The 71,738-nt window shown below is 44.7% G+C and overlaps 2 protein-coding genes across 2 annotated transcripts; one reads left to right on the top strand and one right to left on the bottom strand.

The window, feature by feature from the left end:
• Positions 1-15,267: 15,267 nt before the first annotated feature.
• KLF6 (KLF transcription factor 6) lies at positions 15,268-23,846 on the bottom strand. The gene is made up of 4 exons (XM_002750002.5): positions 23,550-23,846; positions 20,288-20,861; positions 18,745-18,868; positions 15,268-18,308 (listed from the first exon to the last, which is right to left on the bottom strand). Exons 1-4 carry the CDS (start codon positions 23,649-23,651, stop codon positions 18,257-18,259), a joined length of 852 nt encoding a protein of 283 aa, XP_002750048.1. The 5' UTR covers positions 23,652-23,846; the 3' UTR covers positions 15,268-18,256.
• On the top strand, positions 23,650-51,225 carry LOC118155226 (uncharacterized). Its single transcript, XM_035306677.3, has 6 exons — positions 23,650-23,738; positions 24,074-24,792; positions 26,395-26,638; positions 30,875-31,179; positions 42,230-42,330; positions 43,387-51,225. Exons 1-3 carry the CDS (start codon positions 23,650-23,652, stop codon positions 26,400-26,402), a joined length of 816 nt encoding a protein of 271 aa, XP_035162568.1. The 3' UTR covers positions 26,403-26,638; positions 30,875-31,179; positions 42,230-42,330; positions 43,387-51,225.
• Positions 51,226-71,738: the final 20,513 nt, after the last annotated feature.

Genomic DNA, 71,738 nt, shown 5'->3' with positions numbered 1-71,738 from the left:
GAAGTGGCATTTTCTTCCATTGGCAACTTCTGCATTTGGAATCAAACCTTTGGTTCTGCACAGAGCTGGGGGAGAGCAAACGGCTTCTTCACGTGTGTCCCACCCTTGGAGCACTCACCCCTGCTGCTAAGAGAGCCCCCCAAAATGAGTTGGACTCCTCCATCCAGAAACCAACCGATACTGTCCACACAGGCGATGGCAGGGCCTTGTGCCTCAGCACCCCAGCCAACCAGGACTACAAATAACGCCCAGAAGCCAGTCTCAGGGATGCAGTTAGTGTAGGAAATGAAAGACGGAACCGATGGTTTCAACCAAATTAGAGCAGAACTGAAAGTCTGCAAATAAAGATTCCAGGTCCTTCATCACAGCTTTCCCTCCACACGAGCTGGAAGAAAACACACAGTTCTCTTAGAGACGGCTTTTTTCTTTTCAAGAGCTCTTGAGTCATCTTGCTTTCTATTTCCTGATTTAGAATGGGCTCTAAAAGCAATAAAATAGTAAAAACACCTAATTCCCTGGCTTTGCATGTAATGGACTAGCCAGGAAGATGTTCCTCTACAAAATGCCCCACTTCTGGGGCTCTTCGCCTGGCATCACCTTAGTTTGATGTTACTTAGCTTGGTATTCTGGCATATTTTAGAAAGCAAAAAGCACCTTAAACCCTAACATTTTGTGTCATTTCTAGGCCAAACACTTTGGGGCTTTTAAAATAAAAAAAAAAAAAAGGCACACCAAGAACTCTGTCGAAAGAAACAGTAGGCAAAAAAATAAATCTGACAAATGTATTAAAAATTCAAGACTAAATGGGTTGAACAAAAGACTGGATGCTGCCGTAATCTGTGCGAGATCCCTGCCCGGCTGGCTAAGCCTTTTATCCTTCGGTTCTTACCCCCAACTTGCTGAACCAGCATGGCTAGAAAACACACACACACACACACACGCACACACACACAAACACACACACACGCACACACACACAAACACACACACATGCACACACACACGCACACACACATGCACACACACAAACACACACACATGCACACACACACAAACACATACACACATGCACACACACATGCACACACACACGCACACACACATGCACACACACAAACACACATGCACACACACATGCACACACACACAAACACACATGCACACACACAAACACACACATGCACACACACACAAACACACACACACATGCACACACACGTGCACACACACAAACACACACACATGCACACACACATGCACACACACACACAAATAAGTTGAAATTCCTTGGATGTCGAACTTTTGATTCACACCGATTCTGTAGAGCATTAGGAGGTCAAAGGTGTATGCTTTTCTGCACTTTGGAAAAGAGGGAGCTGTGCATTTCCAGCAGTCAGTACTCTCTTTCACGCTAATAATTGAACTGGAATTCCTAAAGAATGACGCTGGGCCCTGAGATTCCTCCTAGGAAGCAGGGGTGGGGTTTGTACCTGCAGTTTGCCAAGGACCCTCCCACCGACTTGCCTGTTAGAAAGGACGCTGGCTTCAACATCTGTCTGTGGACAACTGTTTTTCCCTCCATGCAGAACAAGGCAAGTGGAGGGATTTTCAAGAAGGAATCCCAAGTTCCCGTTCTCCTCTTACAAACACACCATGTAAAGTATCGATCCAGTCAAAATGTTTTAATAAGTGCTATTTATTCATTGAGCCTACAATACTACAATTGAAATTGTTTGCCGACTTCGTTTTTACTGGAGGTCACTGGAAGGCGTGATCATTCCTGCCTGGGCAGAGCTTGTGTGGCAATAGGAGTGGAGGCCTGAGAGTCCTTAGGCCAGTCCCAAATTCCCTGGGGAAAAGGATAGTAACAGTCCCTTCACTGAATTAACTGTGGGATAACACGACATTTGTGAATACTATGTACACACATATAAAAAATTGCCCCTAAGCAAATTATTCTGGAAATACGATATTCTAGCAAATGGTGGTTCACAGTGCACACAGCATGGCCATGGGTTCTGGGTCCACGATGCACTGCTGGAGATTCGGACACTCCCAGCTGAATCCGTGACAGCAGGTGCAGGAGCAGTGGCCTCCAGCTTTTCCCTCATTATTTCCTCCAGCAAACCCCATCTTTGTCTATTTACCACCTTCCTTCACAACCTTTTCCTAAGCAATTCTTTCCATGCCCCTAGAAAAGTTACATTCTGCAAATGTGAAAGCAAAGGAAATGGGGATTTTCTCAATGCTGATTCCAGAGAATTTCTACAAAGTTTTCCCCTTTTTCGCAGATACTGCACTGATGACCCAGAGGGGTTGAGCCGCAAGAGCCACACACCCATCCTCCACCCCAGGTCACTGTGCTCCCCCTCGCTGCCTCCCACAGATGAGTTCACCCATCCGGTTGTGAGAGACACTCCCCACGTTTCTTCAGGGAGTCTCAGCTGGCTCCTCCTTGTTCAATAAAGGTGAAGCCTGTGGGTTTTCTCTGTGTGTGTGCATATGCTTAGGAAGTTGAATCCTGGTGAAACATGTCAGGCTGCCATTTCCCAGGCTGGGAAGATTTTCCCAGGATGGGTATGAATAGGCAATGAAAGTGCAAATTCTTATCCACGACCCGCCCCAGGTGTCAGGGTTCCGACTCAGGGCCATCCATGGGTGCTGCGTTCCAGCGTAGAGAGGTGAGTCATGGCAGCCTTGCTCAATGCCCCTGCAGAGGTCAGCTCCTGGGCCCCGAAGGCTGCTCCAGGATGAAAGCCTGCTCTCAGCGAGACTCAAATCCTGGTCCTTTGCAGTCTGAGGAGTCATGGGCATGTTACCCAAATAAAGATCTGGACGATGGTTTGGCTTCTAGTTTGGTGATACTAGCTTGTGTGAGCCATAGGAAACGCTGTCCTAAAATGCAGCATGTAATTCCCGCCCTCACAGGATTTGGGGAGGGAAATGCAAGACGGTATTTGGTATGTAGGGGTGGTCGTTGTGATAGCATAATCGAGAACTATTGTTCAACACCCACTTACAAGTGAGAACGTGCGGTGTCTGGTTTCTGTTCCTGCGTCTTCTACACTAGGGTTTGGGAATATGCTGTTAAACCTCTTTGTCCAAACAATTTCAATGCCTCTTTATAATCTATGGTTTCCTCTTATAATCTATAATCAGAGACAGAGTTTATCAGAGGCCAGAAACAGCGCTGGAAGCTTCTCTCCGCCCGTGCCTACGGTAGCACTGAAGACAGTCATTGGTTTCCACGCCCAGAGGTGAAGAACATGGCCCAGAAGCTGCCCGGACAATAGCTTGACAGGATGCTTTCCGCCTCATCCTCGAGAGGCACCGAGCCATGAGATTTCTGTTTCTAAAGAGGACCACAGCCTCTGTTTTTGTCGGGCCACCGTATTGTTGGGCTTGCCATAATCACGTTAGCCAAAAGACAGGCCACCGGGAGGACACAATGGCAAGGTCCTCAGAGAGGGACCCGCTGGACACCCGAGTGAATCTCAAAAAGCCAAAAAGAGAGGCAAGTGGTTGTGGGGTGGGTTTAGCAAACATCCTTGCCTGGTGAAACAAAAACCTGAAAGACGTCAGTGACGTCTGTGCCTTTGCGTCCCCAGTGGGCAAATCCAAGGAGCCCCTTCTCAGGTTACCATGTTTTTATGAAGCCCGCTGAACTGCATGGAGCCCTCACTCCTTGGACAGGGAGATGTTAGGAGGATCCTGGGTGGTTAATGGATTAAAACAAAAGAAACCAGTTCTGAGTAACATCAGATAAACAAGCAAGAGCAGCAGAAGCTAACCGCCTTGTTCCACAGCCTGCCAAGAGAGTTCATTCCTCATGTGAACGTCTTGCTTGAGATCAGCGTCTGTGTGTAAAAAGAAATTTAAATGTAGAACATTCAAATAACATCCATTCATTTATTGAAGAACTCAAATGTTCTATGATCAAGGCAAAAATCTAGTAGCTGAACAGAGGATTCCCTAGCTGGTTTGACAGTCACACGGAAGGGCGGTTTGTACACAGCCGCTATGACTCTGGAAGCCAGGGTAGCTTATGTTTGGGATATATAGAAAATACAAGGAAAAGCCTCTTTGATTTGGGGAGGGATGGTGGGAGGAGAAATAAAGGTATAAACATGTAGTAACAATGGAAGTCAGAAATTCAGGCAGATAGGGCAAGAGCTGACGCTGTTGCAATCTGCTTGTTCTTCATTCCCCATACGTGAGTTGCCTGAGGCTTCCGAGGTCACAGAAGCTGTGCTGAACATGGTTCAGTAGAAAGCATGCAGGATTAGAAGCCAGAATCCTGAGCGCTCATCTCAGCTCCGATGCTGATGCTGCGGTCCTATTTCATAAGATTAAATAACAATCGCGTTTTCAGATGCACAGGCAGAGAAAACGTCACTGTGTGGAAACTGGCCAAGGGACTGAAAGGAACCTGCTGCGCAGGATCTTTTTATGACTCAAAGTTCTGCAGGAGTTAGACACAGTTTCTGAACAGCCTCAGGTCCCTGTCCTTAAGACACTAGAACTCAGGGTTGAACTGGAAATTGAAGCAGGATACTCAGTTCTCCGGGTGCTGAGTTCTGCCAAGAGGTAATTTTTTCTTGGCCTCTGCAGACCGAGGCACGCCGAGCTCCCTAGACCTGGAGCAGCAGCCTCAGGGCTGTCTGGGATTTGAACAACAGGTGGAGAACTGCATCCATCCTCTCGGTAAACCTGAGCGGTAGACATCCCCACTCCCACTTTAGAAAGAGGGAGGTTGAAGCTCCCATGTGTTCGTCAGTTCTCATGGTTAGAAACTTCTGAAGCTGCCATTTGAGTGGAGATCTGCTGGACACTGATGCATATCCATCTTCTCATGTAAGCCCTGTGCGAGGCACGTGCCCGAAGAGGGTGTGAGACGGGGCTCGTCAGTAACGTCCGTGCAGTGGTAGAGGCAGGACAGAAACAGACGGTGGGCTAAGAAAGAATACTCAGGATGCAAGAGGGAAATTTCTCCAAGCTTGTAGCCAGCCAATCGTGCGGGTGCAAACTTCGTGACCAAAGATCATTTATGTGCCTGCCTTGACACTGCCACTGGCATCGTTATCAGCTAGGGAAAGGTGATGGTGCCTTTGAAAAGCCGTTCTGTTGCCCTGAAGCCACTTTATATACAAGGTTTTCTTCATCCCTCAACCACAGAAAACATGGACCCTCACAGTGACAGAGTGTGGGCAATGTACTCTGCACTCCTAAGTTACACAAATAAGGATTGATTTGATATCTCCAAACAAGGAGGTCACTGCAAAATTCAACTAATGTTTAGTAGTGCCATTTTCTTCGCTAAGAGCTCCTCTGCCCACAGTACCTGTCCCTCTCTAAGAAGAGGACTCTCAGAAGTGGGCAGATCCTAAAAGTGGTGACTGATGATGAAGCAGAGATGAAAATCCTCTTCATGCCTGGCATGTGCCGCAGAGGAAACCACAAGTTATTCCCTGCAGGCCGGAAGCGGGCAGATGTTTTCGTGGCCAAATGCAGCAGTCCTCATTTCTGTTTGTCATATCTTAGGGTAACTTGCTGGAAGAGAGGGAGCAGGTGGCAGGGACAGCAAAGCACAGACACCTTCTAGAAACAGTGAAGGGCTCAAGACGCCCCGAGAATGCCTACAGCGTGTGTGTGTCTGCTTCTGACCCACCTAGAGTTTTTCTGCTTCCGAGTCCTGCACATCTGCACAACCAAGGGTAAGAGGGTAGTTTTCAAAATCGTTTTCCCTGTTTTACAAAGAAGAAATTACAATTATAATCTGGATCCCAAGGGGCTGTGACACACATCACCCACCTTAGCTCCAGGACCAGGGCTAAGCTTCTCGCAGATGCGAGGTTTAATCCTGACAGCCATCCAGTACATGTGCTGTCCTCAACCCCAGTCTCACAAACAAGAAAACTGAAGCAGAGGGAGGTGATGCAGCAGTCATGTCATATTTAAACCCAATTCTTCCCAATTAAAGATGCTTTTTCGTGCATCGGTTCCTGAGGACTCCACACCTGAGTCAGGACTTTAGGAAGACGAGAATTTCTCCTTCAGGTAAGTAGTGTGTGGGCCCACCTCACAGAGCCAGCAGGAAGCGGGGGTCTGGAACCCAGACCTTGGAGCTTGTGCATTTAATTTGTTGGTGAGATCTCCTGAATGGATATTTCCTTGTGACTGATGGCAAAAACTTGACGAAATGGAAAAGAATGGGAGGTGTGGGACTGGAAACAAAACAACGTGCCTCTGAGTCAGCCGTTGGGATAAAAGTGGAGCGAGGTCAGAGGCTCGTCAGGACCGTGCCTCCTGGCTCACCGCCCACAGCAGCCCTCCCAGGGGGCCGCAGTGGGGGAGGAGGGGCAGACCCAGCCTGGCCTCGGGTGCAGATCCCCTGAAAGGGGTGCAAGCTCCATTTCCCCATCTCAAACACTCACTGTACCACACGGTACCTTTAACTGGAAGGAGACAGCATGCACTCTGCAGTGTTCTGCGTTAAACAAATGCGTGATGAACAGCGACAGTTTAACTGTCTAGCTGACCTTGAAGAAAAGAAGACAACCATTCTCTTTTAATGTAGTCAACTAAACATCAAATGGTTTGCAAATAAAAAGCAGGAAAAGGCAGCACTTTGTGAAAAAGACGGTTTGGGATTTGTGGACGTTTTCACTAGGCATCTGGGAAAACCCTGTTTGTGTCTCGTGTGCAAAAGACTCACATCCAGAATTACAAAGGTTTTGCATTTAGCGTAGAAGTGACGCATCGAAACACCTGCTTGTTTAAATTTTAATGACAAACAAAAAACTGTTGTAATACGATTTCACTTTTGTTTCCCTGAGTAGCTGCGTTCAGGGGCCTGTGAATCTTCTTGTAGCATTAAATGCATTTGTCAATTTGGGGGTATCTTTTCAATTAATATGACATCAAAATAAAGGACACACGCAGGTCCTTCCTTTCCCAAGTGGGGGGTTCTTGCTGGTGTTGTACTATTGAGAACCGGACTGACAGGTGTGTGGATGTCCCTGGTCATTTTCCTCTGATGTCTAAGCATGTCCTCTTTCCCACAGCCTTTCAATCTGCCAGGAAAGGGGAGAAGGAAGAGAATGAAATGGAAAATGAGTGATTGGTCTTACGTAAATGCTTCTAGGCAAAACATGAATCAGAAGAGGTCTAATATTTTGGACCAAATGAGTTGCTGGGTTTTATTTAGAGATCTTACTTGGAATTAATGTCTCTGTGCTGTCGGAAAAGAGAGCAAAATAGTGACAACATCAGGCTCATGTGTTCATTCATTCATTCATTGAGCATTCCTAGGGGCTGAGGAGTCAAGAGACATCAAATTTTATCCAGTAATCCTCCCTTATCTGTTGGTTTGCCTTCAGCAGTTTCAGTTGCCTGTGGTCAATTGAAGTCCCAAAATAGGTGAGGTCTCAAAATAGGTGAGTACAAAAAGAAATTTAGAGAGAGAGGAAGGGAGAGAGAGAGAAAGAAAGAAAGAGACTGTGTTCACGTAACTTTTATTACAGTATATTGTTGTACCTGTTTTATTTTATTATGTTATAGGCATTCTCTTACTGTGCCTAATTTATAAATTACACTTCATCACATTTCCTATGCATACATAGGAAAAAACCACGGGGTGTGTGTGTGTGTGTGTGTGTGTATAGGATTTGGTGGTGTCCAGGGTTTCAGGCATCCACTGGGGGTCTTGAGACGTATCTCCCTGGGACAAGGGGGACGACCGTTTGAACAATTCTTTGTCCAAAGGGCTCATCCTCCAGGGAGGAAGAGAGATGGGTGAAGATGCTCAGAGCAGAGGTGGCCGCTGGCTCTCCCAGGGCATTCCATCCATTTCTGGAATGTTCTTATGATTCACGGAGGTCGTGCCGGACAGGACACTCACTACTGTTCAATAGCCATGAGTTAAAAACAAAAGCAAATGCTGTGTGTACCTCATTCAGCTCCACCCTGAGTATTCTATGGTAGAAACGCCACCCCTTACCCATGAGTGAGGACATTCTGCTGCCTCTTCCTCTCCCAGGTGTCGTTCCCAAGCAGGGAAGGTGTGGTCTGGGGCCAGAATGAATGGCCCTGGCAACTTCTTCCCTGACTGATCCCACACCAGTCAGACGGGGCTGTGAGGGCAGTGGTGAAGGAGGCACAGACGGACGTGGAATGAGCGCAACGGCCATCACGAACCCCAGCAAAAAAGAAGGTGCTGAGCCTGTGCTGTCCACAGACTGTGATATTAGGCTGAGGCCACACACACGCACAACCTCTCCTTCGAAAGGACCAGCTCCCTCATATGCATGGCCAATAGTACATAAAAGCCGACAGGCACCTCGCACTCAGGCTTGTGCTCTGATGGTAGCCACCATGCATGAAGAGACAGAGGGGCTCCCCGCATGGTGCCTGACACCTGGAGACACCCCCTGCTTACTTTGTGAGTGAATAAAGGACATGCCTACTTGGTCCCAGAATCATCCATTGCTGGCCGGCGTGGGGTTCCATTGCACAGAGGTGAGGGGACGAGGATGGGTTTCACCGGAAGACAATAGGAACTAGATGTGGTTCCACCACGTATTTTATAAAGGTGCACCTGGCCTGTGACTTCTGCAGCATCTAATTTGAGAAGCTGATCAAAATGGCTGAATAAAAATTCTAGTAGTTGAAGAGATGAGTCAGTTATAACTCCAGATCTTTCTTGCAGGGCCGCATGGGTTAATTGGCAGTGTCTCAGGTTCATACCTGCACAAGGAGAATAATGAGGACTGCCCTGCGCACCCCTGGGTCATCTCATGGGAGAGTCATTCCCAGGTTCATAGCAAGCATCCTGTTACTCAGACGGACCGTCTGCATCAGGCCCCGAGGAAGCACTTATTAGTTGAAACACACACACACACACACACACACACACACACACAGAGTGAAAACAGCCAGTGAGACTATTTTACAAACAAGTGAATAACAGTAACTGAAAATAGTAATAACCACAACATAAATCCCTCCACAAATATTTGGGATTTCGTTTCCACTGAGGATGATGGTGGTGTAGAAGGCATGTTTGTAGGACTTATGCACACAGGGAAAAAGGTGGTGAAAATAATAAGCCAACAAATGAACCTGATTCAACCAATCAAAACAGAGCAAAATAAAATGAGCCAATCGGTGTGTCTGAATGTAAGCATAGTCATTGTCATTGGACAAACCTGTGCCACATCAAATTGGCTTCTTGCACACAGACTGACACTTGTCATGTAAGAGGTGTTCCACTCACATATTTCATTTACTTGCAAAGAACATAACAAGTGAAGCAATTATTACAGCGATCACGGCGAGGTGTCTGTTTGTTGATGACTTAAGCAGAGTGCCCCTGAATCAGAAGAATTAGACGAATCTCTAGATTTACAGCCGCTTATGAGAACTGCAGTAACTCTTGGCCATCTGGGTTCCTTGTCTTTTGACAAAATCACAGGGAATTCAACTCACTGAATCTGTTGATCAATTCAGTTCTGCCATTGGTCAGTATGACTCAGCTTTTGACAGGAGAGTTTTACCCAAAGACTTGCAGAACTTCCTTCCTGCAATATTTCAGCGACATGGCAAGCAATGCAAAAGGAAACTACTCTATAAATCATAAAAACACAGCACAGCATTCTCTGCCTGTCCCTCCCTGAATTCACTGGAAACTCATGTTGTGAAACCTAAATGTGAATGAACCTTTCTTATTGCAAATTAAAAACGAAATCCATTTTCAACTGAATTCAATAGGAAAAACAAGAATTATTTTCCTAAAAAGTAAATATCCACTGCTCCATGAAAATAGTGATCCACTATGGCTAATTTTTCATGTCTCAAGCCATGGACTCGGTCCTCTGCCTGTCTTACCTCTCAACCTGCAAAAATCCTGAACAGTTCCCCACTACCCCATTTTAAAGGTGAGAAAAACACAGCTCACAGCTTTACTTTAGAAGGGTCTAAGTAACCATCCCAAAGCCAAAAACTGGTGAAATCTTTACTTGTAGTTTCCATAAAGGAATACTTCCCATTGTGTGCTCAAAGCATAACCAGAGTAAATGTCTACTCTTTGCAAATATCATTCTTAGCAATACCTTAAAAACAGTAACGCTGAGATTGTAGTACTGTTGAAAGTTTTTTTGTTTTGTTTTGTTTTGAGACAGAGTTTCATTCTGTCACAGTGGCATGATCCCAGATCATTGCTACCTCTGCCTCCCGGGTTTAAATGATTCCCCTGCCTCAGCCTCCTGAGTAGCTGGGATTACAGGTGTGCACCACCATGCCCAGCTAATTTTTGTGTTTTTAGTAGAGACGGGATTTCACCATGTTGGTCAGGCTGGTCTTGAACTCCTGACCTAGTGATTTTCCTATTTTGGCTCCCCAAAGTGCTGGGATTACAGGTGTGAACCACCGTGCCTGGCTCAGAAAGTTTTTTAAGGAAATTCATAAGCTTAAAGGAACGGCCGTGAGGTGCTTGGGTGATGGCTTCCCTATCTTCTGTCCAGGAGTCTGACTTCCAGGTGCTACCCTAGGCTGGTCAAGAAGATACGTCCACACTTTTTTTTTTTTTTTTTAAGTCAGAGAGTTGCAAATGCTTTAATATTTTAAATTGATAAACCCAAGTTATTTGAATGCCATCTTTACAGTTTTGGTTTTGTTTGCTTGTTTTGCCTTGTCTTGGTTTTTAAACTTCTATTTGAGGTTCAGGGGTACACGTGCAGGTTTGTTACATAGGTGCACTTCTGTCACGGGGTTTTGTTATACAGATTATTTTATGGTTTCGTTACTAAGCCTACGCATCCTTGAAAGACAACGTTTCAGATTCCCTAAGTGCAGGGAGCTCCGCGGCTGGTGACCCAGGAGCTGAGAGCATGCCTTCCCCTCTTAAACCCCATACTCCTTTCTCTTAGGGTGGAGGACGGGACTAGCCCTGTTCCCACAGCTCCATCCCCTTGCCATCCTAGAGCCTTGAAAAGGAGCTGCTTAGACAATGAAGAAACCCGGAGGGTGTTTGCCACGTTTTTTTGGGACCATCTGTGGACATGACTCGTGATTCAAATCTGCCACGAACAAACAATGAAAGTCTTCTGAAGCTCCCACGCTTGGCTACTGGGTAACTGAACACAGGGTTACACACTATTTTTCCAAGACTTGTCCTTTGTTGAGGACAAAGCACATTTATGGGTGACTTGGATGTATCAACCGACAGCAGCTCCGTTCCCCTTGATTTCTTAAGTTTAGTTCAGCGTTCACGGTTCTTACTGCACCTCCTTCAGGTCTAGGGGAAAGTGCTGGGAGCCACTTTAGAAATGGGGGACTTTCTGGTAGTCTCTTGCCCTGCCCATCCTGGAGTAGCTCCTGCCTCCTGTATCTCCTTGATGGCCAGGGCACCACTTAATGCAGAGCGTTAAGTGTGAATCTTAAGCTGACTGTTTCAAATATGTGGCTAACACTTATGTTCTCTTTAATTTACATGAACTCAATTTTTTATATATTTGAATGTTGCTCAAAGGCAATTTACCATGAAAAGTTAGATTAAAGAAACAAAAAACTCAGCAAATACACATATGTGTCATGGTGAGCCCGCTTGCTCTAGCTCCTGAGCTTGTGAATCAATAACTTATCTGAGGAGGATAGTACATTGAAAGGATTTGGAAGTCTGCATTTCACTGCAGTCCGATCTGTCCCACTTTCTCATCTCCTCACCGACAGAAAAATGCCACCTGGGCCACACTGCCTGGCTCTGAGGTGAGTTGACTGATAATGTCAGCTCATGTCATTAACTATCTTGCACATCTGGAAGCAGACCTTGCACAACCAAATGAAATGTGGTAATACACACTTAAGAAATCGAGGGGAACGGAGCTGCGCTCAGCTGATACATGCAAGTCACCTCCAATGTGCTTTGTCGTCAACAATGGGCAAATCTTGGAAAAACAGCTTGCACCCCTGTGTTCAGTTACCCATTAGCCAGGCGCGGGATCTTCGGAAGACATTCATTTTTGTTCATGGCAGATCTGAACCAGGGGTTCTCAGTTTCAGAAATAATCTCAGACATCATGTGATGGCTGAGGAGCACATATGTCAACATCTATTTCTGTATATGTATATATGAAATGTGTACACTCACATACACTGTATATATACATGTGCACATATATCTAAATATAAATACACACATGCATATGCTTTTTTGCATGGATGATGTAAAGGAAAGTAAATGCAACTTAGCAACTGGGGTTTGAAGGGACTCGTGGGACAGTGGCATTCTGGTTAAATCTGTCTTAAGATTCCGTGGTGACTGTGCAGCCCAGCATGGCTTCTCTCCGGACACGTGGAGCCCATATTTGCTCTCCTCTTTGTTCCTTTCATTCACAGACGTTTAGAGAATTCTCATTAAAACTACTTAGAAGCAGAAAGACCTTGTTATAAAATAAATCTAGTTAAACACACTTTGTTGCGTTGCCTCATTTGCGTGACACATGGGCCTCATTCCCCTCTCTCTGTATCTTAACTGTGTGCATTAGGTGATTCATGCCAATTAATGCAGGATGCCACATCTCCAATTGCTTTCTCTATCTTCTTAAACATTAAAAATAAATATGTGCCATCTGTCTCATATCTTGAAAGCAATTCAAAATGGTTACTTTTGTTTTCTCAGGATTGCAGCACAATTTATAGCCGGAGTGCTTCTGACTTGCGAGAAAGCCCTGTGTGCATTTCCTACGTGTAATGTCATATGACGGTGCGTCCTGTAGATGGAACAGCAAAAGCTGGGCGAGACGGCAATGTGCGATGGTGACGAAAAGCACGGTCTTTGGCATCTGAGAGACCTGGCTGAACCAGCGTGCTGAGCCTGCTGCTTCCTAGCTGTGACCTCAGGGAGGTTGTGTACTCTCTTAGGGCCTGGGTTTTCCTCACCGTGAAACGGATATAACATCTACTGCAGCAGTCCCCAACCTTTTTGGCACCAGGGGCTGGTTTCGTGGAAGACAATTTTTCCATGGACCAGGGATTGTGGCAGGTGGGCATCGAGAAGGGTGGGGATAGGTGGAGGCGGAAGACAGTTTGAAGATGAAACTGTTGCTCCTTAGCTCATCAAGCATTGGGGCATTATATTTTCATAAGATCCCTCGCACGCACAGTTCACCATAGAGACTCTAATGCCACGGCTGATCTGGAACAGTGCCGATCCATGGCCTGGGGGTTGGGGACCTGTAATCTACTGTACAGGGTATTACTATGCAAAATATTGGGACACACACACACACACACATACACACACACATACACCACGTAGCACAAGAAGCAGGAAGCAGATACCACTACCTGTATCATCATGAAATTTTGCTAGGAAAATAATTCAGTTTGGCTAAAATGTAGCTCCTGATGGCATAATATTAAAAGAAACGAGAGGAGTTAGGTGTGAGAGCTGTGTTCTTTCTCCATAGCAATTGCAGTACGGAAGGAAGACATGCTCCTCCGATTGCCTGGGTGGTCCTTTGAGCACTCAGGACGCTTGGATAGGGGACGGGGCTGGTAATGTGGGGAGACCTGGGAGACTTGGGTCCATGTATGGCTACAATAGCACTTTTCAAAAATGTTTTTTTTTTTTTAATTTTAAAAAATGGTATGCTGTAAAGCAGAAGTTGTCTGAATACTTAACTGTAATTAGAGGGGCAAAGGGCAATTTGAGAAAGTCTTATTTTCCATTTGTGCAGTTTTCTCCAACAATTCTTTCATGTAGCACAAGAGAAACTTTCTAGAGTTGAGGCCAGCGCTCTGAAGATGGGGAACGTGTAATCTGAAGTCCACCCTATATTTACAGACCACAGAATTGTAGTGCTATCGAGAACGCTGGATGCATGTGACCTAGCCCTATTTTAGCTATAAGCAAGCTGAGGGTCGGTGGAACTCAGCAAATTGTCCAAAGCACACAGCTCGTTCAAGCTAGAACATTTCCTTTCTTTTAGCTAGGTTTCAAAAAATTTGTTAAGCAGACTGAAATATTTTATACTTCTATAAATACCCCGGGGTTGCGGCCGATTCCTGGCACAGCAGCACTCCTAAGAGCCTCATTTGAACATAACTTAGCTGTCCCGCATAGTCTTTCCATGACAAAGTGGTCAAGTCTTAGTAGTCGCCGAGAATGATTATCGAGACTTGATTTAGACTGTACAGTCAGGGCAAGCCATCGGTGAGTCACACTGACTGGTGCTTGGAGCATCACATACCCATGAATCCTGGCAGTAATGCCATCTGCTCCCACACCCTGCCCCACCACAACTCCTTCCAAACTGCTGACATTTTTACCACAGTTATAGAAAGAACATCACTTAAAATTCCTCATCTGGGCACACATCTTAACATCCCCTCTCCAATTATAAAGTTAAAAGCAACTAGTGTAAATTCCCCAGTTTAGCAAAACGAAGAGCTATGAAGAGAAGTGAGCACTTAGGCCACTAAAATCGAGTATCCTTGCTGTCACACTAAGAAGCTGGTTCCCACGGAAACCCATCAATTACACCCTTGCTACCGACTGGCTTAGTGCAATCTGAAAAAGGACTATATGGATCAAACTGTCCTGGTCCACACAGTGAAGCAAAGCTGAGGCGACGTGTTAAACACTGCTCTAAAAACAAAATGCTGCTTGTTTTCAAACTCTAATAGATCTCATTGGCCTTAAAAAGAGATATAATCTTACTTGGCAATGATGTCACCTTTTACTTTCTGCCCCCCTTGACTGTGAGTGGGCTGAAGGTGGTGACAACAGCCCTCTGGCCTGGAGTCCCTGTCTCCTCCACCCCTCCCAGATCCACCTCAGCCAGGTGTGTGGCAGGTCTGGCTGGGGAAGGCAGGCCCAGTTCTAGCTGCAGAACTGGAGCAGGCTGTGAGCACAAGAAGTGACAGGGAAGCACTCCAGTTTGTCATTGTGCAGATGCGTCTGCAAGGCTTGAGCCATGGAAGATAAAACCTGGCATGTTTCTCTACTGTGCCCACAGCCTGGAGGTTGTTTTTCTCAGTCTTGGGAGAAGAGAATTTGATGCATTCGTGAGGGCAATGTCCGGCTGGCTGACATCCCTCAGCTCCCAGGACGGGCCATGGAAAGTGGAGAGGAAGCGGCTGGGGTAGGTGAGTGGTTCTCAGGGCTGTACAGTGGAGACTTCCCCCAGGAGGAAGCCAGAACGATGAATGCAGCAGGGATTTGTTCCAACAACCCCATTCCCCCAAAAAACAACCAGACTCAAGATGCTGATAAGAATTCTTTTATGTTATTCCAATAAAAAATACATTCATACAGAAATATAACAATCTTGCAAAAAACAATTTCAAATAAAATCTTGTAAAACAAAATTTTACAAAAATCTTACAAAGATTCTTTAGATAACAGGGTGCTTCCAAAAAAAAAAAAAAAGAAATTTCACTAATAGAAATTTTTTTTTTTTCATTTCAAGCAAAAAGTTTCTGCTTGATTGAGGCTCAGTTATCACCTGAACAGAATGTACTTCTTTAGGTACGTGCTAATTATGAAAATCACAGGCATTGACAGGTACGGTACCCAGCCCCACCCAGGCAAACAGCTCCGACGTGTTTCAGAAGTGAGACAAGCCAGTGCAAGTTTTTTTTTTGTCTTTTGTTTACCTTCTTGCTTAATGGAATTGCTATGGCTAAGCACACAGAAGGCCAAAAAAGGAGTTTTCCAAACCCAGCAAATCAAGTGTTTGGATTCTGAACTGCCAAAAGAAAACTGCACTTCCCCCAAGCAAAATGAAATGAGTTTCTTAGGTAAATGTATTCATCAGCCCAGATTAAAAAAAAAAAAAACAACAACACAAAAAAAACACAGTTATGTGAGCATTAGTCATTGCTCATTTCCAGGAAGATCAAACAAAATACCAGCCCAGCCAGACTCACATGTGTGTATATATATATAAAGCAAAGAACCACACCCACAGGCCGGCAGCCGGGTGAAGTATCAGCTGTCGGCGCTGTGGTATGCCAATTCGGGGAAATTACTCCTCGGAAAAACTGGAAGAATCTACACGCTGGAAAAAATAGCTTCATCTGCATAAAAAGTGTTCTACAAAAGAATCCCTGTGGCTAGCTTACTCTTAGGTTAGATCTTCTAATAAGGCTGAAATTCCAAATCAAAACCTTAGTGTGTCTGAGTCCAGCCTGGGCTCCACTATTCTGTTCAGGCCACTTCTGAAAGGCCGAACGTGCCCCATTCCAGACTTGCCCACCTGATGGACAAAGCAGGCAGCCCGGAACAGATTCAAGAGAGAAAGTCCTCTGTAAATCGTTAAATTAAAGATAAAGCCTCTATAAAAGTTAGGTTATGGTTTTCATTTTTACCTCCTTTATGGCCATTTTGAAATACTTCTTCACAGGCTGTGAAATTTTCTAGCTAAACATTCTAGTTTCTCCTTAAAAAAAATATTTATATATTATCTATATATAATATATATATATATACACACATACACATACTATAGACACAAATATACATACACAAGAATTCTGCCCACTTTTTTAAAATAGTATACTTTCTGTATTACCAACAGATAGCTAGACAGATATGTGAAACTTGTGCCTTTCAAGCAAATACATTAACATTGGGTTTTTTTTTATACTTCTGTATCTTTAATATGTGTGAAAATGTTACATATTAAATACAGCCGGTGTGTAATCTATACAATTGTGCAAGGTCTACATGAAAGTCTCGAGGTGGCAGAATTGGTCAGATTTTTCCATTTTCATGTTTTCCACATTAACACTGACCATCAAGTTGTCTAAAATGTTGACCAAATACTGACATGTGAAGGGAGTTTTGCTCCATGTCTTTGTGAAGGAGGACCTCAGAGAGATTTTTGTTTCTGTATTTTACGTTGATACAGTACACTGCCAGGTGAAAAGAGAGCCTTAATAAAGCACGCATCGCCCACACCCCTGTATGAGACCCCCACGTAAGGGATCGCTTGCGTAAGGCACCATTATGAAGGTCAACAGTGCATTTACAGCTAGAAAACCAGAAATTAGTCCTCAAGGCATAAATAAGAGAAACGTAGCTGCATGAGAAAACAGTTTCTAAGCATTAGTGGTTTTATCCACCCAACTGAGAAAAATTTTAGGTTCTTAGTCTAATGCAACATTAGACCAGCAATTCCCAGCCCCAGCTTTGCGACACTCAACAACGTGTCCAAGTTCTACTAAGGGCATCACAAAATTCTCCAAAACGTTAATCCAAATTCGGAATCATTTAAAAATAATCCTGTGTTGCGCAATGCCTTTCTGGAAGGGGAGTGTTACAAACTCGGAGGGGAAAAGAACTGTATATTGCCAGGCCCGGGTGGCTAGGGGTCACTGTATTAGACAGACTGGATCTCAGCTGCTCATTGAGTGAATCAGCATTGCAGTCCTGACTTAAAAATGGAAAAGCATATAGTTCCCCAGACCATGCATGACTTTTTGTATTCTAAGGAAAAGTTAAACTGTTGTGTTATATTTGTAAATACACAGCTTATACAATGGGTTACAAATGAGCTATGTTGTAGCGTGTAAAACAAGCTACTTGACACATTGCACATTGAATAGCTGCACCAGACACTAACAGCTCCTCTCACACAGGAGAGGGAAAGAGAGGCTCTCCCTCCCCACACCACTCACCACTCTGGGTCCTGAGTTCCCACGCCCACCCTCCAAGATTTTCCTTCTTTTTTTGTTTTTGTTTTTTTTTTTGTTTTTTTGATTTTTGTTTTTTCCTAAGGTGCAGACACCCCCTCCCCCCCAGGAAATGATTGGTGGTCATCTCATCTCATGGTATACTCCTTACACACAAAACATTCAAACGACTTTTTTCCCAACTCTTGCAGTCTTGCTGACCGCAAGGAAAAAAGTTGGCCTCATCATACAGTCAGTAATAGATCCTCAGCATACAATCAACCCAACCATTAACATTCTCAGTGCGCATGCTCACGGCAAAGGCTTAGTCGCCACTCGGAAAGTCGGGTACCAGTGGCGAGTCCAGGGTTACCCACACACCATGCACCACGGGTGCTATGCCGCTTCTTACAGGACTTTGGCAGCCCTCAAAAGACCTTCCAAGGAGAGGCCCTGGAGGCTACTGGGTAGGGTGCAGACGGCATGCTTCGGCTGGAACACGCATCCCTCCTTCCACGGCCGGCTCTCAGCCCGGAAGCCTTTTCGCCTACGGGATTACGGGATCCACTTCTCTGCTCCCTCAGAGGTGCCTCTTCATGTGCAGGGCCAGGTGGTCAGACCTGGAAAAACACCTGCAGGGCAAATGAGAAGCAGAGATGTTAGGTTCCCATCCCTTCAGTGATCCGGACCAGGCCCTCACCTCCCTGCCCTGCCCAGCCTAACCCCCTGCAGGGAAAGCGGGAATTCTCCCAGGCCTCATCCATGTTTTCAGGGACAGGAGACACCCACTGATAGGAATGTGAATTCAGGGTGTCTCCCGTCACTGGCTGGAGAGTGCTTTGGAGAAGCTGAACGGACTTCAATCTTCAAATTGGAAGTGAAGTTCTTCCTAACCATGGACAATGAGCACAGCAGAGACTTTCTAAAAAGTCCCAGGCATGAAAACACATGTGCACACATAGGAAAGTGCGTGCCTTCCTTCACCTGCACCCTGCATGCCTCCTCAGCCCTGCTCATCACTCTCCCAAGCCCCACGCTCCTTGCCCAGTGTCGTCCACATGCACATACCTGTCACAGTGGGAGCATTTAAAAGGCTTGGCCCCGGTGTGCTTTCGGAAGTGCCTGGTTAACTCATCACTTCTTGCAAAACGCCACTCACACCCTTCCCATGAGCATCTGTAAGGCTTTTCTCCTGGGAAGAGAGCACAGGAAAAGCGGGCCATGACTTTACTGACCCACAGAGGGAAGCAGGAAAGGCAGCGACAGCCACAGGGGTGGGATGCGAGGTCAGGGTCCCAGTGGCTTTTGCCAGCGGTAACATGCATCCATGGAGGACAGTAACTGGCAGCCTCAGTGAGACGACAGGAGCTCTTTCCTGACCCAGTCTCAGGTCTCCCACTACTGTCCAAGGGACATAGCTTTGGCGAAGCCCATGGTGCTGTAATCAAAGCTAACGTGGAGAATGACGACGACTCAGACCAGCCAGATGCCGGCAGGAAGAGGTGCCAGCCAGCCAGACCCACAGTCCCGCAAAGGCAGAGCTATCGTCTTCTCCATGGCAACTGCTTCTCCCAAGCACATTTCCGTTCCCTCCTCACCTCCTATGGAATGAGTCTCTGCACTTTCCTCGGGGACCTTCTCCATTTCTACAAAACAGAAGTGACCAGCTTCTGGGAAGCCCCAGTGCCAGGCCTCTGAATTACTCTCTAAATGGCAACCCAACAGCTGGATCGACCTCATTCCTTGGTCAAATGATAAATATGAATTTAACACAAGTGTGGCCTGAGAATACAACGTCGCCAGGCCAGTCCCGGAGTATGCTGAGACAGGCCCGGGCCTGGGCTTCGGGCCGCCCAGATCCCAATCTCAGCTGTCACCAAGCCTGCCTGGGACTCTGACTCTCAGCAATTTGCTGTCCTACTGATAAGAGTCTGCATCACGTGACCACTAAGCTCCCTCCCAGCTCTAAATTTTCTGTGCCTTCTTATCGATTAACCCAGTGTATTGTCAAGGTATTCTTAAACGGCACTCTCACCTAAGGAACGGCATTTCATAAAGAAATTGTTGCTTCCAGCGGTATCAGAAACAAAGGCTGCCTGAGACACACAGAGAGTCTCAGCAAACACCCACTGGTGAATGCTGCTGCTTTAGAGCAGGCCGGTCCCCCCGGGGCCTCGGGCCATCAGCAGCAAACCACACACTCCACGCTGCCGTGCAACCCTCTGTCCTGACCCTTGAGTTCCACTGAAGAAACCCGAGGGCAAGTCAAGGTAGCCTGTCGTGTGCCCTGGTGAACAGGCAGTGGCCTCGGTAACCGGGAACGGCAGCGGGGTGGGGGTGGAGGGCTGGGTGTCCATGGAGAATATGACCTAGTCTCTCGCCTGTTTAATCTGAACAGTGTTAAACACTTATCCAGCTCAGAAGTCCGGCTTTTAGGACTCTACTATGACCTCCAAAAAGACCCAGTGCTTTGGTGGAAAAGCTCTGAGGAAGTGAGGATGTGTCTGCTCTGACCATATCCTGTGGGGTCAGCCCCCGGCACCTTCAGGGGCTGGTGCAAGGCAGTGGCGCCCACCAGTGGCCGCCCTCCGGGGCCCGTGTGGGCACTGACCTGTGTGCGTCCGCTGATGTGCTTTCAAGTGGGAGCTTTTGGTGTAAACTTTCCTGCAGCCATTAAAGTGGCACCGGTGCACCCTCCGCCGGCCGTCAGGGGAGGCATCGCCGCTTCCCTTGTCGCCTGGCTTCCCCGAAGTCCCGCTGCGTACCTTCCCTGGCGAGGGCAGCTCCCCGGGCACACAACCCCACAGTTGAGAAGGTTCCCTGCTCAGTTCTGGAGAGGATGGAGGCGTGGAGGTGACGGAGGAGCTCAATTTCCCCGAAGTAACCAAAACTTCGCCAATGGGGTCAGAGGTAAACTTGGCTGTGGGAGAAAGTTCCTCGGAGCTGTCAGAGGATTCGCTGCTGACATCTGAGTTCAGGCTGTTGGTCTCTAAGTTGTAACAAAAGCTCGGGCTGATGAGAGTGTCCTCCGGAGGACTGGAAGAAATCTTCAGTTCGGATTCCTCCTTTTTCTCCCGAGCCAGAATGATTTTGGTCCACAGGTCTTCCTGGCTGTCAAATTTGATTTCTGAGGCTGAAACATAGCAGGGCTCGCTCTGGAGGTAACGTTCCAGCTCTAGGCAGGTCTGCGCAAAATGAACCAGAGAAGGCACATGACGGCTATGGCGACCAAAAGCAAAAGCAATTTCCAAAAGCATGCAAGAATGAAGGGCAGATCACTGCTGCCCGGTCACTACAGGGCAAAACATGGTGGAATTAAGCATCCGTGTCCTCACGGAAGTTACAGGAAATCTATTTCTAGCAATGGTGAGAATTCAGAGGAGAAGTCAGGGGGGTGAACCTTCTGCCTTTCCCAGTGTTGGGCCAGCGGCCGCAATGGGTGACAATCACTAAGCCCATTTTTCTGTTGTAGTTACCAGTGTTGATGTTTCCCATGAAACCACAGGAAGAGAACCGGCCCCACACACAACCCCCCCCAACAGGTTCAACCAGACGATCTGACATTGTCAAGAACCATGTGTTTTAAGGACAGCCCCAGCCATCCACCCTTCACACCCCACAGATACCCACACAACAAGACAGAAAGACTGCATAGCACACAGCGTGTTCTGGGGGACCTCCTTGGGGACACACTGACAAGACAGGACCACACTCGGGGAGAGGAGACAGCAGCTGTCTGTATTCAGGGGCATCAAATGGAGCTGCAGAGAAACCACCCATTTCCTGTGCAGCCAAGACCTACGTTTGCACAGAATGCCATTCCCAATTGCAGGGCCTTGCATGCCACAGAACTTTAATTACTTCTGCAGTGATCACAGAAAAACAAGGAACTTCAACAACAGGAGTGCAGAAATAATTCCAGCGTGGCCATCTGCTATTGTGAAGGAGGCAAGGGGAAATTACTCCACGGCCTGCTGGGAGTCCCACAATGAACAAGAACTTTATCTACTGGCCAAGAGTACAATGGCATGAGTCATCACTCCTGTTTCTTTCACGCAATGCCAGAGGAGACTTCCTTTTGAAATTCTGATCAGCAGCCAAGTAAGGACCCAGCTCAAATGGACATGCAGTGTGGCATGGACGGTGCCCCTTCCCCAGCCCCGCAACCAACCTTTCAAGAAGCTACAACTGCCGAGATCAGCATCCCCTCTCCCCACCATTTCAAACTTTCTAGCCACTGGAAAAGAAAAATGGTAGGAAACATTTTAGGATTAAATTATGTCTGCCCCGATTTTCACCAGATCAGTCGCCTGCATGTCCATATAAGGTTATCTATACTACTGGCAATTCTACTGATTTCAGTTTCTACACCAAACTGCTCTGGTGAGCATCTCATTTTCCAGGCACCCACAGCCCAGAGCGCAGCCTACCCCAGGGGCTCGGGCTGACTTAGCAGTGTGCTTCTCTCCTGGCGCAGGCAAGCCCTCCCCCTCCCAGGCTCGCGCACAGCCGGGGTGAGCAAGCACACGGGAAAAATCACGGTAGCCCTTTTCCCTGAAACTAGGCGTCTGAGTTACAATGCACACTACAGCTGTTCTGAAGACAGGCAGCAACGATATATTTTATTGATTTTCCAAAGAAAAAAAGAAAAGCACATTTATGGAGATCTTGTTAAACTTTAATAATCCGGCTAATTTAAAATCTCCATTACGCTGATGAGCACCCGGACCCTGAACGAAGCTCTCAGAGTTTAAAAGCCTCCGAAGGCGACCAGGAGCCAGGTCTGGCCGTTTGCCCAAATCCCAAATGCCCGAAGGAAACTACTTAGATCAATTTCAATCACGTCCCAGGGAGCAGCTTTTTGAGGAGGAAAAAAAAAATAAGTGTGGGGAGAGGGGGGAAGGGGGAAGAAGGCAGGAGGGGATTGTGAACAATTAAGCAGGCATGTGAAGGTTGCAACAGCCTGCATTTCATCCTCCTCAAAGCTTTCAAGGCTTGGAAACCCACAGCCTCTACTGGATTTGGCAATGCACTTTGTGGCGAAAAACAAACAGCACAGCAGGGCAGGGAAACAACAGCAAACCCTCCCGCGATCGCTGGAGAGACAATGGGACGAGTGTCAGTCCCTCTCCCCCGGGGAGATGCTAGCAATAAGCTCGGAACACGGTAAGTTTCTTAAATTTCCAATGCCCCAAAATTGCAGTTCTACGACAATGTCGGAAACCCAGGTCCTTTTTCCCAAACTAAGACTTGAAGCAGTTTGGACGGGCTCATTGTCACAAGACTGACAAGTCACTGGTGTGTACACAGTTTTGTTTATTTTTATTTTTCTCGGTCAACCAGAGAAGTAGGTGAGACAAATAAGGCAGATCTAGGGGAAACGTGAGGCATTCCAAAGAGGGGAAAACACTGGAAATAATCTAGAGTTTTTTAAAAAACGAAAGGAAAAAAAAGCTGGTCTACATTCTGCTGGCAAAATGTGGTATTTTTAAAAAAGCTGTTATGTGCTAGCACCAAGAACCAAAACAAAAACAAAATCCCTTTAAAAAAAAAAAACAAAAACAAAAAACCCTTGGCAGGCAGAGCAAGTTGGTCCCCATGACAAGCTCCAGCTGTGGCGTCTGGATCGGGGACAGGCTCCGAACTCGTGCCAGGGGCTCGGCCGGGCTGCGTCGGAGTTGGGGCTTCCTGGGCGGACGCGGCTCGCGGGCTGGAGGGTCGATAGGCGGGGGCGCTGCGCCCGCTCCCCCGGTGACAGCCGTGGCCAGGGCCCGGCGGACCGCAGAGAGCACCGGGTCTGAACCCCGAACTGCCGCCCCGGCCCGAGCCCCCCGCCCCGGCGCCCGCAGGGAACAGCGGCCGGCCGCGTTTACCTGTTGCCAATACTCCTCCAGGGACGGCAGCGCCGAGAAGTAGCCGGTCTCGTGCACAATCTGGAGCTCCTGGAAGATGCTGCACATGGGGAGCACGTCCATGTCGGGCCGGGTGGGACGCAGCCCGCGGTCGCGAGGGTGGCGAGGCGCGCGGTGGGAGCCGGAGCCGAAAGTCTCCCCGGAGCGCAGGTGAAAGTTTCATGCAAACTCCGGACTCGAAGAGACGCTGGGCCGGACCCTCCCGCAGCCCGCAGCGCGCGGAGCCCACACAATATTTGCAAACACCGGACTGACTGCAAACGTAACCCCTGCAAAACTTCCCTATTCAAAGCTCCGCTGCCAGCCTCCCCCTCCGCCCCCGCCTGGCTCCCCCCACTCCCCCTCCCCCCCACGTGACTCGCCCCGCGCCCGCCCCGCGCGCAGCCCAATCCCGTGGCTCCCGGCCCGGGGGCCGCGCGCCGATGATGTCAGCTCCGGCCAATCGCGAGCGGCGACACACAGCGGCCCCGCCTGGCGTGACCGAGCCTCTCCATCACGGCCCGCGCCATTGGCTTAATTCGAACTCTGCCCGCTGTGATTGGAGGGTGGCATCGCAGGCTATTTTTAGCAGGGTTTATAAGGCGCGGGCGGCCGCGCGCCGGAGGAGTCCGCGCTGTGAGGTGCGCGGCCGAGCGCCGCACTCAGCCTGTGGCTGGGGCTGAGGGAGTCGCGGCCGGGAGAGCCGGGCGGCCGGGTCCCGCCACCTCGCGCTCGTCCCGGTCACCGAGCCGGGCCCTGTTGCCGCGCGAGCCCCGGTTCCGGCAGCGCAACCCGCGGGCGGCCGCCCCGTCCCGTTCCTCCCGGCCGTCCGGCCCCAAGTCCCCCAGTCACCCCGTTCCCTTCTTTGCCCAGAGCCGCCCTGTCCTCCCGTCCCCTTCTACGCCAGGCGCCTCCCCGTCCCTCCGTCCCTTCTGCGCCGCCGTGTTCCCCTACATCCCTCTGGTCACCCTCTGTTCACTAACCTTGGCGTCCCCCGCTCTGTCGCCTCCATCCCTGAGTTCTCCCTGTCCCCCTCCACCCCCGGAGTGCCCCCTGTTCCGCTCCACCCCTGAGTCCCTCTCCGTCCCCTCCATTCCTGGGGTCCTCTCTGTCCCCCTCCCGTGTCCTCAGGGCCACCACGATGCGGGAGCGGAGCACGCAGGCTCCCCTCGGAATCCGGAGGAACGTGTTTATCTCGTAGAGGGCGATGTCAGCCCTCACCAAGGTTAACAGCTAGGTTTTCCCATGAATGTGTAAACAGTTTAAATTAGGTGGAAGCTGACATTGTGTGTGTGTGTGTGTTTCCATATAAATTATCTCCTAAAATATACCATAATATTCATTTTTAAGAAAAATGCCAAGAACATCAACCAGAGCATTTTAAAATCCAAAATAGAAAGCTAAATTGTAGCTATATTATAGTTTGTTTCAAAATAGGGTTTAATGAACATTATTTTTAAACACGTGGAAGGAATGGACTATGTAAAAAAAAAATATTAGAGGGCTTTGTATGTTTGTTAGCGCCTCCAGCAGAAGCATGGGGCTCTAAGGCCAGGTGGGACCTCTGTGAGTCTACAGTGGAGGAAGGTGGCTTGGTGTACCTGTGGCATGTGGGCCGTGGTGGTTATGCGGACTGAATTGACACGGTGTCTCTCAGCCAGTGTTCACGTTTACCGCATCACCCGAGAGCCAAGACCAGCGCTCCTTGGGCACCGCACCTGGAGTCTGTCTCCAGGAATGCAAATGGCTTTGTTTTGAACCATCCACAGATTTACTCAAATGCCCAGTGACCCGCAGCTGAGAGGGTTTGGGTAGCGGTCGTGTTGGGGGCAGGGTTCTCTCAGTCATTAGCACGCCTGTGACCTTGGATCCACTAGTTCCAAAGGAAGCAGGAGTGTGGAGCAAGTCCAGGCACCCAGGAACAGGGGGAGCCTGAGATGTAGGGGAAGGCGCTGTGTGGGCAGGGAGGCCAGGGTGGTTATCTGTGCAGGGTCTGTGGGCCGTCATGATGAGGGCGTCCCATAGTGTCTTGATTTTTAAAATAAATGCAGATTCCTATGGAATATAAATTTATCCTTGTCTCTTAACAGGCCCTGCCCAGTGCTATGAAGATGATGTAGCTTTTTTTACAAGAGGGAACCTGATTAGTGTAATACAGATACAGTATAATGGCCATTGTCATTTTCAGAAAAAAAAAAAAAAAAAAAAAAATGGTTTAAAAACCGGGTACCTATGAACACTGAATTTCAAATAAAATAAATCCTATGGCATCATTAACTATTTAACACATATTATTCACACTCTGTGACTGGCGAGGTATTAGTACACAGAAATGTACAAAATAGGCAAAAATCCCTATTATAGTGTGAGGGGAGGTGGGCAGGCAGGAGAGTGTAGACGTCTGAAAACAAGTCATTAGTACTCAGTATGTAACCAGTGGGTGGAGAGATATTTCTTTATGTGACAAAGGATATGCGCAGCATGTGAGCACTACTAGTTGCACCTGATTTTTTTAAGAAGCACGACGAAGAATCACAGAGGGCCAGATTAATTCAGAAGGGGAAATACGGCAGGATATAAGATGGACTTTACACTCTAGTTATCCAGGCTATGCACGTGGCTCTGGTCAGGTTATTTAATAGGAGATTAAAATGTCTATTAGAATTAGTTTGGTATAATCAGAAGAGTTAATGTATTAAAATCCCTCCTTAGTAGCAAATAGTAGTCATTCAATAAACTGAAGGCAGTGTTCACTTGTTCAACATTGAGCGATTTCTGAGTTGGCTCTTGATAATTATTTTATAATCCCTCACCCCTTTTTTAACAGATGAGTGACTGTGGACAAAAAAATGAAATCAACTTTGCAGGCCACAAAGCAAATCAGAGACAGAGTTGGACCTCCATTTGTCCAATAACCCCACGTGCGCTTCCTCCTCCCCATCGTTGAAGAGCCTTGCTCTCTTCTAACTCACCCAGTCTTGGAGAGAAAATAGTCAACTCCACTTGTTGGGTGTGACTCTCATCCTCAGCTCACCTTGAGCCTCTCAAGTCTCTGCCGCTATCTTCAAAAGGTAAACATCCCTTCTGGGTGACAGTCTTAGGCCCCTTTCCACATTCCTGGGGGCACTTGATGCCCCTTGCACCCTTGTGTTACTTCCTCAGTCCCTGCTTACACCTCCATGCCCTTCTCCTCCTAGACCTCCAGGCTGCACTCATTTCATACCAGGACGCTCTCCTTGCTGCCTGTAGGAAAGTAGACATTTGAAACCTAATTTTATGTTTAATTTAAAGATTAATGGGATGACATGTTGGTTTTGAGTACGTTTGATTTTCCTGTTCTAGATAATTCAAGATGGGCTCTTAGGGGAAGTCTTTCAAATCTGTTCAGAGGGTAATTCCAATAATGTCCCCTAATTATATTGACAGAGAATGTTCCAACTTTGGGGCAAGAAGCCAGTTTTGTTGTTCTGTTTTATTTTGGTTTTGGTGTCTGTCTTTACCAATATATTGCCAGTTCTGGAGAAAACTAACCTTTTATTTCATCTGTTTATTTTGGTTGTACAAAATATAATTGTTAAGAAAGCATTTTTGAATATTTACATGATAGGTCCTATGTAAGTGTAAAATATTCTCTTTTTTTGAGATGGAGTCTTGCTCTGTTGCCCAGGCTGGAGTGTAGTGGCACAATCTTGGCTCACTGCAACCTCTGCCTCCTGGGTTCAAGCAATTCTCCTTCCTCAGCCTCCCAGGTAGCTGGGATTACAGGTGTGCACCACCATGCCCGGCTAATTTTTTTATTTTTGGCAGAGATGGAGTTTTACCATGTTGGCCATGCTGGTCGTGAACTCCTAACCTCAAGTGATCCACCTGCCTCAGCCTCTCAAAGTGCTGGATTACAGGCATGAGCCACTGTTCCTAGCCCTAGGATGTTCATTTATTAATTATCTCATTTGCAGATCGTTCTTAAATAGTGAGTTGCCTTTTCTCTCTGTAGCATTTTTTAGGAAGCATATGAATTTATTAATTAAAAAAAGGGTTACTACATGACATGTAAGGTATAGTAGATGCACTCTTTAACCATTTGTGCTGAGAACAGTTCATGAAGGCAAATGCCCTATTGATAGTTTTCAAAAGATGTCAAACTTTATTTGTCAACATATGCAAGGTAATAAGTACAGTGATGGGATGCCTCTGGGGCATTGGTGGAGGAGAACGTCTGCCTATGAGACCTTTGTTTTAGTAGCCCTCTTTTAAAATATAATTGTCAAGTGAGACAGCTGTAAAACTCACCTCACAACAGGGGCTTCAGAAGAAGCTCTCTGTGGACTATCCACAGGTACAAGCTCTACCACGTCTGTGGTTAAGATATTGGTTCTTTATAAGTTGGTCTGTGCATTCCACACACTTCTCATCAAAATCTCAGCAGGCTTTTTTGTTGAAATTGTCCTGATGATTTTTAAATGTATAGAAAATGTTCAAGAGAGCTGTACCTAAACCAGTTCTGAAGGTTGAAAGTTTTGTGTGTTTCAAAACTTAAAGCCAAATTGAACATGACTGTGTGACATTGGTGTAGATACAGTTAAATCAATATATCAGAATATGGAGCTCAGAAATACCTTTATTCTTATAAACTTTTTTTTTTTGTTTTTAATTTTCAAAAAGGTACTAAAGCAATCCCTGTGTGTGGTTTACTGCGTTCTTGTATCTGTGGTTTGTTGTATTTCATTAAGTCTTGGAAAGTTCTTGGTCACCGTAGCTTCAATTATGTCTTCTGTCCCATTCTCTTTCTCTTCTCCTTCTGGAACTCCAATTGCATGTGTGCTAACCAGTTTGATATTGTCCCGCAGATTTCAGCTGCTCCATTTCATTTTCTCACTCTTTTTCCTGAATGTGGTTCTGTCTTTATAATTTCTATTGACCTATCTTCAAATTCACTGATTCTTTCCTATGCTGAATCCTGTCTCCTGATGAGACCATTGACAGGATTCCTTAGATGTGATAGTGTTTTTTTTTTTTACATTGCTTACATTTCCATTTTATTCTTTCTCATAGTTTCTTTCTGCTGCAGTTCCTCATCTTTTTACTGTCTTTATTTTTCCCACTACATTTTGATATATCAATCGTAGACATTTTACAGTCCTTCTTTGGTAGTTTCAGTATCTTGGTAATCTCTGGGTCCAATTTTATTGTCTTGTAACAATGTGTTGTTTGCCTTCCTTTTTGTGTGGCTCTTAATACTTGATTAAATGGAGCATATGTTGAGCAGAATAGTAGAGACTTATGGTAAGTAGAAATTCCTCCTGAAAATGGGCACCTGCCTTCTCTCTAGCTGTCATTATAGGATAGGGACTGGCAAACTTTTGTCTGTAAAGGGCCACGTAAGTAAATACCTTAGGCTTTGTGAGCCACAATATCTTTGTTGTAACTTCTTGACTCTGACAGTGTACCCCTAAGCCAGCCATAGGCAACAAGTAAGTGAATGGCCATGGTTGTGTATCATTAAAACTTTATTTACAAAAACAAGTGACAAGCCAGACGTGGCTGGCTAACTGTGATTCGCCAATCCCCGGTCTAGGGATCGGGTCTGCCTGGTCAGTCAGTAGTTGAGCTAGGTTTTGTTTTTGCATTGCTATGCATGTGAGACTTGTTAAAACGCTCCAGCAGTGGGCTGCTGCTACCTTGCGTTTAACATAGAGATGGGGTGCCCGGGTGCCCCTCAGTGCTCCTGTTCCACACCCACTTTGACCATTGCAGCACACCTGTTGTGATTGAAGTGTGTGGGGGAGGAGAAGGGCTCCTGGTGAGGATAGGGTGTGTTTTCAGTTCTCATCTCGGGATGGGCCTATGCCTTTGGGCTTTGGGGCTAGGGTTTTCTCAGTGTCCCTCCCTCTTCTTCTTCACCAAGCCAAAGTGTCTGTATCTGTTAGAGGAGAAGTGGTAGGTGGGAGGGAGTTTCCTGCCCCTCTCCCAGGGAGAGAAGATCCTTGCTTCTTGGCCTGCAGGACCTGGGCCTGAGGCAGCATCTTGCTGCCCTGCACTGAGAGGCTTTGTTTTCCTTAGAGGAGGGGTCCAGGGATGCAGGTAGTGGGGGTCTGGGGCCTACTGCCTTACCCACCGATCTTCCCTGTTAGCACCTGGTGGAAGCCTGTGGAGAAAAGTTTGCAGGTAGGAATCAGATTCCATTTATTCCAAACTGTGGTCCAGCCCACACTTTCCCATTAACAGATTGTTACAATGGAAGCTGATTTCTTCTGTGGCAGCTCCTCCTTCTACTTTTCCAAAGACAAAACAATCTGTGGCACGATTTCCCTTCAGATGTTTAGGACACCTGTGGCCCTCGCTCTTTAAAGGCTAAAGAAAAATAGGATTTTGTAGACTAGCCGAGTTTTTCTTTTTAGTGGGGTGGAAACAATTTTCTCTTATGGCCTTTTCCATACACAGAAGTGGAGTTCCAGAGAAATATAATGGGGAGAGGAAAGTCTTCAAATGATGCTGGGACACCTGGGAAAAAGGAGGCATACAGGCAGGCAGGAAGGAAGGAGAGAGAGAAAAGAAAGAAAGAAGAAAAGAAAAGAAAAAAGAAAGGGAGAAAGAGGGATGGAGAAAGGGAAGGAAGGAAGGACAGACAGAGGGAGGGAGGGAGAGAGAGAGAAACTCAGCCCTGCCTCATATTATACATACAAGTAAGTAACGACAGATGATAGACTACATGAAAAAGCAGGACTACAAAACTTTCAGGAAAAAAAACACAGGAGAAAATCATTATGACGGGTGTGTGTGTTGGGGGGGTTCTTGGGTGGGAAACAAAAAGCAAAAATGTAAAAGAAAGTGATTAATTAGATTGCATCAAATTTAAAACTTTATCAAAACACAATACTAAGAACATGAATAAACAAGTCACGGATTGAGAGAAAATATTAAAAAAAAACACCCATCTAGTACTGAATGAGTATCCAGGATATAAAAATGAAATATAGAAGTCAATGATAAAAATATTTTGGAAAAATTAAAAATAAACAACATATTTGAACAGACACATCACAAAAAAGGTATGCAAATGACTCATAAGCACTTAAAACCATTTTCAACATTGGTTGTCCTCAGGGACATGTGAAATAAAATCCACCGGAATGGCTGAAATTAAGATGACATCAAGTGTTGACAAGGACATGTCGTGAACCATCAGAACGTCCCTTCACTATTGGGTGGGAGGGTAAAATGCTACGAGCTCTTTGGAAAAAAGTCTGGCTATTTTTAATAAAACAGAACATTCACCTACCCTCTGACTCAGCTCTTCCATTTTCCAGGCGTTTAACCAAAAGAACTAAAAGAATATGGCCACAAAGAGATTTGGTCAACCTCGTTCATAGCAGTTTATCCATAATAGTCAAAAACTGGAGCCTGTCCAGGAGTCCGTGACCAGAAGATGTGGTGAATCATGTGATGATGGGCTGCTCATCAGCAGAAGAACCTGCAGCAACATGATGTGTCTCGGACACCTTCAGCTGAGTGAAGAAGCCTCTCAAGAGTGCCCACTGCAGGACTCATTCTGATTATGTTTTAGAAGAGGCACCACTGATGTTTACCGAAAACTAGCATGTCCGTTGCCATGGTGAGCAGGGGTGGAGACTGACTTGAAAGGGCATGAGGGGACTCCCTTGACCAGGCGGGCATGTTTAATGTCTGGATCGAGGTTTGGGTTACACAGAATATTGCATTTATCCAAACTGATTGGTATGCTTAAGACTTGTGCATTTAACTTTCTGCAAATTTTACCTCCCTCTCCCCCACCAAAAAGAAGAGAGTCATAGACAAATATTGAACTCATAGTAATAACATGCAAGCTGCAGTGTTCAGTGGGGAAGCATGCTAAGGCATGCATGTGCTTTGAAACTTCAAGAAATTGAGAGAGAGAGAGAGAGAGAGAGGGAAAGGAAGAGGAGGAGGAGGAGGAGGAGGAGGAGGAGGGAGGGGCAGATGGCTTGAAGGATGGATCCGTAATTGATGCATGGGTGGATGGATTTATGTGCCACAAAGCAAATATAGTAAAATGGTAATTTTTGAATCCCAGTGCAGGCTGTTTGGGTGCTCACTGATCCTTTAAACATCTCTTTGTATTTGAAAATGTTCTTGATAAAAGTTGGGGGGAAATGTGCTAGAGCAGGGAATGTTGGAAGCCATGCTGCAGTGTGCCTTGGTTAATGAGATCTGGTTCCAAATTCTGAAACCTAATAGCTAAGGGACTTAGGCGAGTTATCCAGCACCTCTAAGCCTCAGTTTCCTAGCCTGAAAGGTGGGCTAATAATTATGCCTGCTGCCTGTACCTGCTCTCCAGGCACTCTGCAGGCCCTTATTTGGCAGTAAGTTTTTCCTCCCAATAGTGCACCACCACGGAGGCCATTTCTGTGAGCACCCTGCTGTACAGGTGAGACTGAAGCTTCAAGGGAGAGGAGAGAGGAGCTGGTATTTGTCTGGGGTTCCTTTGGTTCCAGGCTTGACTTTTTTGCTCACCATGCTCAGGGCCTCATAATTTTGACTGAACCACTTTGTTGAAACCTGTGTTGATGCAAAGAGGAAGACGTAAAGCCAGGTTATTTTGGAGTTAACTTTTGAATTGCTGTCTTTGTAACAAATTATAGCTATACAATGCAGTTTTAAGGCATCTAATGAGTCAGAGTAGAAAATTAGTCTCGAACTGAGTGTATTAGTCTCATGTGGCTGCTGTAACAAATATCACCCACTTAGTGGCTTAAAACAACTGAAATGAACTCTCTGAGTCTGGGGACCAGAAATCTGCACTGAGACATGGCCAGGTCCATGCTTTCTCCAGAGGTTCAAGAGAAGCATCTGTTCCTGGCCCCTTTTGGCTTCTGTGGCTGTGTCACTGCAGTCTCTCCTCTGGTCACCTTGCCAACTCCCCTTCTATTGGGGACAAGTGTATCTCTCACTTCCCGTATAAGAACACTTGTCACTGGATGTAGGGCCACTTGGATAATGCAGGGCAAGCCATCTCAACATGCTGAATTTAATGACATCTGCAAAGATCTGTTTTCCACATCAAGCTGCATTTGTAGATTCCAGGGATTTGACCTCTTTGGGGAGGAACTTTCCTCTTTGGGGAGTCTGTGTCTTCTCTGACAGCCTGAACACAAGAGCATACATATTCCTTTTTTATAACTAGTATTTAGTATAGTGTCTAGACTCTCCAGGCTATTCAGTAAATGCTTACTGAGTGAATGAATTCTTGAATGACTGTATATGTGGTACAGAATATATCTGTCCTCTTTGGGGAGAACACTTCTTTGTCCTGATACACTCAGCAAAACCATGGAAATCAACGTGCATTCAGTTGTGCTTATTAGTAGAATAATGGATTAAGTATTGTAAGATCTGGCTGGCAGGAGGTAAGAAGGCTGTGGACAATCACAATAAATATGGAGCTGATATCATAAAGCCAGGCTCAGTGGAAACGTGTGAAGACCACAGCATTTCCTGGTAACTTAACATGGATTGTTTAATATAATCCTCAAGATGTCCCCACCACCTCCATTGTGAGTAACGAGGAAACTGAGGCACAGGAAGGATTTAGCTTGCTCAGTCACCCAACTTTGGTAAGGAAAGGTCATAAGGAAAGGTGACTCGCAGTGGGTGCTCCACAGTGCAACTCTCTGAGATGAGGGACACCATGACCTCTGCTGTGTAGACCTGGAAACGGAGGTGGGGGACAGGAAGTCATGTGCCTGAGGTCACTGACTATCAGGTGGGCAGTGGAGGAGGAGGGAGTCCAGGAGCTCACAGGGCAGCTCTGCAGCCTTGCACAGAGTAACAGGCAGGGATCTGAACCTGGGGCTCTGAGCCCAGAGCTTGAGGCATGATCCCTGATGTGTGAGAGTCACAAAGAGCACTGAAAGAGAAGATGAGAGCCTTCCTTCCAAGGATTATCATTAGAACCTGGTACCAGGGAGATCAGGTGAGCTATAGTCCCATCTCCAAAGAGGCTGCCATAGGCTGCGAGGTCTGCAGAGGGCCCTTTACTGCTTTACTGTGCTCTCTGGCCAGCTGCCCTTGGCACTAGGAAGTACTGTGGAACCCCCATGGGGATAGCCACTCGTCCAAATGCTGCTGCTTTCCACATGCCCTTCTGAGTTAGCCAGGAGTGTGTCCTCACTTGCATTAGATGAGAGCCTGTGCACCTGTCCCTCTGACTTCCCCAGTGCCCAGAGCAGCGCCACCCTCACTGTCCTGCCTACTTTCTGCAGCAATCATCTGGTGTCCTCATTGTGGATCCTGAGGATTCCCCTGGGTGCTGTGGAGCCTGTAGTCTTGGTGGATCCCCATGCCTTTCTCCTAGGTCTGTGAGCTTCTAAGGGAAGGGACTGACTTCCATCTCCACATCCCATTGCCACTATGGGGTATGCAAAGGTGGACAGAATTTATAGCCAGAGTCAGAAATGAAAGTTGTTTAACTTCCTGCAGTACGGTGCTTGGGAGCTTAGCTCTCTGAGTTTTTGCCTCTTGTCTTGTATTACATTTGTTTATGAATGTTAATATTCCTTCCTAGACTCAGTTATTGGAAATAGTGACTGAGTCTTGAGCGTCTTTTTTTCTTCTGCAAATGTCAGCAAGCACTCACCTTCAGAGTTTTAAAAAAGTACTATGTTATTTATTAGTCTATAAAACAGCCTCTAGAAATTAAGATTCAGAACTACTAGCGTTTATAAGAAGGCAAAAAGAAAAGGGAAGATTGCCGAAGAGTAGTGATTGATACATTTGGTATGAATCTAAAACCCATCATTGAGTAGTAATTTGAAAAAAAAAATAGAGAACATGAAAAAAATTACAGCTAAGTAAAAGAATTGAAACTGACAATTGCAAGTTAAGATTATACTTTGCCCCTGTAAATTAAAAGTTATGATTTTATTTGCTCCTGAATACTTTTAATCTGATTTTGGTTGACTATGTTCTAAATAAAATGAGCTACCAGTAATGCCTTCCAAAAACTCAGCAATTACTAAAAATTTTCCAAGAACATTTCACAAGGAGGGGAAACTGGTAGATGGTGTTCAGGTATGAAGCACCTGCAAATATGTAAATGAGCCCTATTATTTAAATAAGCAAATGAACCCTACTCATATTTCCATAGTGTCTCTACCTTCTTCTTGCAGTTCGGGCTTTATTTATTGCTTTATGTCTGTGTCTTCTCTGACAGCCTGAACACAAGAGCATACATATTCTGTTTTTAAAACTCGTGTTTAGTATAATGTCTAGATTCCCCCAGCTATTCAATAAATACTTAGTGAATGAGTTATTGAATGACTATATATGTGAATACAGCATTTATCTATGGGTTAAAGATGGAACTTCAAAGTAATGTATAATTGTTCTCTATTGGGATACAAATTTTTAAGCCATTAATGATTTTGCTTCACTTTCACTCTTTTTTGTGCCCATATAAAAATTTAAATAAACATTGACTGTTTATCCTTACTATCCTTAGTAAGTCACAGGTGACTTAATTTCACATTGTAAATTTCTACACTTAGGAACTCAGTATATGTGATGTAGTCCTGAGTAAATACATCTCCATGGGATTAATTATAGCCAATTCAGAAATGTCAAATATTTTGTATTTCATTGCATGTGAAGAAGTTGAAGGAAAATCTACTGGACTGTTGAACAGAGACTGCTAGACTACAAATAACCAGTCAAAGCTTGCTTAGCTCATGTGTTAAGGTTGACCCTGGGTGCCCCACTTTTTGTGAATTTCATTCTCATACTTTCTACATTTATTTCTTAGTTTTTCTGGAGCACATCCTGTAGTAATGTCTGAGGAATGTGTGGGAGGTCACGTTTCTGAGTCTTTGACTCTCTCAACTTTCTTTAATCTTCTCATACACTTGATTAATAATTTCACTCAATATAGAAATCTTGGTATACTTTTCTCTTGGGCCTTTGAAGAGAATTCCACTGTGTTTCAGATGTAGTTTTGTGTTTTACTTGACTTTTCTGGTTAGTTTCCCTCATTTCTGGTTCTTTAATGCTGGTATGCTGAGATAAAAGCATTTTTGTATGCTAAGATAAAAGCATAACCATGAACACATGTTTAATTAGATCATTTTGGAGTTCTTGAACTTATTTATTAATGACATTCAGGACCTCTGGCTTAAGCTAAAGAATCAGGGTGTCTGTGGTTTCCTAGGCTTTGTCACGACTGATCTCTTTATGGTAGGAATTCTATCCAGGACTCCATAAAGGGCAAATCATTTAGAGTACATGTGCAGGGAGCTGGCCATGGGCTGCACATTTAACCAATGAAAGATATTGTCTGCAGCATTTTCTCTAGTTCCTTTAGGGGAGAGTGTTTTTGGGAGGAGTGTTTTGCTGGATCATAGATGCCTGAGCTTCATGGCTGATGGGTAGACAAGGGGAAAGAGGGTTAGGTTTTGACTGGTATAGTTCTCCTAGAGATAGAACTTCAGTTTCTTCCCCTGTCTTCAGCCCTTTCTAACTCCTATGCTCCAGTCTGTGTGCTGATTCGAGCCCTGGCGGGACTGATGCCCACCTCTTCTGAACCTCACTTTCTGTGTGCCCAGGCTGCACCCTTCTTGGCCTACTGACCTTTTGTAGCCCTCTGCCACCCACCTTCTGTTTTCTAGAACCTTATTGAAGTCTTGTGTATGGTAGTGACTCCCCATTCAATTCCTATCATATAGTTATCCTCATAATACTATAGTTTTATTTCAGTGGAATCTACAGAGAATGGGGACATGATTATAGCCCTGATTCTTTAGCTTAAGCCAGAGGCCCTGAATGTCATTAATAAATAAGTTCAGGAACTCCAAAATGATCTAATTAAACGTGTGTTCATGGTTATGCTTTTATCTTAGCATACAAAAGAGATAGATGTGTATTTTATTTCCATTTTGATGTACTAAGTTTCAACAGTGCCTGCTAAGCCTGAGACGTTTAAAAACAGAGGCAAGAGAATATGAGAGAAAGAATAAGAGAAAGAAAGGATGAAATGAAAAGGCAAGCTCTTTACCTCCTTGGTTAAATTTATTCATAGGTATTGTTTTGGTAGCTATTGCAAATGATACTGCCTTTTTAATTTTTTTCAGCTACTCTGTTGTTCCTATATAGAAATGCTGCAGATTTTTGTGTATTAATTTTGTATCCTGCAGCATTATTGAATTTGTCAATTCTAACAGTTTTATTTTTGTGAGGTCTTTAAGTTTGTCTCTATGTAAGATTATATTATCTGCAAACAGAAACAATTTAACTTTCTCCTTTCCAATTTGAATGTGCTTTATTAATTTCTCTTGCCTGACTGCTCTGGCTAGGATTTCCAGTACCATGGTCAATAAGTGTGGTGAGAGTGGGTATCCTTGTAGTTTCCCAGCTCTTAGAGGAAAAGCTTTTATCTCCTTCTGTTTAGTATATTAGGTGTGGGTCTGACATAGATGGATTTAATTATGTTGGGATACTTTCCTTCAATTAACTTACTCAGAGTTTTTATCATGAAGAGGTGTTGGAGAATGAAATTAGATCCCCACCTCTCACTCAGTACAAAAGTCAGCTCAAAGTGAATCAAAGACCTAAATGTAAGACCCCCAAACTATAAAACTAATAGAAGAAAACAGGGGAAATGCTTCAAGACATTGGTCTAGGGAAAGATCTTACGAATTTTTATGATCTTAAGATTTTATGAATCTCGAAAGTACAGAAAACAAAAGCAAAAATAAACAACTGGAATTATATCAAACCACAAAGCTTCCACACAGCAAAGAAAATGACACAGTGAAAAGACAACCTACAGAAAGTGAGAACATAACTACAAACTATTCATCTGACAGGGGCATAATATCCATCATAAACAAGGAACTCAGCTCAACAGCAAAAGAATAAACAATCCAGTCAAAAAATGAGCAAATGACTTGAACAGACATTTGTCAAAGGAAGACACATATATGAACAAGAAATATATGAAAAAATGCTCACCATCACTAATCATCAGGAAAAGGTGAATCAAAACCACAGTGAGGTATCATCTCACCCTGGTTAGGATTGCTATTATCAAAAAGACAAAAATCACAGATTCTGGCTAGGGTGCAGAGAAAAGGGACCTCTCGTACACTGTCGATGGAAATGTTAACTAGTACAACCACTGTGGAAAACAGTATGAAGGTTCCTCAGAAACAAATAGAAATAGGACCCAGCAATCTCTCTACTGAGCATTTATGTAAAGAAAAGAAAATCAGTGTGTCCTGCATCTTCCATGTTTATTGCAGCCATATTAATAACAGCCAAGAGATGAAATCAACTGAGGAATCTGACAACAGATGAGTGGATACAGAAAATGTAGTACATGTGCACAAAGGAATATTATGTGTATCCATAAGAAAGAATTAAATCCTGTCATTCATGGCAACATGAATTGAACTAGAGGACATTATGTTAAGTGAAATAAGCCAGAAACAGAAAATTAAACACCACGTAGTCTTGTTTATATGTGGAAGCTTAAAAAAAAAAAAACAAAAAAAAAACCATGTTGGTCTCATTGAAGTAAGAAGGAAAAAAGAGGATGCTAGAAGCTGAGAAGGGACTGGGAGGGGAAGGATAAGGGGGGCTTCATTAAAAGATGAGAATTACAGCTAGATAAGTTTTAGTGTTCTGTACTAGATGGCTATAGTTAATCACATACTATATAGTTATTGCTATATAATAATTATGCATATATAGTTAACTATATAAGTACATATTACATAGTTTCAAATAGCTAGAAGGATGACTTGAAACTATATAACTATATATTCTATAGTTTCAGATAGCTAGGAGAAGGATACTGAATAGTCTCAACACAAACAAATGAGAAAGGTTGAGATGATGGGTGTGCGAATTATCCCGATATGCTCACTTTACATCGTATGTAGGAAAACATCACTGTGTGCCCCACAGATATGTGCAATCACTATGTGTCAATCAGAATTTTTTTTTAGTGAAAAATAAAAAGTGAGGTGATGGCTGGAAGTGAGGTGTAGTGCTATCTGCCAGGAAGCATGTGCATGATGTAGTTATCAAAGTGATAAAGTTTCTTTTTCAGTCTTAATTTTAAAAGGCATTTAGGGATTTGATGTCTATTGAGGTATTTCTTTATGTACACATTGAAATTTTTTTATTAGATAGCATTTGTTTATAGGTAACCTCAAATATAAGCTGCAGGGAGGTCATGAGGACCTACGTAGAACTTTTTGGAAGAAAGGAGTTTTTAAAACACAGCATTCGTGCATGGCTGGGAAGGCCCTTCTATTCCAACGCCATGGTAGGGTACTTGACTCTTATGGAGGAGACCGGGTCAGCCCCTGCACAGAGCAGTTTCTGCAGCTTCAAAAGCCCCTTCATCTCTTGAATACTTTACCATTCTACAGCCACTACAACATCCCTGTTTTACAGTTTTCTTGATGAGACAAAGAGCCTGGAACACTGCAAGTCCTGCTTGAAGCTCTCCTAGAAAGAAAATTTCGGAGAGGCCAGTCTCTCCTCCTGGAATGTCCTCCAGGATTTGTCTCTGTGGCACCAAAGCTCTGGGGCTGGACCAAACATGAGCTAGCCTCCATGTGGGTTTTGTCAAAGTGTCTGCTTGGGTCTTTTCCATTCACTCCATCCACTCAGTGATCCTCCCTTCTTGACACAAGAAGGGAGGCTGAACACAACAAGGAAACCCTCACAGTTTGGAGTCCAGTGAGACTCACAAAAGCCCAGAACACCCCCTGATGTCCACATGGTCATTTCCAAATCTCAAAGCGACATTTGAGTTGCTAAGTTTAAGCTGATGGGAAATTGCGTATCTCCTTCCCAGCTTCAGGATTCCTTGACATATTTGAAGGGCTCCAGAGGGAAGATGGCCTGAGATGAGAGATGTAGCCATCATGCCTCAGAAATAGAATTTGCAGCAAAGGGCTTGATAATTTTTTGCTATTCCCTATTTACTGTTCTTGGAAGCTAACCTGTGGGGCCTGCGATCCAGCACCTGTCATAACAGGCATTAAACTGATCTCATTATTCAATGTCATTCATTGCCATCAAAACAGGTCCTGCTTTTGAAGGCCAGCCTGGGTTTGAGGCTGATCTTTGCCATTTAAGCAGCTGCCCCACTGCAGACATGTTTCCCAACTCTTGAATTTCTTCTAAAGACAGGCTGACCTGACGGGATTGGTTTGGGATTAAGTGAGATAAATATATGGTCAGCTCATAATAGAAGCTCTCCTAAATATAATTGTTCTTTCTCTGTTTTTTGTTTGTTTTTCGTTTTTTGTGGGTTTTTTTGGTTTGTTTCTTCAGCATGGTGACAAATTACTCCTCTGGAAGATCCCACAGATGTGAAACTGGGTGGTGATGTTACCCACTGACAGCAGTGGGATTTTCCTCCCTTGGGTGCTATGAGAGTGAAGAGCCAGGGTGAACACTTGGATGACAGGCAATTGCTTTGGCTCTGTTTCCTGCATTTCCATCTCTACTTGGTTATCCATCCACTGGGTCACATTTTGTCCTTAAGAAGTCCTCAAGCCCCAGGGATCTACCAAAATGTCCCTCTCAGCAGCGGTGACTTCTTGGTCTTGGGTAGGGGATGGTAGCAGGATTGTGTCTCGGAAGCTCTGCTCCACCCCTCCTTCTGATTCAGCACTTGTTCTTCCCACCTGGTCTCTAACACACAGTCTTCACAGCTTCTGTGCTCGGTTTCCCCTCTCCCCTAGAAAATGTCTTGGTTGGGAGTGAAGACACACACTCACACAAATACACAGATGCACACACAGATATATACATACACTGACACACACAGAGGCACACATACACATGTTCACACACAGACACAGATAATATACACAAACACAGACAATATACACAAACACACATATACACATACAGAGGCACACACACATTCACACACAGAGACACAAGCACACGGAGACACAGTCACACACGGACACACAAGCACACTCGTTCACACCCAGGAGGGCCTCCTGGCTACTGTGGCCCATTAGGTCATGAGATGTTGGAGCTGTGAGCTGGCTTAAGGCAAGTTACAGCCTGAATGAGTTATCAGGTTGGTGCAAAGTAATTGCAGTTTTTGCCATTACTTTTAATACGAAAACCTCAAATACTTTTGTGCCAACCTAATAGCTGTAGACTGATTTTCAAATAAATACTGTTGTGATTAACAGATTAATAAAAACATGCCAGGTGTTTTGTGTGTTTTAATGAGTAACTTTAGGGACTGAGGAGGCAGTCAACATTTGGCTAGAATTCCCTGTCCTCAGATACCGTGCGATTGAAAGAAAATCCCCTTGGTGATGTGCTATTTATAACACTATTTTAAAAGGTTATCTTGTTCAAATGCAGTGTGTGCTTAGGAGTTAAATCCAAGAACTGCCTGACCAAGAAAAAAAAAGAAGGTGCTTTAAAGTAGCATGTTGTCATAGTAGCGTGAAAATGTGAAGGTGTGACTGGCCCAGTATGAAATGAGCACACTCCCGAAATGACTCCAGCTTCTGTGGTGAGAAAGCCCCAGTCACTCTCAGGAGTCAGAAGCCCTCACCAGATAGCAGGGCAGATATCTGCTTTCTCAATGCTTCCAGGTAAAATCTTACATGACAGAGCACCAGAAAACATGGTACTCTAAAAAGCAAATTGACGTAAACTGTCATTTCAAAAAACTAAAATTATAAAAGACTCTTCATGTCTCAAGCAAAGTAATGGAGAAGAAATGTCAGGCGCTGTGGTTTTTCTGAATAGATTTGAGCACATATGTACCACAAGCCATTTTTTAGGAAAGTCAAATTTTCACACATTTACAGAAATAATTTGCTTCAGATCTGTAGCGAAGGCTTGAAGACACATGTGTTTTCTAAACTGCCAATCCAGGATAGTGTCTGGAGTATCTTTTTTTTCTTAAATACCTAAATTAGATCTATGCAGAGTGTGGAAACAGCAGATAACTAGCAATACTGAGTTAGTAGAGGAAAAAAAGGAACTTTCTTGATGCATCTCCCCTCCCCCCAGACAAAGTAAAACGACTGCATTGTGCTGTTATCGACAGAGTTGCACGCAGCAAATGCTCGAATCATTTCAGAGATAATGAGACATTATGTTTCCTAGTTCACTATTTAAAAATATAAAACCAACAATTACAGATGGAAACTATTCATTCTGAGATTTACGAGGGAAAAGCAGGAAAAAAAAGCCCATGCCTTTCTAATGCCTGCGCACACTGCAGATGATTGAGCCACAGAAAGGGAGTTGGTGTTTACAGAGAGAAGCAGGCGGGCAAGGAGGGTGTGCTGTGAGTTTGGGCCTGGTTCTGACCCAGTCTCAGCTTTGGCGTGGCCTCTGTGCCTTCGGTGCACGGAACCCACAGCCATCAGCTCCCTGGTTCTCTGGTCTTTCGTGGTCTTTCAATAGTTTCCAGCAGTGGGAGACCCCTTTACAAAAAAATTGGTATGTCAGGCAGAGACTTGTCTCACTAGGGAAGCCCATATTTGCAAGAAATGTCACGTGTAATGACGGAGACAGGAAAGTCTTTCTATTTGAATCATTTGAGTCTGGGTGGGTGTACTAGTGAATATCTAATTCTAGAATTTAAAGAATCTTTTTCTGTTTATTTTCAGTACTTTTCAGCAACAGAGGCATTGTTCTGGAGTAGTCTATGAACTGTAGACAGATTCTCAGTATTCCACAGGCCACTGGCCTTGGGTGCATCCAGGAAAATGTAAGTATTTTAAGTACTCTGTTCTGAGATACATTTTTTTAGATGATCGATTTATACTGTGTAGGTGTAAAGGCTTAATAGACAAAGACGAACTTCAGCTCAGCCCTTCTCATAATGAACATTTCTGAAGTTAATAAAATCCTTAAAAAGTACATTATGATGTATTTTAAAAAGTCTATTTTTATTTAATGCTACTATTCAGTGTTATAAAAGGTTTTACAACCAGATTCAAACACTAGAATCCATGCCTTCAAAAACATAAAACGTCTATTTACTTTCATTGAAAAATACTCATTTGATTTTATTATATTTGTGAAAACATGTTTTGCATTAAATAACATATGTTATTTAAATGTTGACATATTAACTGAGAAATTATCTCCTGGTTCCTAGAAAACATTAATTAAAATCTCAAAGGCTTTATCTCTATTTTACATGTTTCTCTGAAGGAAATGTATTATTTAGAAAACAAAGAGTGTTGCCATGTGATACTTTTTTTTTCAAATGAAACAACACAGCGGAATAAAATATATGATCTGTAGCTGCTGAAGCTGAGTCAGTTCCTGTTTCAATAACAAGAGTGTCATCCGCTCAACTCTTAACCAGCACAGTTTGTCACTGTGGATGTGGCTTTATTTGTACATGTTGCCAGAAAGTTCTTAGGGAAAATACACTCATAGTTTTCATACCAAAAAAAAAAAAAGCTTTCGGTGAGCAGTTGTGGCTATGGCTGTTGCCTTGTTTATTATTTATGCTGTAGCTGATGCTTTGCTAATGGAAGGATAATGCTTGCCTGGCTGTATAAAGTAGTGCCTCCGTTTTCCCTGGGGAATTGTCATTTGCTCGTGTCACCCCAAAGCTCTCATACCCGTGTGTGGGGGTTTTCCAAAGAGTGAGCAGTGTGCCCCGATGGCATGACAGAGAGAGCTTCCCAGCTGAGAATCCGAAGACATGCAGTTTCATCTGGCTCTGCTAATGACGTATTGATCTTGGGCTTCTGTTTTCACATCTACAGAATTAGCCACTGAATACCATGTTCTGTATGCTTTCTTCCAGAGAAAGACTCTCTTACTCTTTTTCTAGAATCATGAAATTGAGCTGGCAGTCTGCTTGGTCAGAGCCTGATGTTTCCTGGATTTAGAGCTTGGTTCCCCGGAGACCCAGTGGACTAATTTAAAATGATTCATCCGCGTGAGTCATTGCCCTGCTGCCTTCAGGGCAAGATGTCTATCTATTGTCTTGTTGCTACCATTTTTTTACAGCTAACTCCAGCTCAGCAGCTGCAGACTTCAGCCCCTGCACCTGGTGGTATTGGCCGGAAGACATCAGCTGGCTCTCTGCAGACACACCTGGAGGGAGGGCTTGGGAGGAAGGGGTACGGCCTCCAGTCTGACCACCTCTGAAACACCATCCCAGGCTGTCTGTGAGGTTCATGTGCTTTGGGTCAGATTCTCAGTAGAACGAGAGGCCTTCCAGGGATCTTCCAGTTCTTGAAGGAAGCCACCAGGCAAATAACTGGTTGTCATATTCCCCTTAGAGCCAGAAGGAAACAACATCCTATCAGAAGGAAGGGAAATTTCCTGCCATGGAGGGAATCTTATAGCCAAACCGAGTCATGGTTTTGCCCTCATTTTAAAATCCTGTTGCGTATGTGGAAGCATATGGGTCTTAACAATTTCTCTTTCAAAATCCTCATAATGAATTACATTATGGCCATGTTTTTCCCTGACGTGTATCTGAAAAACGCATCTAGAGTCTAAGTCTAAAGGCACTGTTCAGTTGTAATAATTAACATCTCATTTGCATTCAGTACAATTCTAAGTTCTATGTAAGTGTCTAATCTGGTGATGGGCGTTGTATAATTGCTAAGTAAATATTTGCCGTTGGTTATGAAGAATGAATAAGATGGGCACGGCCCTGTCTTCCCGTCGTCGTAGCCCAGGGTTGCCTTCTCTGTAAACTGTGTGTGACCGCAGCTGAATCAGCGAAGCCGTCACCACCGGCCTCATACATCAGGGTCCTGTGGGCCGGTGAGTAGTTCCAACACTCCCATGGGGTGACCCTGCTTTACTTTAAACTCAGTTACATAAACCTGTTTAAGATAATGCTACGTGGCCGCTGAAAACTTCCTGAATGCCCTGTTTGCTGCTGAAGCTGATATTCCCAAGGAGAGAGTTGCAACCGTGGCAGAAAGTGCCACCCTCCAGGAGTGAGCCTGCAATCTGCTTATTCATGGGCTCGGGTCAGTCCCAATGTGAGGGCGCCGAACAGTACCCAGGCTGACGTCGGAGTTTCCGTCAGTTCAGAGTGACTTGATCCTTCCCTACATGTAGAACCAATCAGGGTATGTCTCTGGGTCCTGTGAAATGCAGAGTCTACTCCTGAATTGCTTTGCTTCATCAGGAGTTGGTGGGCTAGGTATCAAATAGACCTGGCCATTTCCCACTTCCATTCAAATGAGACCAATAACAGTCCTGCAGTTGCCCCCAGCTGGTCCTCCCTTCCAGGCCATCTCTTTGCCAGTCTGCTCTGGCTTCAGGAGAATAATCTTCCTGTCATAGATTGACGGTTGCCTGCATGCTGCTTTCACTTCCCATTTTAAGATCTCAATATCCATCCGGGCAGCATCCCTTGGCATCCCTTGGTTTGGAATCTGGGTTGTAAATTGCCAAACCTCTAGCCCCATCCAGGCTTACTTAGCTCTACTTCCCTGTAACACCCCAGAGCTCCAGCCATATCAGCCTGCATCCCAGCCTGCAGCACGGTCAAGAGCTGTAAACCCGCTTCTCTCCTTCTGGCTTGTTTTTCACGTAGACCATCCTGCTGGTTGCCTTTGCTGAGAAGGGTCTTCCTTCCATAGAGCTCAGGCCCTCTGGGAGAGCACCTCTGTGCAGCCGCCCCTGAGGGGAGGTATCTCTGTCCCTTCTCATGCCTCATACATCCCGCTGTTAGAGAATCACACTGAAATCTATGCTTTTGGCAGTTAAGAGTGTCTAAGGTGACTGCTGCCCTACTGCACAGAACTCGAGATCCATGGTGTGATGGGAAGAGCTTTCCAGCTGTGTGACCTTGGGTTGTCTTACTCTCTGGGCCTCAGTTTCCTCCCTGGAGCATGGGAGCACTGAAGGCTACCAACAGGAGCTACAAGGGTGAATGGAGGATTCATGCCAGACCCTGCTGGTTGTCCCTGGAGAGCAGACGCTCAGGAAACCCTCTCACCAGCTCCTGGAGAGCACGGGAGGTGCTGGCTCCTTCGTTCTCTATGGAAGGACAGTTCTGCACCAGGGATTGTTGTTAGAGTCACAAATTTGGGATTCTGGACTTCTGTGCTCGACAGGAGCCTCAAGTCCCCAGTGTCACTCAATAGTGACAAACCCAAATGAAAGATGCTGGCAAATGATCAGCAGCCTTCCTGCTGCTGTGCGCCTAAACCCTGTTGCTATTTTTGGGCCAGCATTGTTCACCCTGGATTTAGTTCTCCTTTGCTGTCTATTTTGGCTCTGCCCTGCTCTGAAAGGGCAGGCTCCACACTGGGTGCCGCAGCCAATGGCTTGTCCACGGTCTTTGTCCAAATGGACTCAGTGAGGATATCACCAGAGGAAAAATAAAAGATGAGAGAACTTGAAAAACATATCTCCCATTCAGAATCTTCTTAAAAATATACTTTCAAACAAAGAGGTATCACAGAAAGCATTTTGCTTTCCGTTTAAAGCTAAAGAAAATCAGAGTCACTTAGAAATGTGAATTATTGGAGGAAGAGAAGAATTGTTAAGATCATTCTACAGTGTCTGTATGCACTTATACATTCCAGTGTCTGTGTGTACGTGTGTGTCTCTCCATGTGTTTACCTGTGTATGTGTATCTGCATGTATGTACATGTACATGTGTGTATGTCTGTGTGTATATCTGTGTATGCATGTGTGTATATGTGTGTCTGTATGTACACGTGTGTCTGAGTCTCTCTGTGTCTCTTTGTGTGTCTACCTATATATCTGTGTGTGTATGTTTGGTCTGTGTGTGTTTGTATGTGTGTCTGTGTGTACATATATGTCTCTCTGTATGTGTCTCTCTGTGTCTGCCTGCATATCTATGTGTGTGTATGGTCTGTGTGGTTTGTATGTGTGTCTCTGTGTACACATGTGTGTCTGTGAGCCTCTCTGAATGTGTATTTCTGTGTGTCTCCCTGTGTATCTGCATGTGTATGTGTGTATGGTCTGTGTGTGCTTATATGTGTGTGTGTGTACATGTGTCTGTGAGTCTCTCTGAATGTGTCTCTCTCTGTGCCTGTGTATCTGTGTGTGTGTATATGTGTATGGTCTGTGTGTGCTTGTATGTGTGTCTGTGTATACATGTGTGTCTGTAAATCTCTCTGTAGGTGTCTCGCCGTGTGACTGCCTACATATCTGTGTGTGTATATGTGTGTGTGTGTATGGTTTGTGTGTGTTTGTATGTGTGTCTGTGTGTAATTCTTTATCTACTCTGTTTTCTGAATAGGCTGGTCCTTTGAAACCCAGGAGAGAATTTTTCCTTATACTTACAAAAGAAGTCTGTCCATACAGCATAAGCACAGTGTAAATGTGGGGGATTCATGCCTTGAGTTGAAGGTGATTTTAATCCCCTATTGTTCATCCTTTCTGAAGTGTGCTGCCTCGCAGGCACCTACTCTCCTGTTACAGCACAGAAAAAACAATGTCATTTATTTCCATGTCTTCGTTTTCACACTGTGTCAGCTGCCTGAGCTGCACAAAGAGGCGTTTTGTCATTTCCCTGCAGGGGTCTCCTGTGACCCCGAATCTCATGGGTTTGTGTCCTCGAACCATGTCATAAAGAGGGGCCAGCACGGGACCTTCTGGCTGTGGCACACACACGTGTTAACCTACAAGGCTCACTTCTGGCCCATAAGGGTCAGTGTGTTTTGTATTAATCACGCAGTGATCTGAAGGGGAAAACAGAGCGACTCTCCCTGCCAGTGACAGGACAGCCCAGGAGCAAGGGCAGGCTTCTTTCCAGGTGTGGCGATTCTCCGTGGCCTTGGTCATAGTCTGGAGATGATTGCAGAGTGAGTCTTGGGGATGTTGCTTGTGAGAACTGGAGAGGTGTGTGTCACTAACAGAACCTGCCAGGCCCACGCTGGGGTGAACGGGCCTTACAGGAAATGCACTCACAGGTGAGACAACCTTTGGCATCAGCTCCAAACTTTCAGTTCAGAGAACGGTGAGTTCTCGGTACAGGGAGTGGAAGCTGATGTCATCGAAAAGATATTGCCTTGCTTTGAAATCACCAAGTGTGGTCAAAGTTCTCCAGCATATCCACACAGATGAAAAATGTGACTCTGAATCACTATGGGCAGCTTTTTGATAAACAGATATTAAAAAAAAAAAAAAGCCTCATGTGTGGTTTTTCTGAGAATACTACACAGCTTCTATATGTACATTTTGATCCTATTTTCACTTACAACTTTCTCATAAGATTTTGTTAGGAGTGAAAAGCCACAATTAGCTCTAGGCCAAGAGTGAATAATTTCAACAGCCGCTCTAAGATGGTTTATATTTTTGGAGCCATATATGGGTGAAAGTAACGATTTCAACAGGACAAAGAAAAGAAAAGTTTTTGCACACAACAGAATAAAAAAGGTTCAAACTTCCATATGTGAAAAAGTTCAGATTCCCAAGGCTTGCTGAACACAGCTCCAGGGAGCTTTAAAACTTGCTTTCAGTAAAAACGTATTTGAAATGAAATGCTTTACTAACTTTCTGGGCTAAATCAGGAAACTACTTTCACTAATTAATATTAAACAGTTGGCGAGCACAGCACTTCCGGATGTGTTCCTTCTTCATAACTGAAAACTAGTGACATTTTAATTGAATTCTGATGATAATCTTAATAGCATCACTCTACATTGATTCCTTAAAGCAATTTTATATTGCAAATTGTCTTTGCATTCCTTTTAGGTTAGTTACATAACTTGCTTTGCTCAAAGGGTAAAATTAAAGTCTTACTAATGTCAAATGGTTTTGCTTTTCCAGTGTAAACATAGATATGTTAAGGAATGCATAGCAAGTTATCTTATTTTAATAGAGACTCATCAATGTTAGTTATTTAGTGTCTCTCAATAGTATCTCTGGCAAACCACACATGGCCTTCCTCATAGAACTGGGAACGGGCATTGAAATGAATTTCTAAATTATGGCATTTCCTGGCATGCTGGCAGTTGGCTTAATCATCTAAACTGTCAGCTCACACCCTTGACAGCCAGCTCAGGAGCTGGGGAGAGTCCAAATTTGGTGTTTTGAAGGAGCTTACAAGGGTCTCTAGCACTTAATGACTACCTTGAAAGTCATCGATTTCAAAAAGAACATTCCACTGTGGAAGAGCAGCCAAGAGAAGCAAACCTCAGGCAAACACAGTCTGTAACAGAAACAGAAACTCCTAGCAAGAAAATACCATGACCAGCAGTCACAGAGCCAGACAAACTGAGTGACCTCGGCATGCAGAACTGGGTGAGGAGCATGGCCTCATGAGAGAGTTGTTGTTATCATTATTATTAAAGAATTGAAAAGCATCGTCTGAAGTGGTGCTGTCACGGTTAGTTTCGAGGTGGCTTGCTAACTTGCAGGGGCTGGGTAGAAAGCCATGCTGTAAAAGGCATAGGTGCAGCTGACGTAGAACCTTTCCCTGAGGATGAGATGCCCACACATTTCAGGACTCATATACTAGGACATTTTGGGTGCAGAGAAACACTGCACCATTCAGCACTCAGCTACTGTCTCTCTGCCATCAATTTTGTCAAATGTCAAAAAATCATCTATTCAGAGACACCTGTGTGGAAGAGAGGAGTGGACTCTGAGAATTTAGGAGTCAGTTTCCTAATTCAGCTCATCACCCTGTTACTCAGGACCACTTCTGCCTGCCTAGCGGGGAGAAGCTTCAAAGTGCCGGTGTGGGCAGCATTGGGTGGTGCTGGAGGAAATGGCTTGGCTGCAGTTCCCGTGAAAATCTAGGGATTACATCTAGGTAGTCTTTCACCACAGCCCTCCTTCTGCCATCCACACAACAGTGTTCTTGGTGACCCAAGCTGTTCTTCACTGAGTCCTCACCTCATCTTCTCTGCTGACATTTCCCCTAGTTGTGGTGGCCATGCCCACCAGAGAGCCGCTCCCTCTAAGGTGATCCTCCCCCATCTCCTGGCCTCACAGGCATGGCTGCTCCAGAGACCACGATGCATTTCCTCCTCTAAGTCACGTGGGATGCATCCAAGGGCTCCTGGAGGCTCAGCTGTCATTAAAAGAGTGCAACTTACAGACCACACACTTCCTTGTAAAAAAAAAAAAAGAAAAAAAAGAAAAAGAAGAGAAGAGAAGAAAAGAAAACTCTCCTTATAGTCTTCAAATTGTAGAAGGAGGCAAGAGTTAAAAAAAAATTCCTGGAAATGTGAGTTCTTCTCCTTAATGTAGAAATAACCCGTGCTGAAATTCCAGGCACCAAGGCCATTGGCTTGAGCCTTCTTAGTCAATATGTATGACAGACTTTTGAGAGCCTCATTCACTTGTTTATGACAATAATAACTAGAAGACAGTATTAAGCATCTCAAATCCCAAAGTGAATAAAATGCTGAATGAAATAAAAAATGCTCCAAAATCTGAAATGTTTTTGAATGCCGACATGATGCTCAAAAGAAATGCTTATTGGAGCGTTTTGGGTTTTGGATTTTTAGATTTGGGATGCTCAAATGGTATGTTCATTATGCAAATATTCCAAAATCCAAAATCCATGAAATCTTAAACACTTGGGTTCCAAGCATTTCGGATAAGCAATACTCAACCTAAATACACCTATCAATTTTTTTCCTAGCAGGAGAGGAAAGAAAAAGTCAACCACATTGATGTATCAGCAAACATACGAAGTGTTTCTGAGTAAGTGCGAATTGTGGAAAGTCGGGGAGACCAAGAGAGGACACGAACAATTCTGAAGCACCTTCAAAATGCACATAACTGATTTTGTATTGTTTTGTTGCCAAGACTGGGTCTTGCCATGTTGCCCAGGCTGGTCTTGAACCTTTGGGATCGAGTGATTCTCCTGCCTCACCTTCCCAAAGTGCTAGGATTACAGACATGAGCCACCACACCCGGCCTGGTAACTGATATTTTTTGGAGACAGTAAATACGTATTTATGATGTGCACAGTATTATGATAAATGCTGTTAATATGAAGGAAGGTACATATTAACATTCCTGGGGAAACTGCAGATCAAGATGATGGCATAATCTTAGCTCCCAAAAGACAATCGATTCCTCTTGTAAACATTCTGATTCTCTTGTGTGGTCACATGGCTGTTGTGTTACCACCAGGAAAGTTATCAACATTATCTTCTAGATCAGTGGTTCTGTGTTCATTGTATTCACTCAGGCCTCAAATCTTCACTAGTAACACTTCTCATTACTGCAGTAATTCTTCACCAAGGCCACGGATCACCTCACCAGGCAAAACGACAGCAACTTTTTCCTAACCCGAGAGGAAAGGAGAGTGAATCTGAGGAAGCAACCTCTCCCCAAGTCCTGACCTCACTGGGTCACTACCTTGCAATGCAGATTGCTTTAGACTCTTTGAACACAAAGTACTGCAGCCCATAATGATAAAATACTTGTGCAAATTAATTTTTAAAAGCCCTCTTCCCATAAATCTAAAACTTGTAGATATATAAAAACTAACATTTCTTTCCATTTTGTAGAAGTCCCAAGGACTTGACCTCTTCATTTACAGAAGGGGCCCTGTGTTGATGCGCCTCACCCAGAGACGTTTTGTGTGCTGACCTGTGCTCCTTAATTAGTTTGCCCCCTCCTTGCAGTTATGCTGAGCACTACAGAAAGTCAATTGATTCACTGTTGTAGATGACAAAGATAGCAGTTTCATAAGCCCTCAGGATTTAAGGTGCTAGGTTGGTTTCTATTCTGTGGCTCTTCATCCTTAGTCTCGGATTAGTGCTGTGTATTGGTCCATTTTCACATGGCCATGGAGAACTACCGGAGACTGGGTCATTCATAGAGAAGTTTAATTGATGTGCCACACATTTAAAGCATCAGATTGTGTGAGAACTCGCTCACTATCAGGAGAGCAGCGTGGGGGAAAGCCATGATCCCATCACCTCCCTCCAGGCCCCTCCCCTGACACGTGGGGATGACAGTTTGACATGAGATTTGGGGAGGAAACAGAGCCAAACCATATCATGCTGCTATCAGAATGATGTCCCCCAAACACATCTGTCTCCTGCTGCTGCCTTTTCTAATGCAAGGCAGCTGTGCTGACAATCACAAGGTCACTGTAGATGGCTGAAGAGAACAAGCTCTGCCGGAGAGGAGTGTGACTCTGCGCACGGGAAGCTTCTTCGTGGTCTTTGCTTCTGGTGTCTCTTCCAGGGGTCTCCTGTCACTGAGTACTGCAGGCCTGCTCTACACGACCATCCCTCTGTGTTTACAGCCTTCCTGGCCCTCGATGCTCATGTAGGAGAGAAAAGGAGGATGATATCAGAGTGATAAAATGAGTTTATACTGCTCTTGGATGTAGCCACCGCATCTTCTCACAAGTCCTGACGTAGTCCATCCTTCTGATCTGGCTTGAACTATCCCCAGTGTGTTTCTTGTAGAGGGCAAACATCCAGGACGATGGTCCAGCTTGCCATGGGAAGCACAGGCTCAGTTGCGACCATGGTTTGGCTCTGTGACCCAACTTTCTTTGTGTGTTTTCTGGAGCAGATTGAAATTCACTTGCTTTCCGAAAAATATCTGAGGTTCAGACAGTTCTAATGAGTACGCTTAAGGTGTTAAAGACTCTAGAAAAAGGTTGTACTCTCTTCAGTTAAGGAGGAGAAAAACATACTTGCATATCAATTCCTGAAGCACAGAAAATGGGAGATAATAAGTTTTTGTTGTTTTAAGCCATTAACTTAAATAGGAGATAATTTGTTATGCAGTTGTAGCTATGTCAGGTGAGAAGGGCTGAGGCCATCAAAATACAGAACTGTAGATGGAAATCCCAGGAATTTGCTACCTCATTTTTTGACAGTGCACTTTGGCACGAGTTTAGCTTATATTAATTAATGCTAGCATCTCGTGGACACCTGAGAGCATCACCATCACGCCATGGCTCTTCTGCCTCTTCTCTGTCTGTGCTGTCTTTTCATGTCACTTTATATGTTTACATTTCCAGCAGGAGAGGCATGTTTTTGGTCTAGGCAATTTTCCCAGACACTGTTTCCGGTGTAGCTGAGGATAGAAAGATAATTTACCAATATCTCGTTAGCCATACACCCAGACAAGAAACAAAATTGTGTTACCTTTTGCTTGAAAGAATTTGGAGGAAGACAGAGTCACCTGCTTTAGATACAAATCAGCCAGTGCTCCTGGTCAATAAGAAATGGAAGTGTCATGTACATTTCTGACTTGCTTTTCTCATTGCTTCAAGCCACCCTTTGGCAATTTCCATCCAGTTCGCGATTCTGTGCTGTTCAGGTCATGTTAACAGACAGCAACCAACTTACTAGACAGGCCCCACCATAGCAACAGATGGCCGCATTCACATAGGGGCACCTGGCCAAGCCCTCTCCACCCCAAACTTAGCATCACGCCTCTGCTTCTGTGGGACAGTGGGCAGTGCTGAGGGGGCTTGACAAGTAACTCAAAGCATTTCAGGGCCCAATTAAAAAAAACTAGATTGTGATATTTATTTATAGTATAGAAAAATTAGAAAATATAGCTGGACAAAGAGAAGATCCTACAAATTAACCGCTAATCATAACCTAAATTTAACTGGCCGCTGAGAAAAGCACCTGGCTTAGAGGATGAGCACCAGAACTAACTCCTGTGAAGCTGAGGCTGCCTGGGGGACTGGGGGGCAAACAACATCCCTTTCCCTAATAGACAACATGATCTGCAGAACCAGCGGATGCAATGACCTCTCTGAGCACTCAGGACATGTGGCCTGCCAGGCGTCCACTCTCTACTTCAGGTTGTGGATTTTCAGGCTTGGGATGCTCACATGTCCTTTTGATAATGCAAATATTCCAAAATTCGATAAAATCTGAAATCTGAAACCCTTTGGTCCCCAGCATTTCAGATAAGCAATCCTCAGCCTGTATAACCCTATTTCTTGCTAGCTGGAGAGGAATGAAAAAGTCAATGACATTGATGTATCAGCAGATGTGCACGGAGCATTTTTGAGTAAGTACCAGTCATGGAAAGTCAAGGAGACCAAGAGAGGACATGAACAATTCTGAAACAACTTCAAAATGCAGGCAAATGACTTTTTTTTTAGACAATAAATAAGTATTTACAATGTGCAAAATATCTTGACACATCCTATTAATACGAATGAAGGTTCACTGACTCCTCTTCTAAGGGAAATTGCAGATTAAGGTAACAGCATAACCTTAGATCCCAAAGGACACTGGGATGTGGCTTTGGCTTGTTTACACTCTGGTTCTCTTGTGTGGTCATACTGCCATTGTGTAGGTTACTATCAGGAGCGTTTTCAGCAGTCTTCCAGGCCAGTGGTCCTGTGTCTGTTTTATTCACTCATGCCTCCTACCTTCATTAGTGACGCTGAAGCCTGGAGAGAAATGAGGTTGGATCGCTGCTGTTGAAATTAAAATATGTTCTCTGTAATCTGTTACTATTCCCAATTTGTACGTGAGGGAAATCAACACATAGAAAAGTTGGGAGATCTTCCCCAAATCACACAGCTGGTAAATTCCAAAATCAGAATTCAAGCTTCAGGGAGTTTTATCCCAAGGCCAGGGGCCTGATTTCCACAGCTCATCATCTCTGTCTCTGATGTTTTCCTCCCTTCCCCTCCAGACGCTGCCAGGACGCAGGGGCACTCATGGGGCATCTAGCTGTCTATTTATAGTCATACACATCTTTAACTTATCGAGGTGGAAAAGCATCTTCCATACTGTTTGGCAATCTGCTTTAATTCTTCTAAGAATGTAGCATGTATATTATCTATATCAACAAATTACTATTTCTTTACTGTAAGGTCTACATACTTGTATAAAACATTGTAGGAATGCATAGTCGGCTTACAGTAATATCCCCATTGCTGATGGGAAAGATGGGGATTTAAAAAGCTGGAAGACAGGACACATGCATTTTTAAGGGTTTCTATATATTTTCTCAAATTCCCTGCTTAAAACATGACCTTAATTTGCATTCACATCAACTGCGCTTTGGAGTGGACACAGAGCATTGATTTTGCAAATCTGCCGGCATTTGAGGAGTAACGGTTTGTTCTGAGGCTTAGGCCACTACAAGAACACACACCACAATGATCAAGCCACGAAGTCCTCTGGTGACTCATGAGGTTGGAAAGAAATCGCTGCTGTTGAAATTAAAATATGTTCCTCTCTAATCTGTTATTATTTCCGATTTATATGTGAGGAAAACCAACACTTAGAGAACTTAGGAAGTCTTTCCCAACTCACACAGCTGGCAAATTCCGACATTAGAATTCAAGCTCCAGGAAGCTGACTCCCAAGGCCAGGGGCCTGGTTTCCACAGCCCATCATCTGTGTCTCTGATGCTCTCCTCCCCTCCCCTCCAGCCCCTGCCGGGACACATGGGGCACCCCCTGAGGGGAACCTTTGTTACCTGCTTCTCCTTAAATTATCTAAGCTCTGACCACTTGAGTTTGTCCGGTTGGCCAGATTCACGCGAGCACTTAAAACACAATGATTGATTCATTTTCAATGCACAAAGCATTAGAGGCTTCTGAATGCAAACCTTCTTGGATGATTCACAAGTAGTTCAATCCATAGGATACATTTTTTTTTATTCTCTCTCTATATTTTTTGAGATGGAGTCTCCCTCTCTCACCCAGGCTTTAGTGCAATGGCACAATTTGGGCTCATGGCAACCTCCGACTCCCAGGTTCGAGTGACTCTTTTGCTTCAGCCTCCCAAATAGTTGGGATTATAGGCATCTGCCACCATGCCTGGCTAATTTTTGTATTTTTAGTGAGATGGGGTTTCACCATGTTGGCCAGGCTGGTCTCAAACTCCTAACCTCAAGTGATCCACTCACCTTGGCCTCCCAAAGTGCTGTGATTATAGGTATGAGCCACTGGTCCAGCCCATAGGATATTTTTTGATGTGGCTTTTGGTGTAGAATAATTTCGCATATACTCGGGTATGCTCTGAGAAGTCCCTTAGAGGTCTTTTCCATTGTTGCAATGAGTGAATAGAGGTGTTTCCTTTGCTTTCTTTTTAGACCATGGAAATACACAGAGCAAGGAAAGAAAAAGAAAGGAAAGAAAGAAAGAAAGAAAGAAAGAAAGAAAGAAAGAAAGAAAGAAAGAAAGAAAGAAAGAAAGAAGAAAGAAAGAAAGAGAAAGAAAGAGAAGGAAGGAAGGAAGGAAGGGAGAGAAAGAGAAAGAAAGACTATTTGAGAAGAATCTACTTGTCTCTCTCTCTCTCTCTCCCTCTTTTTTTTTGAGACAGAGTCTATTTGTATCACCCAGGCTGGAGTGCAGTGGTGCCATCCTGACTCCCTGCAACCTACTACACTATTTTATTAATTCTTGCTTCTTCACTTCAGTGCAGTGTGAGATGATGGTGAAAGGCACACCTGTGTAAGTGACGTGGCACCTGCTCCTACACACTTAGACAGTTTCAATGACTTAGTGTTACTCCACCTTCATCAGGATGCAGCCCAAAACTCTAACAAAGGGACGAGAAGGAAAACCCAACCCCACAGCGGATCACCTTGACAGTGATGCTATAAGACGTGGGCGTGGAATTAAAACCCGGGTTATAGTAACACTTTCTAGGAAGAACATCTAATCTGTTACCTTTACTTTTTTATTCTTCCACATTTCCACATTTCTTTAAAAGGAATTCTAAGAAGTTCGATGTTATCTGTACCCCTCTTCTGCTGACATTTGGAATAACCTTGGTTAAGAAAAGAGGTTTACTGCACTCCCGCGGTTTTTTATGTTAATGATGCTAACTCATACTGGTCACTATTGCTTTGAGCTATGGCCTGAGTGTCTATGTCCTCTCCAAAATTCTTATGTTGAATTCCTAATCCCCATGGAGATAGTATTGGGAGGTGGGGGCTTTGGAAGGTGACGAGGGCTTGAGGGTGAGGTGCTCATGAATGGAGTAAGTGTCCTTCTAAAACACTGGACAGGGGGCATCCTCACCCCTTCCACCATGTAAGGACACCGTGAGAAGGAGCCATCTATGAACTGGAAATTCGGCCCTCACCACACAGAACCAGCCAGTGTCTTCATCTTGGGCTCCTCAGCCTCTGGAACAGGGATAAATAAATTTCTGCTGTCTATCAGCTACCTGCTTTATGAGATTTTGTTATAGCGGGTCAAGCAAACTAAGGCACTATATGACAAGTTATCCCTTAAACCTAGTAACTTAAAGCAACAATTCTGTTTTTTCTTAGGATTTTGTGGATCAGAAACATGGGAAAGACTCAGGTGCACAGTTCGTAGCTGGGGTCCCTCATCCAATTGCAGTCAGGTATCAGCCAGGGCTTTTGTCACCTGATGTCACCTGCTGGCTGGAGCTCAGCTGGGGCTGTTGACTGCAGCGGCTGCAGCAACCTCCCAGAAAGGCGGTCTCAAGGTCACTAGACTTGTTACTTGCCGCTAGCTTTTCCCAGAGCAAACGTCTTAAGCACATCATGTTCGGGATAAGGAGTGCACAGCTTTTTTCTGACCTAATACTGGAAGTCCTACAATGTCACATCCAATATAATCTGTTGGTTGAAGCAGTAACACATCCAGCCAGGGTCACAGCAAAAAAATCATAGACACCTACATCCCAGTGGGAGAATTATCAAATGATTTGGTATTTTTTAAATAGTTGCAAACAATATTATGTTATGCACTTTCCAAATTAAACTGCTTTTTTTTTTTTTTTGAGATGGAGTTTTGCCCTTGTTGCCCAGGCTGGAGTGCAATGGCGTGTGATCTCAGCAACCTCTGCCTCCAGGGTTCAAGCAATTCTACTGCCTCAGCCTCCCCAGTAGCTAGGATTATAGGTGTGCACCACCATGCCTGGCTAATATATTTGTATTTTTAATAGAGATGGCGTTTGTTCATGTTGGTCAGGCTAGTCTTGAACTCCCAACCTCAGGTGATCCACCTGCCTCGGCCTCTCAAAGTGCTGGGATTATAGGCTTGAGTCCCTGTGCCTGGCCTAAACTACAAGTTTCTTTTTTAAGTGACTAACTTGACATTAGTGTGTGAAAATGTGTTATTATGTTGACCTACTCATAGAAGTTCTGTTCACAGTATAATGAAACATTGATATCACTTCACTGATTACAAAGAGCTCGAAAACCGTGTTATCGCTCCGATTCTCACTCCAACTCAGGGTTGTACGTATTATTCTGTTTCCAGTGAACAGATATTGAAGCTCAAAAAATACAATGACCTGCCCGGTGCTCCATGATGTCTGGTCTCACTTGTCTGTAAGCCAACTTCCACTTGTGCTCAGCTGAATTCCTTGCACGCTTTTGACTGAAGCTTTTGTCAAGCGCTTACCGTACTGAGGCTGACTATAAGCACTGCACACCAGAACTTAAATAATCGGAGCCTGTTGTTATGAGCAGTGGAAACCGTCCGCTCCGGGCTGTCTGACTGGCAGGTGCAATGTCTTGACGCGACACACATGTCAGCTTGGGGGGGGGGGTCAGTATTTGCTCATTACAATTAAGTTTTATGTGGGATGTTTTTGACTGTAAATATAAATTACTTGTCTCATGGACGAGTTTTAGAGAACATTTTACTGACAGCCCTGGACTCATTTTTCTATGGGAGGTGAACACTGAAGTAGAATTTACTAGCCTCACGCCTTTCACTCATACGTCTACGAGTATTTTATTCCTGAAGGCTCAGTACTTGTCCACTGTTCTACTTGAGTTTCTGGGATATGTTTAAAGCTTTTTTTTTTTTTTTTAATATTGTCTTTTATTGTGGTAACATACATGTAACACAAAACTTACTATCTCTTACCATGTTTAAGTGTACAGTTCAGTGGTGTTTAATCCACTCACAGTGCTGTGCAGTCATCACCATCCTCCCCCTCTCTGTGACTATTTTCACCTTGTGAAAGTGAAATTCCATACCCATTAAACAGTAACTCCTCAGTTCCTCTCCCCGGGCGAGCGCCATCCCACTTTCTGTCTCTATGGTTTGACTACGGTAGGTACCTCATCTAAGCAGAATCATAAAGTGTTTGTCTTTTTGTGATGGGCTTATTTTACCTTAATGGAATGTCCCCGAGGTTCATCCATGTTGTTGCATATGTCTGAATTTCCTTTCTTTTTATGGCTAAGTAGTATTCTTCTGTGTATATGTACCACATCTCGTTTATCCATTCATCTGCTGAAGGGCACTTAGGTTGCCTCTACCTCTCTGTTATTGTGAATGATTTTGCTGTAGACTTGGGTGCACCAATATCTCTTCAAGATTCTACTTTTTAAAAATATACTCAGAAGTGGAATTGCTGTGTCCTATGATAAATCTATTTTTAATTTTTTGAGGAACCTCCATGCTGTTTTCCACAGAGGCTATCCTGTCTAACATTTCCACCAGGAGTGCATGGAGTTCCAGCCTCACCCCATCCCTGCTACAGATGTGAGTTTGAAGGAAGGATCGAAACGAAAGGCAGCTGTTCACCTGTTCCTCATCCTTCCTGACGCCTTCACTTCACAGCACATTAGATTTTTCTGATTTTTGTTTTTGTAGGTATGTGATATACACACAGTAAGTGTATATATTTATGAGTTATGTGAGATAATTTGATACGCATGTGATGAGGACTAATCACATCAGGGGAAATGGGACTTCTGATACATAGAAAGTATTCATTTATTTCATTTCACTTCTTCTTCTTCTTTTTTTTTTTTTTTGGTACTAAGCACAGTCCCACTCCTACGCCAAGGTTTCTAATCGTCAGATCCTCAAGCTGTCCAGGCTGCTGTGACGTTGTTTCTCATTCCGAAGACTTCCCTTCCACCACAGGACAAGGAGGAGAAAGAGCCGGCAGTGTGAGTCCACCGTAATCCATGAGTACCTTGATGCTAGAAAAAACACTCAGAAATTCCATTATTTGCCATCTCCACATGTCTGTGGTCACAAAGTTTCTAGACATAAAAAGTCACTGCTCCCCACAGAACTCTGGGGACATCTGTAAACATACTGCAAAATAACAGATTCCAGCTGGGCATGGTGTCTCACGCTTGTAATCCCAGCACTTCGGGAGGCCAAGGCTGGTGGATCACCTGAGGTCAGGAGTTCGAGATCAGCCTGACCAACATGGTGAAACCCCATCTCTACTAAAAATACCAAAATTAGCCAGACCTAGTAGCACATGCCTGTAATCCCAGCTACTCGGGGAGGCTGAGGAAGGAGAATCGCTTGAACCTGGAGAGTGGAGGTTGCAGTGAGCTGAGATCGTACCACTGCACTCCAGCCTAGGTGGCAGAGGGAGACTCCATCTCAAAAAATAACAGATGCCACTGCTCAGTAAGAGAATGAAGATGAATGGAAATTTAAATGGTTAGGTAAGTAGCCACCCACCTTCAATTCAGATTAGACTTTCATGCTAGCAGGGGTTTACCCCATCTCATTCCAAATAGCTCTGCCTAGGAACATTCTAGAATACCTGCACATCTTTATCTCATGTCATGGCTTCCTAACTTCTTCCTAGTGAGTGCCCATGTTCCTTTTGGAGTGAAGTGGGCTTTCCAGCACATTTATCTCCAGGGTAAATATAGTCTAGAACTCATTACGACCCCTTAGCAATATTGATTGCATATTTTGAAGCTTAGTTTGTGGAGTGTCATGGGGCCTGGCTGGGCTGGTTGTCTCTGGCAGGCTTACCGAATGGAGGCCTGATGGAAGGGTTCAAAGAAAGATTTCAATCAGACTTCAGGCAAACACTTAAATTTACTCCATTTTGGTGAACACGCTGCCCCAGTGCTCATTGGAAGGCTGCCTGGATCTATCACTATTACTTCCTAATTGACTGGAATCTATTGAACCTGCAGCTTTGTTGACAGTGCACTAAGAAGTACTATTAATCACAACTACCTACATTGGTGAACACCATTTATCTCTGTCATCGTGTGTGTTTAAGAACCATCTTTGCACTGAGATGATCCCAGGTCCAATCACAATGATCGTTATCTGATGTCACCTTCAAAACATGGCTCTGCCACAGCAAAATCTTCTCCCAGCCCACAATGGGAGAAGTAGAGAATGAGACCAAAATGATGTCGAGCTTTCAGAGGTGGTAGGAGGTAAGCAACTGGCTTTATGATACAAGCACACCTGAATGCTCCTTGAATCTCTAGAGCAGAGGCCACCGATCTTTGTGACTTTTCCACAGAATTCTCTGCGGTGCCGCATTCTTCTTAGACTGCTCAAAAAAGGCTTCCAGATGGTGACGGCATGGCATCAGAGGCCACACCTTCAACTGGAGCCCCAACACCACAGCCATCAGCAGCTTTCTGTCTGGAGAGAGGGTGACGGGGATGAGAGCCACAGTGCTTCCACACGCTCTTCCCTCGCAGAAGGAGGACATCAGACAGAGTTCTACTCATACCTCGGCATAGCTTTTCAGCTGGAGAATTCCATTTTATCAGTTAGCATGTGGCTTGGTCTGAGATATTTGGTTGCAAAACAAAACAAAACCTGCTCGGATCATGTTAAAACAAGCTAACAAACTTGCTGACAAGTTTATATTGGAAGATGCTGAACCTCAGGGCAGGAAGCAACACCAGCCACAGGAGAGATCAGCATCTGAGCCTGAGAAGTTGTCTGGGGGAGGCAGGGCCCTTCCTTCAATCCCAGGAGTCTGGGATCCTGCTGTCTTCTGCCTCTATGGGCCGAGCCCACGATTTCTATAACATGCCCCACTCAGGATCCCAGCTAGTGCTGATGAGGAAGGTCCCCTCATGGAATAGTTATTGGTAAATTCACTGACAGGAGCCTGGCTTTATTCCATATAGGGGTGTGCATGTGTGTGTGCATACATACACATGTGCGTGTGCACATAAACACACATAGGCATACACTGGGCTTCCAAATTATTTATTTATTTATTTATTTTGAGATGGAGTTCTGCTCTTGTTGCCCAGGCTGCATGGAGTGCAATGGCATGATCTCAGCTCACCACAACCTCTGCCTCCTGGGTTCAAGCAATTTTCCTGCCTCCCAAGTAGCTGGGATTACAGGCATGCGCCACCACGCCTGGCTAATTTTGTATTTTTGGTAGAGACGGGGTTTCTCCATGTTGGTCAGGCTGGTCTCCAACTCCTGACCTCAGGTGATCTGCCTGCCTCAGCCTCTCAAAGTGCTGGGATTATAGGCGTGAGACACTGCAGCCACACTAGAATTTATTTTATTGCTGATGTTGATTTGACCATCATGCTCTGCCTCTGTTATCAGGTAATTTTCTTGAGTGAGGCTCCATTCCTGCAAATGCAAAATGCAAATGAAAATAAAAGCAGCACCTTTCCTGCTGTGAGTCCACAAACCTCCTACCACCCTTGGTCGGGCTGTGCTGAAGGCTGCCATCATTTTTCCCTTCCTGTGAGTTAGAGGTCATTTCATTCCATATATTTGTATTTCTAAAAAAAAAGAAGAAGAAGAAGAAGGAGGAGGAGGAGGATGTATTTATATATTTTAATCTTAGGTTTTCTTTGAGCTGAATAAAAAGGGGGCAGGGTTGTATGTGGTCTGAAACTTCAGTTTTTCAGCAAATATATGATTAAGATTTTGGCTGGGCGCGGTGGCTCAAGCCTATAATCCCAGCCCTTTGGGAGGCCGAGGCGGGTGGATCACGAGGTCAAGAGATCAAGACCATCCTGGTCAACATGGTGAAAGCCCGTCTCTACTAAAGATACAAAAAATTAGCTGGGCATGGTGGCGCGTGCCTGTAATCCCAGCTACTCGGGAGGCTGAGGCAGGAGAATTGCCTGAACCCAGGAGGCGGAGGTTGCGGTGAGCCGAGATCGCGCCATTGCACTCCAGCCTGGGTAACAAGAGCGAAACTCCGTCTCAAAAAAAAAAAAAAAAAAGATTTAAATAGTTATTTCGGATGTTAAATGTTATATTCTTAATATTTCATCGTTTGCAAACTAATTGCTAGACTATTACCCATTTACGGTTTTTAAATCTTTTTGTTTTCTTAAGTCACGAATGGAATTTGAATTTAATTAAAACGTTCAGTGTCTACTTGATAAAACAGCAATATCCGGTGGGAAAATAATCCAATGCTTGCCACTGGCTCTTGAATCTGTCTCACACTGAGCAGAAAAAGCCAGACACAAAAGAGAGGTGAGGTCCGATTTCGTTGTGTGAAGAGCGGGAGCAGCCCTGTAGTGACAGAAACCGCATCAGGGGTTGCTGCGGGCAGAGCAGAGGAGCGTGCCCGAAGAAGCTCTGTGTTAGCAGAAGTGTTGGTTGTGGATTTGGGGATGGCTATGCAGGGGTATGCATTTGTTAAAATTCATCACACTGACTTTGGGAGGCCGAGGCGCGTGGATCACCTGAGGTCAGGAGTTCAAGACCAGTCTGAATAACGTGGTGAAACCCCGTCTCTACTAAAAATACAAAAATTTGCTTGGGTGGCTGAGGTTGCAGTGAGCCAAGATCGCACCACTGCCCTCCAGCCTGGGTGACGGAGGGAGACTCTGTCTCAAAAAAAAAAAAAAAAAAAGAGAGAGAGAGAGAGAGATAAAAGTAAAAGAAAATGCATATGTGCAAGATTCATTCAGTCAGAGTTAGGGGGACGTCATTGGAAGTCATCGGGTAGTGCCTTCAGGGGTCCGGTGGCCACCTCTGTCTCCTCACCGTGTAGATGAGTGTCTGGTACATTGTGTTTGTGCCTGCTGAATTAATCCAGGACTGAGTACAAACTTCATTTGTTTTGAAACCTTCCAGTTCCTCAGCAAAATGACAAAGTTACTTTCTCTCCTTCTGTGCTAGGCATACAGATTCTAATCTTTATTTCTGGAAAAACAGATTTCCACTATTGGCCATTTCATTTTATATTACTCATAGATGTTGATGCTTAGCCTTCCCACTTACAATGACCACTAATCCAGATGCCACGCCTACAAACTTATGGCAGAAAAGACCTTTTTAAGATAAAGACCCGACAACAATAACAAACCGAATTCCAAGCTAAGGAATTGATTAACTGCGGACACAGTGCAGTGGTGAACTGACTTGGGTTCATGTTCTCCATAGATCCTGGGTCCTTTTCCCATGAAATAGTGTAATAATTCCCTCTGAAATGTATTCTCTTAAATGCCACTGTGGGGGAATTTATTAAAAAATTATAGTATCTATTAAATCAATAAGATGAAGATATTTTTTCTCATGGCTATTCTTTAGGTAGACCTCAACATGACATTCAAATCTGTGCTAGATGGATGGACACTTAGTGTTTTTGTAAGTCAGCTTCCTTCTTGAAGGGTCACAAGGCACTGTCCATGTACGCCCCAAGTCGGAGGGAGATTTAGTAACAGGGCAGGAGAACAGATGCTCACATGCAGGTATCCTACTGCGGGCCTTCCATTTTAAAGCATGATAAAACACCATATATTTAGGAAGACGACCGACTCTGCGATTTTTGTGATGCCTTCAGTGTCTTTTGTATTTTATACAAATTTGCATTTTTTTCACAAATTCCACAAAGAGTGTTCAAGGATGCTTTTCCTGAAGAATACACGGACATCCTTTAATTGCCACTTCGGAGACCAGGTTCTCTTGTCTCTGTTTCTGGGATTTGCAGTCAGAGCAGGTAGAGACAGAAACTGCTAAAAGTACATGAACATATATGGGCTTCTTTTCCTCCCCAACTGCCAAAAAAAAAAAAAAAAGCGGTCTTTCTCTGAACACATCAAGTTGTCACCACTTTCAATGTGAAGATCTGAACCCCTCTGTGTAAACCCACACTCTTGGCATGACATAATTGGAATTATTTATTCATCTCTCATTTGACGAGCAGTTCTGTTCTTCGATCTACATTTGGCCAATTAAAATAAACACAATGCTTGGTGTAAATTACAAATTACAAGACCCTTCATTGTGCCATTGCTGTGACTTTAACAGAAAAACTCTGACATTCCGGTAAAGAATCAGACCGCGGTGCAGGAACCACAGCACACGTCCTTCACGCGGCTTCTTTCCCCACAGCCAGGCCTGGCGTCACTCCTCTTGATATCAATGCTGTTTCTTTTGCTTGGGCCTTTGTTTAAAGAGAAGGAATGTGACACATTTTTGTTTTAATCAGACTTGGTTTCTAGGAAATTCAGCTGTTCTTACCTCCTCTTTGTTAAAGTGATGATGTAAATGTTATTAGACTCACCGATTAGATAGTTGGCCCAACCTGTAGATCAAGCGAAATGTCAGTCTAGATGAAGAGAAAGGTGTTCTGGTGATAAAACGCTGCCATGCAACTGGAGGCAAAATGAGATCCCAGTGGATATTCCTAACAGATATGAAGGTGAATCTTTTGTCTGTAACCCACTTGAGTTCTCCTTAATACCAACTGATACTAAGAAAGTCTTTACATCACTTGAAATCGCAAAGGACAGAACTTTGGTTCATCTTTCCAACATTGAGTTCATTTTTCTGGGTGAGACATGAAGATTTTTAAGAATGAATGTGGACTGTGACAGGGTCCTTATGTTTACTGAGTGATGGTTTCAAGGTGCTCTCAACCTCTTTATCTCACTAAGACTGCCAAGAGCAGTGTGGATGTCTACATAGGTTATTTACCTGTGAGATAGTAGAGAGTACAGGGAGTCCGAGACATTCAGTGACTTCCTTGGGGGCCGTCTGGCTGGTAAAGTGCTAATCTGAAGCTGGGTTGATTAGGTCTGCTAATTCTCCTTCCCTAAATGGCATGTAGTACAAATATTTGTACAAATAGATTCTGCTTGTCACTGTGTATGAGTAGAAGAAATGATGATTGCATCGTTGCTTTCATCTATCGGAGAAGGAACTTTCTAAAACATGTGCCTAATGACATCTCACACAGTGAGACGTAGTCAATAGATTTCTTGACTACAAATCTATCCTGGGGTTCTGGGGTCCAGGTTATAATTTTCTGTTATTTAAATATTTTATATAGGAGGAGGATCGAAAATGTCCATCCATTTTTGTTATATTTAGATATTTGCAAGTTTTTATACTTAGCTATCTTTTGTCAATTTTACAATTCTGGACACTCACATAAACTGTCATTGATCACCTATGAACGTACTTTAAGGAAGAGTTTGATACGCAGTTCCGCAGACCTCATGCTTCCACCCCAAAAATATTTTCACTAGACATTTCCAATCTTTCAGAAGGCAGTTTGGTTATAATGTCAATTATTTTTGTTTATGACTTTTGTTTCAGTACAAGCTGAGTATTTTATTCTTACCAGCATGACAATAATCTAGTAGAAATGGAGAATGAGGCTTATTTGTGGGAAAAAGCTTAAGTTAAAAAACATGTTCACGATGGGCCTGTGTGTGTAACATTGATACTGGCCAGCTATAAAATAATTTAAATAGACTGTATTATTTTATGCCTTTATAGCTGGATTCTATGACCGGGCTGGTGTTTGAGCTCTAACCTGCAGACAATCACTAGAGAAAGGGAACTGGATTCCAAGGCCCTCTGAGCAGGATCACTCCCTGCTGGCACAGTCACCCCACGTCTGGAAGGATTTGACCAGAGCCCAGGACCAGCTGCCCCAGCCGTGAAGTCATGAGGAAGCCTCTGGCCACAGGGAGAGAGAAAATTGCAGGGCGTGTGGCAAAAGGGTTAGGAGAAACCTTGGAATTTGGACTGAGCAATTTGACTTCAGCGGACGTTAGTAACCTGAGGTGGCAGCAGGAAAATCCAAGTGGCCTTCAGTAAAGTGTTTGAAGAATCCAGAGTCGATATGGTGGAAAAAGTTCAAACCAGAGCACCCTCTGGAATGGGATCAAGAAACTCTGTAAGGTGGGGAAACAGAGGCAGGTAAAAAAGGTAAAGGCATAAAAGAGATTCAAGCAATGATAGGAAAATTATACCAAGTCACCACCCCTGAACTCCATCAACCTGTGTCAGTGGCTTTGTGCTGATGGGAGTTTCGGAGAAGGCTGAACTCCCGAACCTCTGCCTGACACCACCTTGGGGCTTAAGAGCACCTTGGTGATGACTCTGGAGTCCATGTGTAGCTGATAACACATGATGTATGATGTGCTACTGAAGCACAGAAACACGAGTGGTCTGGGTTACTTGACAAGAAACGGGATTTCCACACAACAGAAATTTCCACACAACAGGCCTTGCTCAGGCCTGAGATGACCTACAGGGATTCGTCCTCACAGCCTGGGAGAGTTATCATCCCCTCCCACTCCTCCATGGCGTGGGGGTCACAGCTCCTGCAGGTACTGAGACTGACTGCAGCTGACCATTGGCCTTCGTGGCTGACTCAAGGCTTTGGCTGTAGTTATAAACAACCTCGCCGTGTCCCTTGTGCTCCTCTGTCTCTGTGTGTACATTTATAGCTGGTTCCCACCAGGCTGCTAATCAACCCCAGCTTCTTCCAATCTCACAGTGGAAGTGCAGGCTGTGGCCCCCAATGGGGACAATATGGAGCCTTATGCTGGCATCCTAGCAGTTTGGTGGTAGGAGGTGCTCACGTAGGTATTTCTCAGTTTTGGAAATTTCCAAAGTGAGACAGTTGGATTTCTTGTGACACTAGAATCTTTTGGAGGGCAGTGAGTGCCTTCTGGAATGGGGTCCCAGCCACAAGACACAGGCTTACAATTTCAAGCCCTCAGCAGATTGGCTCCAGGTAATGCCTTCAACCCAGACCTGCTTCCAGATAACATTTCCCTGGGCCTCCAAGAATCTGTTAAAAATCAGACTAAAACCAGTAGGTCCCAGGACGACACCACTGGTACCATCAGGGCCCTGTGCAATTGATTTAAGAACACTTCAAACTCACTGCTGCCTCCCTAAAAAATAGGAAGAAATGGTAATAGGGAAGGGGGAAAGGGGAGCTTGTCAGCAATCATGTCATAAGAGGATGTTTTAGTTTAAAAATGTGTTGAAGCTGGCCATGGTGTGAGTTGGCTGCTGGCGGAGTGAGGCTTTCTGTTAGAGGAAACTCTATCCATTCCTTAGGAAACGTGATGATGGGCTTGCTAATTTCCAAGTGGTATGAGGCTCCTTCCCACTTCACTTCTCCCAACACACACACACACACACACACAAACTGACTTTGCAGCCTTCATGGATGAGGTTGCAGTAAACAAGAGAGAAATTTGTCACAGAAGAGATGGCAAGAAGATAGTGGGCTGGAAAGTGGGCCTTCCCTGAGCAGGAGGAGCACCCAGAGCAATTGGAAACATTCTTGGGAGGAAGAGGGAAGGAGACTGGAAACATTCTTTGCGGGTGAAGAAGGGGCTGACCAGCTCAGACAATGTAGGTACATGGCACTATCATCTCCCTTTTGTGGATCAATAAACAAACTCAGGTTCAGAAAGGCAGATGACCTCCCTGGGGACATGGGCAGTGATTGGTGGCACAGGAATTCGAGCCCGCGTCTGCGTGCCTGTCCACATAGAGGCAGGCGTGAGGGACGCAGGTGCTGCCTATGGACACGTGCTAACTTACGCTAACTTGCCCTATGAACACATCTTTGCTATTATTTGCTTACGACATCTTTGCTTATGACAGAGCTGTTTTGGTAATTCTGGCAGGATTCCCTGCCTTAGGAAAGGTGAGGCTGAGAGAGAGGAGAATCTGGAGTTATGCTGGCTCAACAGACACTCCTTATCTGATTCCCAAATTACTTGCTCTTCATTCCCCACCAGGCTTATCTCCAGTTGGAAAATTCCAGCAACAGGGACTAGTTTCAGAGCAACTGGATTATAACATCTGGGGCTGATCCCTGCAAGAGGAATGGGGAGAACTGGTTGGAGAGTTGAATAGGGAGAACTCAACACTCCACCTCCAAACCCGCCAAAAAACCTGGGTGCGTATCCTCCTGTCTGTTGTCTCCAAGTGTGTCTATGTGCATCTCTGTCTGCATGTATGTATCTAGGTGTGTGTGACGCTGTGTGTGTCTATGTGCACATGTGCACGTGCCTGTGTTCACACATATTTCTGGTCATATGTGTGTATGCATGTCTCTATGTACGTGTGTGTGTGTTGAGTGTGCACATGCCTGTATTCACACATTTTGGTGTGTATGTATTTGCTTATATGCATGTGTATGCATGTGTGTGTACAGTACACATGTGTTTGTGTGTGCTGAGTGTGTATGTGTGTATATGTACTGCTGTGTGTCTGTGTGTATGTCCACATACATGTGTGTGCATATGTCTGTGTATGTCTGTGCATGTGGGTATGTGTATAGTCTGTTTTTGTAGGTGTATAGATGTATGTCCATGTGTATGTATAAGGGTGTGTATATGTGTATCTGTCTGACTATGTATTTGTGTGTGCATGTGTGAGTCTGTGTGTCTGTGTGTGCATGTGCATGGCCATGTATGTGTCTGTGTATATTTGTTCCTGTATGTGTAGGTGTGTATCTGTGTGAGACTCTGTACCTGTGCGTGTGTGTGTGCGACTGTGTGGGTCACTGTGTGTGAGCATGGGGTGAGGAAGGAGGTATTTTCCCTGGAAACAAGCAAACATCTCACCTCAGGGCGTGAGTTCTTGCAGTTCTTGGAATGATTCTGCCATCCATTGTAGCAGATAAATGAAGCTGTCCTCATCTGGAAATACAGAGAGAGGGATTTCTTGGACATAGAGCTACACCACTTTGTGTATAAGGTATTGAATGAATTCGTGAACATTAACAAAAATCTGTTTCAAAGGAACTTATAAAACAATTACTCGGCAAAGATCTGTAGAATGCTGTTCATGCTGGAGCTCGGTGTTAAAATAACACACATCCCTGAGGAAACTTGGTGTGTAAAACTTCTCACCACCCACCCCCCCTTTTTCAAAAAAAAAATTACTAGTGAGTCTTTTGACCTTTCACTTAGTCACATGAAGCTTTCATGGTCAAGTTCTTGTTTCCCTTTAAACTACAATCAGAGTTGAAACTGAAATGAAACATTCAAGGACATCAGTATTTGTCTTTTAAGCCATTAAGAAAAATAATAAAACTCTGAAGATTGTTGTCAAAAGACACAATGGTGTCATGGTGAAGAAAATATCATATATGTAAAACCTGACATCGAATTTTAGTTCATGTTCTATTCATATAAAATCCAAAAAGTAAATGTATAGAGGTTTTTAAAGGGGGTTGGCATTTTCACATTCACACTGGAGGCCTAAGGAACATGAATGTATTTTGAAAGAATGTCAAAATGACTTAGATATGAAGGAGACACCCATCTCTATATATTCCTAGCCCCTAAGTACCACATTTAGAAAGCACTTAAATTCTATTGCATTTGTCTGGGAACTTCAATAGAAGAGAACCACACAAAGAAAACCATGTTCTCCTCTCAAAAAACAGAGCGAGAAAGTAGGAGAGCTTCCCATGGGGTTGCCTTTCAGTGCCTGAGCGTGGTGGTTGATCAGACCATGTACCTGTGGAAGCTTCTGGACGGCCTGTCCTGTGGCACTCACTCCCTCTGCACTTACTGTGCCCACGTCCCTGTACAATGTTGTGTATAAATGGGACAACTCCTTGCCCTCTACCTGTCCACTCCCCCTTTGGTTGTATGATTTCCTTCTTTTTTTAAGAACCCCTGGAAGCAGTGCCTCCTTCAGGGCTGGCTGGGGGCTCAGCCCATCCACCTCTGGGATACCTGCCTCTCGCTCTCCTGTGGAGTCCCTTCCCTCTCCCATGTGCTCGGTGTTCAGTGGTGTATGTTTCCTCTCCCAGACATGGGGCACATGCCCCAAGGGACATGATACTCTCCTTAGTCTTAGCTCATGGGGCTTTTTATAGGAGTTGGGGGTTAGAGGCAGGAAGCGGAACCCAGCTGAAGCAGAGGCTGAGATGGGGGGCAGGAGGACAGTGCTCCTGGCCACCCAGCCTCTGCTGAGAACCATTCCTGGGATTAGAGCTGCCCTTCCCAGGGAAAAAAGTGTCTCCCCGACCCGCCCATGGGCCCTATGGTATGATGCTGTGTCTGTATATTCTATACAAAGGTACTTGTCCTTTCGCCTTGTAAACTACATTTGACATGGATTAAACCAGTATAAATTTTTAAAAAAGAAAACATTTCTTTTTTTTTTTTTTTTGAGACAGAGTTCTCTCTTGTTACCCAGGCTGGAGTGCAATGGCGTGATCTCGGCTCACCTCAACCTCCGCCTCCTGGGTTCAGGCAATTCTCCTGCCTCAGCCTCCTGAGTAGCTGGGATTACAGGCACGCGCCACCATGCCCAGCTAATTTTTTGTATTTTTAGTAGAGATGGGGTTTCACCATGTTGACCAGGATGGTCTTGATCTTGACCTCGTGATCCACCCACCTCGGCCTCCCAAAGTGCTGGACTGAAGAGGCTGTTTCCTGTCCATGCTTAGGATGCCTCGGTCTCCAAGGAGAGGCTCTCCCTGGGCTTGTGGCTCACAGCTTCTCTTGCTACCGTGCACTTGAGGATGGGGGAACCAACTCTGCCTCCATCCTCCCAGAGAGGGTGCCTGGCCTTCATTTGTGCCACCACAGAACTCCGCGTTCATCCCTAATTTGAATGTGAAAACTGCCCAGCACGGAAATGAGCCACCCTAGCTAGGCTGAGGACCTCATGGTTTATCTCTGGGTTCCCAGTGGCTAAAGCAGGACCAGGCATATAGGAGGCTCAAGTGAGTGTTTTAAAGGGATATGAAAGAGCCCATCGATTCATGCTTTAGCCTATGAACCAAGTCCCAGAGTTGGGTGCTGGAGTTATGTGGCCCCTGGGCCGTGTTTTCCTGCACCTGGCTGGCTGCCTGTCAAAGGCCTGGTGCTTCTGGGAAGAATATCCTTCTGAGGCCATTCTCAGAGTGAGTGCCCTCTGGGTAAGTGAGGTGGAGGAGGTGGGGTGGAGAGAATGAACCGGGACGACTCCCTAGCTCATCCCTCTCTTAGATACTCACAAGGCCCCTGGGATATTTTAGGGCTCTAAGAATCCATGAAAGTCTGCTAAACATGGTTTTAGCTAGTGTCTCCCATATTAATTAACCATGCACACCTGTTTTTACAAAAGGACCTCTAGGCTGGGCACTGCGGCTCACACCTGTGATTCCAGCACTTTGGGAGGCTAAGGTTGGCAGATCACCTGATGTTAGGAGTTCCAGACCAGCCTGGCCAATGTGGCAAGAACTCATCTCTACTAAAAACACAAAAATAACTGGGCATGGTGGTGCACACCTATAGTCTCAGTTACTCAGGAGG

Source organism: Callithrix jacchus, chromosome 7 (assembly GCF_049354715.1).
Source record: "Callithrix jacchus isolate 240 chromosome 7, calJac240_pri, whole genome shotgun sequence".
Lineage (NCBI taxonomy): Eukaryota > Metazoa > Chordata > Mammalia > Primates > Cebidae > Callithrix > Callithrix jacchus.
Note: the sequence above shows the minus strand (reverse complement) of the source record. Positions and strands in the feature narration are given on the sequence as shown.

Coding starts and splice junctions, on each gene's coding strand:
- LOC118155226 (XM_035306677.3), top strand. CDS start 23,650: ATGTCGGGCCGGGTGGGACGCAGCCCGCGGTCGCGAGGGTGGCGAGGC. Junction 23,739..24,073: donor AAAGTCTCCCCGGAGCGCAG/GTGAAAGTTTCA, acceptor GGCGTGACCGAG/CCTCTCCATCACGGCCCGCG.
- KLF6 (XM_002750002.5), bottom strand. CDS start 23,651: ATGGACGTGCTCCCCATGTGCAGCATCTTCCAGGAGCTCCAGATTGTG. Junction 18,869..20,287: donor ACATCAGCGGACGCACACAG/GTCAGTGCCCAC, acceptor CTCTCTTCCCAG/GAGAAAAGCCTTACAGATGC. Junction 18,309..18,744: donor AAATGCTCCCACTGTGACAG/GTATGTGCATGT, acceptor TTTGCCCTGCAG/GTGTTTTTCCAGGTCTGACC.